Source organism: Nuphar pumila, chromosome 12, assembly GCF_984573655.1.
Source record: "Nuphar pumila chromosome 12, dmNupPumi1.hap1.1, whole genome shotgun sequence".
NCBI classification, from domain to species: domain Eukaryota; kingdom Viridiplantae; phylum Streptophyta; class Magnoliopsida; order Nymphaeales; family Nymphaeaceae; genus Nuphar; species Nuphar pumila.
This window is the reverse complement of record NC_143260.1, coordinates 100,258,845-100,330,933: the sequence shown is the minus strand read 5'-3', so window position 1 is coordinate 100,330,933 and position 72,089 is coordinate 100,258,845. Positions and strand designations below refer to the sequence as shown.

At 36.3% G+C, this 72,089-nt stretch overlaps 2 protein-coding genes across 3 annotated transcripts; both read right to left on the bottom strand.

The window, feature by feature from the left end:
- Positions 1-20,303: 20,303 nt before the first annotated feature.
- Positions 20,304-39,793, bottom strand: LOC149821314 (uncharacterized). 2 transcript variants are annotated; one of them, XM_089983283.1, is made up of 3 exons: positions 39,641-39,793; positions 39,412-39,474; positions 20,485-20,575 (listed from the first exon to the last, which is right to left on the bottom strand). In XM_089983283.1, the coding sequence occupies exons 1-2, from the start codon at positions 39,767-39,769 to the stop codon at positions 39,451-39,453; spliced, it is 153 nt and encodes a 50-aa protein (XP_089839409.1). In that variant the 5' UTR covers positions 39,770-39,793; the 3' UTR covers positions 20,485-20,575; positions 39,412-39,450. The 2 variants fall into 2 exon arrangements, with proteins under 2 accessions (XP_089839408.1, XP_089839409.1); XM_089983282.1 differs by lacking the exon at positions 39,412-39,474 and having other exon boundaries at positions 20,304-20,575.
- Positions 39,794-43,512: 3,719 nt separating this feature from the next.
- On the bottom strand, positions 43,513-44,079 carry LOC149821313 (beta-glucuronosyltransferase GlcAT14A-like). Its single transcript, XM_089981932.1, has one exon. It carries the CDS (start codon positions 44,077-44,079, stop codon positions 43,513-43,515), a length of 567 nt encoding a protein of 188 aa, XP_089838058.1.
- Positions 44,080-72,089: the final 28,010 nt, after the last annotated feature.

Below are 72,089 nucleotides of genomic sequence, written 5' to 3'. Positions count from 1 at the left end.
TGAAATAATCTACCATATATGCTCATATCAACTTTTTTTATCAAAAACATCAAAACCTTAAAAACATTTTTGGCAAAACCTTTTTCAAAATGTTTTTTCGCATACAAGAACATGAATTCAAGCATATATCAAATTTTCAGAACTTATATAACATATATTTCATCAATATAACCTAATATTAATATCTTAAACATGTTGAAACAAATAAAATCTAGCAAATAATAAGAAACAAGTTTTCCCCAAATCATTTTTTACATTAGAAGCTAAAAAATTGTTCTGTTTTGAAAATTATTTTTCTTTTTTATTCCATGGTGACATGGATCCACCAAAACATGTTCTCTAAATTGAAAATCAATCTTAGAGAAGTATTTCAAGGTCTGATTCTCCTTGGTTTAGATCTAAAAATTGTCTCATACATATTCCATGCGTTTGAAAAAATCTATGCCTACGCGATTGATGTACCTACCTTAATCGGGTTCTCAAATATAGATCGCCCTTTGTCTCCCATCTTCAAACCTTAAAAGAGCTTCAATGGCTACTGGAAAAGCTCAAAGAAGAAAGAAAGAAAAAGAAGACGATAAGAGAGAGACTTCTCTTTTTTTATATTAGAAAATCCACTAAAGGGGGGCGTCCCCTTCTTAGAGTCCTAATCCCATTCAAACTCTATTCTATGCTAATCCCTAAGAGTTCTTTACAAGAATTATCCTAACTAACTACTTAATTAATTTAATTAAGTAACAATTTACCTTAATTAACTAATTATTTAACTTAATTAGTTATGGGCTGGGGGGAGGTGTCCCACCCTCTCTAGAGTCTTCTAGGGTTTTAAAGACCCTCCTAATGCGGTCTCTAGAACCTGGAGTGGATCTTACTTGGGTCCAAATCTAAAATGATCAATATCCAAAAACCTTATTCAAATCAAAAAGTCTGATCCAGATTCAATCTCTATTTGGGTTGGATCTAACAACCAAACAAAGAAATCTCAAATCAATATAAAGATCCATATCCAAACATAAGATCCAAATAAACATTGGATCCAAACTCAGGTTTGGATCCGAACCTAACCCATCCAAGATCCACATAACCCTGAGTTACCCCTAAACCCTTGTGGGCCACCCTAACGACACCTAGCACCCCACTGGGCTGGATGTGACCCCTCTGAGCCTCTTCTGGAACCTGGTTTGAGTCCAAAATATAGCCCTGTCAACTTAGACTCTCAAATTTTGCCTGAATTTAAAGTTGATTTTATCCTGAATTTAAAAGTTAAACTAAAACAAAATCGTAGGTGTTACATGGCATGTGATGACTTCAACCAATTCGAAACTATGAGCATGTTGTATGGCATGTGACCTGTAGTGTTAATTTTGTATAAGTTGCTCCCTTGGAGATGTATGAAATCACCATTCATGATGTTGTCCTTACTTATTCCAGAACCTAAAGCACTTAACGATGAAATAGATGTCTATTTGAAGTCATTGATTGAAAATATGAAAGAATTATAGTACCATGACTTGCATACATATGATGCATCTACAGATCAAACATTTCAATTGCATGCGTCACTCTTATGGACCATAAATGATTTTCCTCCATATGCAAACCTATTTGAGTGGTCTACTAAGGGTAAACTTATGTGTCTCATGTGTAACAAGGATACAAAATACAAATGGCTTGAATTTGACAGAAAGACGTGTTACATGGGACATCAATGATACTTACCTCGAGATCATCCATGGCAAAGGCAAAAGAATTTATTTGATGGCACTGTCTAGAGAAGGATAGCACCAAAATAGTTATTTGGAGATGAGATGTTAAATATGCAGTTGGCACAACTTCCACATAGGTCGTTTGGGAATGATACTAGAAGGTCGAAGCGTAGCGAGATCGAGTTGAATTGAACCAAGAGATGTATCTTATGAGAATTGCCTTACTGGTTGACATTGAAGTTAATGAACAACTTAGATGTCATGCATAATGAAAAAAACATAGGTGACAATGTGTTAAGTGTACTGTTAAATCTAAGAACAAAAGACAATGAAAATGCATGAAGAGACCTACATACAATGGGTATACGTTGAAATTTGCATCTATAGAGTCATGATACATCTACATATATGTGGTGGCAACTGTCTTCGTTGGCTGAAAGAGGTAAACTTTGTTATAGAGAGATTTGTCATGATTACAATAATATCTTTAAGGGATATACAACTATGGACAAAGCCATAGCCAATGTTTCAAAGCATATTTTTGTTGTGCGGTGGGAGGAGATGTGCAACATATTATTCAGAGATTTGAAATGCATGGTAAACTAACTAACTAACTAACTATATATATAACAATTGATCTTCATTTCATCTAAGCCAAGTATGCAATAAACAAATCCAATGGAGTTGGATTGAAAGTCAGACATACTAGTGGGGCAAAATCATATATGCGGCATCGAAGAGAGAAAGTATAATTATTTGATTTCATAGGTGTATGATAGAAATTTGTTTATGTTAGAGAGATCAGTTGGTTTTTATATAACCATAAATCATAACTTAATTTTGCTCTCTCATATTTAGAGCAATGCTTTAGGAGAGAAAATGGGGTTGATTGAGATGTATAGATCAACCCACACCAACAATTGTGGTGACTTTCTGAGCGATACTACAACCAATAATTATGTAAGTAATTGAATCATTCCATGGTCTTGTATATGCCACTATTATTTTGACTATAACTAATTTAAGTGTACGTTCATGTTGCAGCATGAGATGACATGGTTGGCATCGTAAAACTCTAATATGGACGATTCTATGATACTTAAAGAGGTATTTGGTACATGACCTGGCTATGACAGAGGCATGAGAAGTTGTGCCATACCTACCTAAACATCATCTTCTACCGATACATCGAATAATACCCTTAGACATGTGGTTCAATCAACACAAGAAGAATTGGCGACCACCAAAAAAGAGTTGACAACCACCAAAGAAGAGTTGGGCACCTTGAAGGATATGATGGTTAATATGAAAGCTACCATTTTAGAGTCATTTTTATGGCATTTTAGATCTATGGCTAGATTATGATTTGTAAGTAGAAAAAGATTATGCATCTATTTGTCTTTGGTTGATTTCTTGAGTGATGAACAGTTCATTTGGTAACAGCCTAAGATTTTTAACCTTTGAAAAATACGTAGAAATTAAAAAAATTCTTTTTCTTTTAAAATAAACATTGGAAACCATTTTAAACTTTGGTTTAAAACCTCATGTGAGTTACATTCTAGGAACTACAATATAAATAAGCGCAAAAATAAATTTAAACATGCATTATATATACAGTCCTTTACAAAAAGTTTAAACAATTAAACATTTAGGATTAAAAATAAGAATCCTAAAGTAATACTGGGATCTTGAAAATCTGGAATCTTCGATGTTGCTTTTGTCCAATATCTACTACTATGTAGAGTTCTCCATACCTGAACCTATATTTCTCATAAAATGGGGTCAGACTTGTGACAACCTAGTAAGTAAATATTGATTCCAGGTAATTTAAAATATCAAAATATATTTAGGAATTCATAATTTAACTCTACTTATGCAATTCATATTCAAACTATATGAAGTATATAATTTTAGCAAATAACAACTCATGTGTTCAGTATGATGCAAATAATCACTCATATATTTAATACAAATAACAATTCATGCATTTAATAACACTGACATTGTCTACCTTTTTGCAAGTAATTATTCAAATATTAAAGCTTTTGTTTTGATATTTATTAACCTTGCAGGTACTCGCAGACCAATAATCATTGTATAACCAAGACCATTTAGGAGTTTATTATGTTATGTCTATTTTAATTATCTTAAATGACTAGTGTATGGATCCCAAAGGGGACAGTTTGCGATAGAGAGAATTTCCTTAATGGTCACTACAACTTTGATTCTGATGCATCCTGAAACTTCTGTAGAAGTTGAGGCGGTCACTTACCCCATTCTCCAAAATCTGCGAGTGACTGGAGACCCATGAAAATCTATCGCTGTAAAAAATATTTTCACATGTCACTCAAGGCTTGTACCACTTACCCTCTCCAAGGTAATTCACAACTATATTGTGCTATATTTTCCAATTATGTTTTTCAACCCATTCAATGTTGTTCTGTATATACAGGCACTTCGCCTATAAAGGCAGAAAATCACTTTAGTTTATGTGTAAGTATGATTCATTTAACAACTTGTACATACAAAAAAATTCAGTATAATGATACTTTTCAATAATAATCACATGCTACACATTCATCGACATGCTCTATGGTAATAAATATTGCTCGAACCTTGGCCATAGCCAGAACAAAATAATTCATTTCATAAATAACAATTTTAGGCATTTTAATTCAAAGCCTTTAGGGTTTAATTAAACCCTGATCTTATTATTGAACAACAATCTTTATAACAAGCATTCAATGTATACCAACTTGAATTGATGCATGCAAACAGAATTTAATGTATATAAACATAGTTCAAAGCATGCGAACATAGATTAAGGTATGCAACTATTCATGCTAACATAAATTCACATCTACAATTTTAATGCAAGTATCTAAAATATATTTAACATTTTAAATTACAAGCATTTGGTATAATAACTTACTTGATTTTTATGTAATAATTTGTGTATCGAGATGGGGTAAAACGACCATTGTTGGTAATATTCTGGTAGATTTTTTATCATATTAGATTATGTTTTTCTATAATGTTTTGAGCAGCACTTATCCTAAAAAAAATCATTTTAAGGACCTCGTTTGTATTTATACAAAAAATCTAAAGGCTATTTTAAAATGGCCTTATTTGTTATACAAAATTTTACAAAGTTTTCTCTGTAATAACGCAAATATTCGAAAAAGGTCTTCAACTAGATTTTAAGTTATAAAAATTCTGACATGACTTTGAATCATAAAAATTTTAATAAATATTTTTCTGAAAAATGATTCGAATATCTAGAAAGGGTTTTGAATTTTTTTGACAAAATTTCCTTTATAAAATTCAAATTTTTTGAAATATTTAGAATTTTTTTTACATAACTACTGGTAAAATAATTCAAAATTTCTGAAATATTTATAAAAATTCTACCAAAACTTTGGTTATAATAATTCATTTTTTTAAAAATATTTATAAAAAATTTGCTAGAACTATTGCTATAATAGTTCTATTTTTAAAAAATGTTTATAAAAATTTTGCTAGAACTACTGCTATAATAGTTATGAATGTTTAAAAATATTTATAAAATTTTTAACAAAATCTCTCTTATGTAGATACGGAGTTGGATTTAAATTTTGGCAAAATTGCCTCAATTTAAATCTAAAAAAAAAAATCCTAAGGGTTCAGGGAAGGAATAGGAGGTCCTACAAACACATGCTAGGTCTAGATAAGAAATAAGAATACTTATCTTATTTGTAATAATTTGGGCAGCGCTTTCGCGGTCAAATTTTGGAATTTCTGCCAAATTGAGCAGAACTTCTGCTACCTAGACTTCATAAGATGATTCTAAACCGTCAGTACTCCTTCGAGGAATTGAAGACCGTAGTTGGGTCGAGGCAAGGGGCTCAGAGGGTTTTGGTGGAAGAAACCAAAAAATTAATGAAGGTTTGGGTTAGAATTTCTAGAGAGAAGGGTTGGGGTTAGAGAGAGAAAGAGAGAATTTTGGAGAGAGAGAGCTAGAGAAAGAAAATGGGAGAGGGAAGTGTTCTAGAGAGAGAAGGGGTGGGAGGCTATTTATAACCCCCATACGAGGTCCCCCCCCCCCCCGACCGGGTGAGCCCACACTCCTCTTGTGTGTCAATTTTTTTAGAGAAGAGGGGGTGACTCACCCTCTCCCTTGCCACGTGTCAGCAAGAGAGAGAGGGAGAGTGTCATCCTCTCTCTAATACGTTGACATCCAGGGAACATGGTTTTTAGAAAACCATGTTCCATCAATTAAATAATAATAAAATATTAAATCATATTTTAATACCCAAATTTTATACCTGTATTGCTCTTGTTTAGATCCCATATAATCAAAATATCACTTGGGTATACAAAATTATTATTTTACCTTTTAGTGGTTTAGAAATTTACCTAAACTTGCCATTGAGATGACAAATTACTATTTTATCCTTGACAATTTTATTAATTATCTGAAAATGCCCTTGACATAAAAATTACCTTTTTATCCCTATATAATTGAAAATTTTACTTTGAATATGCCATTGGAGTGGCAAATTACTATGTTATCCTTGATAACTTAATTATTTATGAATATGTCCCTAAATTGTGGATTTTGAAAAACTCTCTGTTTGAATCCATCAAGAGTTCATATATGAGTTCATATCCGTATTTGGATCAAATAATTATTCAAATTAGGACTTTTAAATCTCAAATCATATCCAAACTTGTTCAGTATTCATAAAGACTTGATTTTCAAAATTTATTAAACATTAGAAATTTCTAGATGTTATACATTTAGGCTGCCATCTTATATTTAAACATGTGCATGTGATTCCAGATTTGTTTACATCCCATGGCCCTATTAGATGACTGATTTATTTATAATGCTTCAAACTACTATATACTTACATTTGATTGTGAGGAGATGACTGATTGAATGCAGAGTGCTCACTTTGACACTTTTCTTGGAGGAAGCAACTTATAAGAATCATCAACGTCTCTACCTCTCTGAGCAGGTAATGTATTATCAGAGAAAGCTGAATATGTAGATGCTTCCAAGTAAATATATCATGTACAAATGAATCAAGGTTTTGTGCATCCATATATAAACACACACATACACAAATATACACATGGTGCACATTGCTTTATAGTTGCATCTTGTTATGGTCTTCAAGCCTTCAGTGTTCCCCTACTGTAGTTGTTTATTGTTATTTTGTTGTAAAAAATATGTTGCACACTGCTCTTTGGTAGCATCTCGTTATGGTCTTCAAGCCTTCAGTCATCCTCCTGTTGCGCCCATCAAGAGCTAGGGTGGGAATGGAAGACTACGGGTGGGGTAAGTTGCTTGTCATATGTATATTGATTGATAATGTCTTTTTGTATCATGTATCTTATTATTGGGTTTTTTCTGTTCAATTTTTTTGTCCTTTATTATCATCACAAAAATGCCATTCTTGCACATAGTCAAATGGAAGTTAGGGATTGTACACAGTTGGCTTCACCAAATGAAGTTACAACTTTCTGGCCAGGCATTTCTTGTCTTGAAAGGGACAATATTTTATCACACTTTTCTCCTTGCCTCTTTCTTATGGGAGTGGACTCATCACCTGTCCTCATATCTTTGTAGTTCTTTTTTCTCTAATGAAGTTGTGGTTTTCTTCAGAATGAGAAAAAAGGTCATGTCTCGGCTTTTTAAAATAGGTTGCCCTTACCATGCATATGTTGACACTTCTTTTGTTTGTAACTCTGATATTTTATTGGAGAATTATTTAAGTTGGCTTTTTGTTCTATTCTGCTGCATTTTGCTTTATCCTACTTTATGGCTTTGGAGATGATAGTTTAAGTTTGTGTTTGTAGAAGGAATATGGTAGCATCTTTGTGGTTTCTTACTTCTTAGATCATTGATCCACGCACATTCTCTTATTCTTTTCTGCTGTTTGAATTCCATTACCTTGGAGACTTTGTTGAAAAAACTATCTTGTTAGTTGATGCTAAGTTATATTCACTTGTGAAAGAGTGCTGGATGATATCTCATGGATGTTAAATTCAAACTTGTATCGTGTGTTTTATGTTGAAACCAGTCACCTATATCGTTCAAGGTATTTTCTCGATGAGGGTATTCTGGAAGAGATATATTCAAAAGTTGAAAAATCTCGAGCAAATCTTGAGAATTTTAAAAATTCAAAAAATATAGAAACAATAAGAAATATAAGAAATTAATGGGTATTCTTAGAAAAATATAAGGAAATGACTTTAAAAAGCTTTTAAAATACAAAAAATAAACCAAACAATATAAAAAATAGGCTTAAAATATATAAAATAAGAATTTTTTTAAGTATCACTCTAATATCTGGATGTTTTTATTCCTGGTGATATTTTGAAAATGTCAAGATATTTTGCCGATTATCGGCTAACCTGGATTTGTGGATAATATCACAATATTTTCAAAATATCAGCAATATTAGTGATAGTGGTTGAAAATTTCAAGGTCGGTAGCAGTGCATGTGCCTTTTTTAATTTATATCCCACCATGTGCAGGTAGCCTTTATACCTTACATTACTGCAGGTGACCCTGATCTTTCAATAACAGTAGAGGCACTGAAAGTTCTTGATTCTTGGGGTTTTGGCATAACTGAATTGGGTGTACCATTCTCCGACCCTTTGGCAGATGGACCAGTTATCCAGGTTCACCATTGCTTCAGGTTTTGTGATTTATTCTTATTTTAGTTTTTTAGTGTAATTCCTTGGTGTTGAACATTTTTCAGGAAGCTGCTACGCGGGCTCTGGCTAAAGGTGCAAATTTTGATGCAATTATTTCCATGCTAAGAGATGTATCTTCTTCAAGATAACACGAACATATACTTTATGTATCTACATCTTGAATAGCTAAATGCAATGCAAGAATTTGATCGGCCTAGGATCTTTTGTTTGTCTGCCTATTCATAAGAGCATGAGTTGCATTGTATGTTTGCCCTCTTGCAATATTATATGAAGTGTTAATAGTTGTACTTTAACATTCCTGTTGAAACATGAGTTATAGACATTCAAGAGTAGATCGTAGTCAGGCTATTTTGCTTGCCAAAGTGCTTGTTTAATGTTGCCTTAGATATCGATTTATTGGCTTGTAATGTTCCTTGATGTTTTTGCAAGGTTATTGTTAGAATCAAAACCAGTATTATACAATAAATCAGATTACAACATAACATGATATACATGTAATACCATTTATTCAAATCATAACAGGGTTCAAGCATGTCATATACAGTTTTAAACCAAAATTCAGACAAAAACAACAGATCAAACATATGCATTGAGCAAAATAAAAAGAGCAAGGGAAGAATGTTAATATTCTGTAAAAGGCTAAGGCATATAAAAATACTCCTCTTAGAGAAGATTCGACCCCACATACGGTGCAAAAATGTCTGGCGTCCTTCCCCACGGATACAATAGCCTCAACGATCTGGATCAGTGTACTTCGATGGTAGATCTCCCTTTGAATACAACCTTAGTAAACGACTGATGGAGAACTCTCCTTTTCAGAAAACACCCACAGGGAAGCAAGAGTGAGAGAGAGAGAGCAGGGAGAGCAAAAAAAAAAATGCAAGAGTCACTTGCGTCTCCGTCTTGTGTAAACCCAACCCTCTAACCACATTTTATAACCTCTGAACGGTTACTAAAACGTAGAAGAGACCTGTTACACGAAGTAATGTAACCCGTCAATGAAATGATCCGTTAGAAGTAACATAACCCATCAACAAAACGATCTGTTATTCATTTCTCTTTTTCCATTAATTAATCTAAATAAAAACAATTAATGCGGGACAAAAAGAACATTGGACTTGGATATGGCCCTAAAGGACCAATTACTGAAACCAAAACCCATGCTCGAGCCTGGCCCGACACGACGTGGTGGGTGGGAGCGCGCGCACGTGTGTGTGTGTGGTAGCCATCCCATCCTCTTGTTCTTTGGAACAAGTGATAGAATCTCCATGTAGGTTATCAACCCCATAACTTTTTTGAGATTCTTCAATATGGGACTATTTCACATCAACAAAGTCCAAAAAACTCCATAAAGTAGTGGTCCCCAATTGCTTTCTTCTTTGAATTAACTTCTTCTCTTCTTTTTACATCCAACATTCCCCCACAAATTGAAAGAATGAAAACAGGAGGAAACAAAGATGCAAGATGGAGTAATATGCAGTAGGACATATATATTATGCTTTAAGTAATAGTACATTCCGATTTGAACCACTACCTTAGTTGACTAACTTTACCCCCATAGGAACGAAGTGAACTAAAATCTTGAACTTGAACCTTTGGTATAGGAGTATCCATTAGCAACAACATGATAAAGGTTCTGGTTGTAATCTTTAAGGTGACACATTAATGGCCATACGCCTAAATCCTGTTTCATGAGTGACTTCAGGAATAACCTAATTCCTTAAACTGCGGCCACACAGTCACACTCACATAGGTAGGCTTCTCCAGAGATGCACTGCTAACATCTTGCCTAGAAGGCTTTGAACCCATTCAGAGTTTTAACTCTTTCTTTACTTGCAGCTGCAACACCTTTCCAGAGTAATCAGGGAAAAGACACAAATACATAATATCACATTAAGAAGGTGCTATCTAGTTCACCCTACAGCTTGTTAATACCACATTGAATCTACTTTGTGGGATCTCCACTCAGATAGGTTGGGTTACCACTGTAGATGAACTATTGATGGGTTTCAGTCTCATCCCCTCTCTGGATTTTAGGACTAATGACTTATCTAGTCCTTTCGTTAATGGATTAATTGTGTTCTCTTTGGATCCAATATAGTCCACAACAACCACTAACTGAGACACCAGTTCCCTTACAAATTTTATTCTGACTTGAATGTATCTTCTCTGTTTTTTATTATATTTTATGCTTTTGATCTTTGCAATTGTGGCCATATTGTCACAATGCAGAGATATTGTAGAAATTGGTTTGCTCGCTGAAGGAAGTTCCTCTAAAAGTTTCTTTAATCATTCAGCTTCTATTCCTGTAATATCTAAAGCATAGAGCTCAGCTTCAAAAGAAGACCGTGACAAGATGGTTTGCTTTACTGATCTTCAGGCGATTGCGCCGCCACCAAGGTAAATACATATCGTGTTACGCCATAACTCTCAGAATTCATGGCTATCCAGCTTGCATCACTATATCTCTCAAGTACGGTAGAGAATCTCTTGTAATGCAAACTCAAGGAAATAGTTCATTTCAGGTACTTAAGTACCATGTCCAATGCCTTCTAATGAGTGTGATTTGGACAACTTGTGTATCTACTTAATATTGTCACAGAGAACGAAATATCTGATCTTGTGCAATTTGCAAGATACATCAAACTTCCAATAATCTGAGAATACCTTAATTGAGACACATGAACACCAGTCGTATTCTTATAAAGAGGAGTAGAAGGGTTATATGGAGTTGCTACAGATCTTTCTTTGTCATAGCCAAATTTCACAAGTATTTTCTTAACAAAGTGAGATTGAGAAATTGTTATTTCATTAGCTGAATGAGTCAGCTTTAAGCCTAAGATCATATTTGCAATACCCATATCCTTTATATCAAATTTACTACTAAGAAATGACTTCATCTCATTCACAATTCTCATATTGGAACCAAATAATAGAATGCCATCTACATACAGGCATAAAATGATACATTATCACTTTTAACTTTGCAATAAACACATTTATCAGATTTATTGACAACAAAGCTAAATGATAAAATAACTTTATCAAATTTCTCATACCATTGTTTAGGGGTTTGTTTTAGTCCATATAATGACTTAACAAGTCTACAAACTTTATTTTCATTACCAGGAGTCATAAAACCCTCAGGTTGATCCATATAGATCTCTTCTTCAAGATCGTCATACAAAAATGCAGTCTTCATGTCCATTTGATGGACCGAAAAATCATAAATGGAGGCCAGTGTAATAAGCACCTTAATTGTGGTTATCTGAGTAACCGGAGAATAGGTGTCAAAATAATCTATTCCTTCCTTTTTTTTTAACCCCTTGGCAACCAGTCTAGCCTTGTACTTACCAATGGATCCATCTGATTTTAACTTCTTCTTAAAGATACATTTGCACCCAATAGTACAGCTACCACGAAGGAGGTCAACAAGTTCTTAAGTGCTATTAGAGACAATTGAGTTCATTTCACTTTTTATGGCTTCTTTCTAATGCCTTACTTCAGATGAAGCCATTGCATCTCAAAAAGTGGGAGGATCATCCTCGATAAGATAAGTGATATAATCACTTCCCAGATCCTTGGTAATCCGTGGTCTCTTGCTTCTTCTTGGTTCAACCATTTCCTCAGACTTAATTAGTCCAGAGTGGGAACAAGAAGGCTCAACCCCCACATCTGTCATCCTTTCCACATGTTCGAGAATGGAACCAGAAGTTGAAGGTATATCTGAAGAAGAAAGATTCTAAGATATACCAACTTTCATAGAAAATACATCATCAAAGAATGTAGCTTCTTGAAGTTCAACAATAGAGTTTACATCTATGCCATCTTAAACTCAATTACTAAGAATTTATAGGCATAGTTGTTCTCTACATAACCCAAAAAAATAACATCTATGGTTTTAGGACTCAACTTTTTCCTGTTGTGCTCTGGGACGAGTACCTTTGCAAGGCACCCCCACCACACTTTGAGGTATTTTAAGCTAGATTTTATATTCCTCCAGAGTTCAAATGAGCTACTATTCTTATGCTTTTGGGGAACTCTATTCAGAATAGGACAATCCGTATTCAGAGCATCCCCCCACGTATAGGTTGGTAATCTGGAACTTCCAAGTAGAGCATTTATCATGTCAGTTAAGGTTTTATTCTTTCTTTCTGCAATCTCATTAGATTGAGGAAAATATGGAGCGGTAAACTCATAAGCTATGCCAATGAATTTGCAATTATCATTGAGTTTGTTAGACGTATATTCTCCCCCTCTATCAGACCTCAATTTTTTAAGTTTTCTACGAGATTGAGGAGTATCATCTATGGTCCCATGAGCTTTAGCCTTCTTGGAAGGACATTCCTTGGCCTAGTGCCCAACCTGTCCACAGTTCCAACAAGGTTTGTTCTTTTCCTTTTTCTGGATTTTGGTCTTAGGTTTGAATTAATTTTTATTGCAGTTTTAGCTTTTTGTCCCTTTCCTTTAAATGATCCGGTCATTATATTCACTTTAGGCTGTTTAGTAGGCATCACAACCTGTTTCTGACTCCTATGCTCTTCTTCAATGACTATGAATACTATTAGATCATCCAGAAAAATATTTTCTCTAAGGTGCTTGAGAGACATACCAAAGTTTACCCAAGACTTAGAAAATTTTTCCACGATGGTCATGACTTGAAACTTCTCAGGAAGTTTCATATCAGCCTCAGCCAAACTATGAAGCAACAACAGAAACTCGTGTGCATGTTTAGTGACTGACTTGCTCTCAATCATCTGATATTTCAGAAACTCGGCAACCAAATACTTCTCAAGACCTTGGTCTTTGATATTGTATTTTTTGTCAAGTTGATCCCATAAGGCTTTAGCAATAGTAGATAAGGAACAATATACATCAAACAAAGTGTTGGATAGAGCTAACAGAATACAACCACGACATATATCATCCTTCTCTTTCCACTCCACAGCCGCATTAACAGCAGCAAGATCAGGATCAGTCTCAGAAACCGAAGGGCATTCGAGTTCTAAAACAGATAATAAGCCTATAGTCGTTAACCAGATTTTCATGCGTTGTTGACAACGCTTGAAATTCTGACCAGCAATTTTTTCAGGCATACCGGACATGTCTACTTTCGGTATAAAACCCGATATAATCGACACGCTTAGAATCTTCTATAATAATGTTAGAATCAAAACCAGTATTATACTGTAAATTAGATTACAACATAACATGATATATATGCAATACCATTGATTCAAATCGTAACAGGGTTCAAGCATGTCATATACGGTTTTAGACAAAAATCCAGACAAAAACAACAGATCAAACATATGCATTGAACAAAATAAAAACAAGGAAAACATGTTAATATTTTGTAAAGGCTAAGGCGTATAAAAATACTCCCTTTAGAGAAGATTCACCCCCACATACGGTGCAAAAAGGTCTGATGTTCTTTCCCCCGGATACAGTAGCCTCAGCAATCTAGATCAGTGCACTTCGATGGTAGATCTCCCTTTGAATACAACCTCAGTAAACGACTGATGCAAAACTCTCTTTTTCGGAAAACACCCACAGGGAAGCAAGAGTGAGAGAGAGAGAGAGCAGGGAGAGAGAAAACAAAAATGCAAGAGTCACTTGCGTCTCCGTCTTGTGTAAACCCAACCCTCTAACCACGTTTTATAACTTTTGAACGGTTACTAAAACATGGAAGAGACCTGTTACACGAAGTAACGTAACCCGTCAATGAAACGATCCATTAGAAGTAACGTAACTCGTCAATGGAATGATCCGTTATCCATTTCTCTTTTTCCATTAATTAATCCAAATAAAAATAATTAATGCGGGACAAAAAGAACATTGGATTTGGATATGACCCTAAAGGGCCAATTACCCGAACCCGAACCTAAGCCTAAGCCTGACCCGACCCAGCACGGCGGGCGGGCGAGCGCATGTGTGTGGTAGCCATCCCATCCCCTTGTTCTTTGGAACAAGTGATAGAATCTCCATGTAGGTTATAAACCCCACAACCTTTTTTTTGAGATTCTTCAATATGGGACTATTCCACATTATCAAAGTTCAAAAAACTTCATAAAGAAGTTGTCCCCAATTGATTTCTTCTTTGAATTAACTTACTCTCCTCTTTTTACATCCAACGGTTATTTCTGAGTTGCCATGTCATTTATATAAATAAAAGAAAACATAGTTTAATGTGAGTACTCAAATTTATAATCTCTGTTTGTCTGATTCTTGATTGTCAACTGCTTAGTGTCCTCAGTGGGATTTGGTGGTACCTAATTTGTATGCAAAGCATTGTTTTGAGCCTAATATGCATCTGTTCACTTTTTTGTTAAGACTATAATATTTTCAACCTTATCTTTGGCTCTCCCTGATACCTTAGCATACTTCACTGGAATAGCTGCTTTAAGAAAAGTTGCAGTTGCCTTTAATCCAGAGGGTAAATTTATCTGTTCTCATCTTCAGGTTATGGTTGTACTCTTTTCTTTATCCAGCACACTGGAGACTAAGAGAGTTTGGATGTACGTACAGGAAAATTTGATGTCTTTATGTATTGCACCTAAATTTCATATTTTGAGTGCACATGTAAAAAAATGCTAAATATAGAAATTTAATTCGAAGTTTAGAACTATCAAACAAGGTACTTTCAAGAATTCTATTACTAATGTTAGAATTCTATTACTTTCAAGTTTAGATTTTTCTTCTCCGGAATCATGATGTTGATTTGCTTCATTTTGGGCTGGTGTCTGTATGCGCTGACTCTATTTTACTTGTTTGATTGCACAACAAGTTAGCAGGAGTGACTATAACAATGTGATTGATGCTCTACTGTTTCTGAAAGTCAATAGGCAGGCTAACTGAAGACAGTCTTGATGTGATAGACCATCCTATTTCAGCATTTGCATTCATGCAGTCAAGGGATCTACGGAGGTTTCCTTTTTTATTCTATATTATATAATACGACAATGTTGAGTCATAAATTTGGTTTCCGTTTGTTGATAAACATCAAATTTCAAGTTATGACCTTGTTGGTACATCCAAGTCTGCTGATGTTAAATTGGATGGATACTTGAGTTTGGTCCCATCAAGTTCATTCAGGTCATATTTGTCAAGGCAAGCATATTGTTTTTGTCAAAGCCTCATGCGTTGGTTTTTCTATTTCCACCGGTCTCTCTCTCATGAATTTGTAAAAAAAAAAATATAGCCAATGTCTACCATAAATATCGTCAGGTTTTTAAAAAAAATAAACAATGCCGGTGATAAATATTGTCAAATTTAATATCTAACCGATAATATTTATCATCGCCTTAAAATAAAATAGGCGACGATATTTATTGTTGGTTAAGTAACATAACTGGCGATATTTGTCATCGGCTATTTGAAAATATATTTTTTTTTAATATAAATATGATAATAATTATCATCATCTTTAATATAAAACCGACAATAAATATTGATGTTGATATTAAAAAGGGTCGACGGTATTTATCATTTTCTGTAGTATATAACCGACAATATTTATCATCGGCGTGAGATAATAAAGCCAACGATATTTATTGTCAGTTTTACTTACCATAGGCGACGATCAACTTTAAATAATACAGGTGATGATATTTATCATCGGTTTTAACTAGCTAGTATTGCCGATGATAATTATTATCTCCTTTAATTACTATTATCGACGATATTCTAGAGTTGACCGTTTTATAGTGACTATATAAAATTGTTGAATTTATTTTTATAAAAATGATGATAAATAAATATTGTCATTTATAGTAATATAAACAACTATAAAAAGCTGACGACTGGGTCAACGATATTTATCATCATTTATGTTATTGGCCATCATAAATCATATATTGCCATCTATAAATATTGTTGGCAATGACCTGTGTTCTTGTAGTGTGTTGAGTTAAATAATCACCAAACTCTGCAGTTTAAAACCCTGAAGCCTACGAGGGAGAATCAGGTGCAATGTGATTGTACACGTTTTAGTATGCTGGTAACCCTCAATCTTTGGGTCAAGCAGTGATGAAGATGGATGGTGATCAGGTGCATTAGCACACTAAAAGTGCACAATTATATTAAATATGATCCTCTCTTCTTGCTCACTAAGGAGGTTGCTACTTCGGCCTTGTGGCAAGGGTTCTGCACCCTATGCATGGAACTTTTGACATCCTTCAACTTGAATGCCTTAAGATGACTTCGACCTAGGGGGGGCAACGGGCCTGGACCCAACCCGAACCAAGCCCTATAGGGCAATGTTATGGTGATAAATATTAAGATCCGAGTCCAGACTTGAAGGTCCGATTAATACATGGACCCAGTTATAGTTTGTGAAATTTTATACCAAACCCAGACCCGACCTGACCTGAGTTTCGATTAAGACCCACAATTTTTTAATTTAAAAAGGATAAAAAAAATATGATTTTGCCGGGTATGGTATGAGTCTGGTTCATGTAGTTCTTAGCAGGTCCGGATATGATTTTTCTTATAGTAGACCCATATCCGAACCCAATACCATACCTAAAAACCAGGTGCAAGTCTGGTACCACCTGAATCCGAACCAAACCCGACCCGTTACTTCCACCTACCACCAATATAGTTATGTGTGCAGCCCTTGTGGGCCCTCTATAGTGCCATAAGTAACTGAATGGATTGACAAAGCATCTTAGCCTAATTTGAGTCGTTTCCCCCCATTTGAGTACCCTTATCCAAGCACTCGTAGATTTTCACTTTAAATAGTGATGTGAAAGACTATGACAATTAATAATAAAATAAGAAAAACGAGAGCAACCCTAAATAAAAGGCAAACATTATGTGTCAAGGCATCACCGATTATGTCTTTTGTCACAAGGACATAGACACGTTTATGGACTAGATACGATATGAAATTTTTTGAAACATTAGGACATAAGGGTTTTCTTTCTTTTCTATAAAAGAAAAAACGAGAATAAGGATTTTTTATTTTAATTGATAAAAAATATTTTGTGCTATTTTGATGTATACAAATATTTATTTGAAATATTAATAAACTCTAAAATAATATGAAATTAATGTGGAACGTGTCATGACTTGTTTTTTTTTTGAAGGAAGAACGTGTCATGACTTGTTACATGGCGTCTCCAGATGTCTTTGTGGTGTCACCTAGACATAGGATACTAAAATAATGTGTCGCTATGACATAGACTATTAAAAATGAAAATCCTAATAATTTGCAGCACCTCCTCATGTGGGCTCCACATAATCAAATGAATAAAATCAAAAGGAAGAACTTTTGCTAAAATAAGACGAACGCGGTGGCACCAAGTTTGATATGGTTCTAGTTGGTTCGGATTTTAACCGAAGATGCTGGATATCAGCTTAATTTTTCCAAATGGGAGCTCACAAAAGCTCCCCTCATCTGATAGGGGCAACTTGTGAATATCACCAAGTTGATGGGATGTCACAAGTTTGAAACCCATATGTGGTGTCCCTTGCCACTAGCTAGGGGTGGGCAACTGGCCAGGTGGGCCAAGCATACCCAGCCCGCCATGGGCCGGGTTTGGGCTAAGATTTTAAGCCCGAACCTGTTAGGTACCGTGCCGAAATCTAATTAGTTATATACTTGGATCGGGCCTCAGGCTACTGTGTTGGTATGATAAGCTTGAGTTATTTATTAATTTGTTAATAATATAAATTTTTTAAAATTTAACTATTGTATGTAACTTGGTAAGTATAACTATTTACCTAATTAGTTGCATTAATTTTATGAAAACTAGAAAGATAATTAGTTAGGTACATGGGAAGTTGGGAACTTGCTAATTATTACTATATATATAAATGGAAGGCAAAGTGTGGATATCATCAATGCAGTGTAGATAACTCAGGCCGTCTATTCTAATGAAAAAACAAAGAAGCAACACTTAGGGTACGTTTGGAAGAAAGAACTCTCATAGGAAAAGAAAATTTTGCCTATGAGAGTTTTTGAAATGAGAAGTTTTCCAAAAGAATGTTTTTTGCTTGTTTGTGTAGCATGAGAAAATCAGAGTGAAAAAATGTGAAAAAATAAGAGGGTAGTGGTGATTGTGGTGGTGGTGATGGTGAGATGAATGGTGGTGGTGGTGATCGAGCGATGGGTGGTGGGGAGTGTAAAAATAAATTCTCTTGGTAGTATACATTCATCCACACCCCCCGTGGAGAAATGTTTCTTATTAAAAAGTGTATTTTTTAGAAAAACTCTCTCAGCAAAAAAGTCTCATTTGGAAGGGTCGGAAAATCTGTACGGATTTTCCATTTTGCATAATTTTTCCTACATCTTTCTTGCTTCCATACGTGCCCTTAATTTTGGCCAAGGGGATGAAATATAACAAACAAACCAAAAAGGGAGACAAAAAAGCCTCATAAAATTGACAGTTACTGTAAATGGAACCAAGGCGAAAGGGAAAAAGAAAAGAATCATAGATAGACTGCTTTTAGAGGTCTAAAGAATGAGAAACCATTTGTTTTTAGTGGTCTTGGGGGGGTGTTAAAAGCCTGTACTTCTGAATTGTGTTCACTTTTGAATCTAGATTGACTGCGTATTCTGCAAGCAATTTTCCATTCTCTCATACGGCCCCCAACTTCAACCTAACAAATAAAGGAAAATGTATGAAGATGCTGATACACTCTAGGCTTTCGCTATCAGAACTTTCAAAACAAAAGCATTATGGGTCCACTTCCTCAATTGTTTCTCATTTTTTTTTTTTTTGGGAAACTCTCCTGCTTTTTTCTGACTACCTTTACTTCACCATTGTCATTTTCTTCTCTGTTTTTAGCTTCAAGTTGCAAAGGAGACTCAACTTAGGCTCTTCATGGTGACTATAGGTGAATTAAGAAAACAGCTACCATCATCCGTCTTTGAAAAGCTCAAATTAACTCTGTCAAATGCATATTGAACCAGGTTACTGAGTCTCTTTTATCCTAGCCAACCATTTTGGAGCTAATCTCTGGATATCATAACAGTGTTGGTGCATTTTCATTCTGTTTCAAAAGAAAAAACAGTGCCAGGGTGCACCTAACACCACATGTTCTTAGAATAATCAGGTTAAGCATCATCTTAATACTATCCATGAAATACTTGTCTCATCAGCATCACAAACAAACAATAAAGTATATCCACCCTCATCAGGCTCTGACGTGTAAATTTCAAAGGAAACCCCAGAAAGCCGCATAGGAATGTCACAAATGTTAGTATTGAAAAAATCTTGGTGCCGGAAAAATGGCATGGCAATTTAAAAAAAAAATGTTTTTGGAGAAAGTATGTATAAAGTTTTAAAAATGTATTTCATACAAAATTATAAAGACAAATATGAACATTATAAAAAAGTGTGTATCTCGTTAATATATCATAAAAAAATGTCATCTTCAAAATAGGTGGAATGTTACAATACAGAGTTTTTCAGGAATATATCGGCCTTCGAGCACCACTCTCCCCCCACCCCCCCCGCACCACACACACACACACACACACACACACACATTTTCCCTCCTCCCCTTCATTAAAATATACAGGATTTGGAATAACATACAAGAACAAGCATGTATCATCAATTTTAGTGATTGATGGACACTAGTTACCCACTCACAGCTGCTTCCACGTTAAGAGCTTGTCATCTCAGAAAAATATTCTATGACCAAAGAGAGGAAAATAACCAAAAGAGCTTCTTCCATCAAAAAGGGAAAAAAATTCCAACTGAGGAAATTACACTACATCCAGCTTCTGCGAGGATGGATAAAAACACTTGTGATGAATGTGATAATTTTAAAGACCAGAAGGATTGCAAAAAAAATTTATCAATATCGAACTACTATCCTTTAGTGCTACAACTAAGAAAAATATGTTGTTTGCATAAAATGAAGAGTATGGAGCTGGGGCATTGCCTAAGAGAATTCAAACATAAAATGGAATCATCATCTGAAAAATGTTTTCTGCAGCCACTTTTCTACATTTACATTGGTCAGTCCTCTCAGTGCAGTGTGATTATAGTGAAAAAATCAGTAAGAGGTCAAGTTACAGATCTTGGAATCTTTTCAAAGCATCTCTATCAGGATACTATTTTGTCACCACGCTTAGAGGATGATCAGCTTTTATTATTTGTTATTGCTTCATTTCCTTCCCCGACTTTCTCAGTTGGCGGCAATGTCTGCATCAATTTGAATGAAAAGTTAAAGAGGAACCAACCATTGCTCTACTATAAAAATGCATTTCACAATTGCTCCACCCAAACCAAAACAACCCATATACACGACTGACTTTGGAGACTGAAGAAGGTATTAGTCTTAAATTGTGTTAGTATAATAGCTGAATTCTTAGAGACCTGAAACTGCTATTTTGAAACCACCTGTTAAGACAGTTTCCTACTCAGTGAGTGTGCTTTTCGGACAGAATCAGGATGCTGCATAGATGTCATAAGACATGATGGTTAATGGAATTGGATCACAAGCCAAGGGGTCCATATTGATTGCAATATGCTCTTAGCCTCATGGTTCAAACCAAATCATTAATGACAGTTAACGAACTTCCAAAAATATGACAACTTAAGAACTTGAGAAGATGATCTAGATATGGTCAATAGTTCACAATTCAATGGAATATGGAACATGCCAAGCTTGGTAACATCCTTAAGAGGAGAAGATGGGTGAGTATGTAATAACAAGACCATCTTAAAGTGACATGGACCAGTGTGACAAATATCGCGAGAAATATGAATTTCTCATGAAAAAATCGCAAAAAAATCATAAAATGATAAAACTTCGTTATTCTCACGAGAAATTCAAAATGTCGCAAAATTAACTTTTGTGGCTAAATAGCACGATAATTTCATGGTATTTTGAAAATAGCACAAATTTATCTTGTTTTTGGTTTGGTTTTTTTCTTTTATTTTTCTCGATGACAGAACCCTAACCCCCCTTTACATGGTAGTGTTTTCTGCTGTGAGGCATGGGCAATGATTTTCCAGCATAGGCAGCGGCCGGTGAGTCCATGACTCTCTCTCTCACACACATAACATGTAAATTCACAAAAGATTTGGTTTCTATTGTATCATGGTTGCATTTTCTGTTGACAATCTTTACTGTAGAAAATTTGGATTCTGTTTTCCTAATTCACATGTCATGGATACAATGCTGTTGGCAACCTTCACCTCCAAGATATTGATCCATTTAAAGCATGGGATTTGAAGCATTGTAGGTCGTGCTGGTGTAATTTTCTGTACCTCAAAGGGTCCTTGACAATGATCCACAAGGCAGCAAGGAAATTTTAACTTGATTTTTGGGTATTGTTAATGGGTACTGTTTCATGCTCACTGCAGTTGATAACTGTCCCTATCCCTGAGTTTGCTTTTGTTTGATCCTTTGAAGTTGGATTCCTTTTGATAATTTTTGTTCTGTGATTACAAACTCATGCTTGATTCTGTTTAGCCTGTGTGCTACGCGGTAAAATCAGAATTATATCTTTGGATTTTCTGTTTGCTATTTCCTCACGGTTAGTGTGTTAATTAAATAGTACGCAGCATGCTTGCTGAAAAGTTGAATATGAGCTATGGGACTTTTTGTTATGGATTGACATGCCTTGGATCATTAGTATTTGATTTTGAGGTTTTTGTTATTTTACGTGTAAAATTTATTTGTGTAGTCAGTTTATTTTAATTTGATTTTTTCAAATTTTTTGATTTTTCAAGAAATTATTTGATTTTTTTTATTTTTCTGAGAATTTGCCAATAAAAACTTGAGAAAAATAAAAAAAAAAACTGAAAATCTCACGAGAAATTGCTGTTTTAAACCTTTGTCACTATGCCTTGGACTGTTCACAGATAACCTAATACATTAAAGTTGAATTGATGGTAGTTTGGTATAAATTAGATTTTCTATATAAGAATTTCAAAAATAACTTGAGAAGCACACACACACACACACACACACACACACACACACACATATATATATATATATATATATATATATATATATATATATATATATATATATATATGAGGAAAAGGGATGGGTGTTTGGCTTAGGTGCACAACCAGAGAGCAGTGGTGTTAGACACCGTTTTCAGTGATTCAACCCTACAGATGTGTTTGGCATGTTCTGCTCATTAGGAACCAACCCTTGGTTCATGATCTTTTAATGAAAAATGTTATTTTATAATGTATTAAATTAAAAATTATGGACCAGTGATTTTTCAACCCCTAAAAAAACCGGTTTTTGTGTTGGAATCGGATGATTTACAGCCAGTCTCTACTAATTTCACAGTGTGGAATACATCTGTATGGTTAGAATTTTTAAAAAAATAAAAAAATGGTGAAAACTCCTTGCACAGCAACCCCTTACCATATATATATATGATAACAGTGTATAGTCAGACGCCCAGCTCTGCGCCGCACATCAAAAAAATTCAAAAAACAGAGATTTTAGCGGCGGGTGGTTCTGGACCGCCGCTAAAAAACGTGTTCGCGCAAAAAAAAATTTGTGCCACTGATCGCACACTCCCATTTTTGCGTCAGATGTCTTGGGTGTTTGACAATACGCCCTACTATATATATAATTTATTTATGCAAGGGGTAGCTACAAATTAGTGTTCGTGGACCCTTGAGAATGAGCAGCAGCTTTAAACAGCCACTCAATATTGCTTTAAACTGCCTACGCTGGCCTGCACAAGTTCGTGCCTACCCTTTTCCTTATAGAGAAAACATCTGCTTTGATTAGCCTAAAAAGGGGAAAAGAAAAAGAATAATTCTTTCTAATAATTATATCACCCTTACTCTTTCCCTCTATCCAATAGGATTTTCCCGCATGTTCTTCCCATTTTTGGGGTAACCAAAAAGTTAATAGATCAGGTTTGACTTACCAACACCATGGGTAACATAGTAAAGTCTTAAGTTCCCCTAAATTTGAAGAACTGCCATTGACCTTCCTTCTTTCATTCGATCCTCCGTAAGGAGGGGCTGTTAATGTAGCTAGACAACGTAGATCTGGCTATTGAGAAAGTTGAAGTTGAAAGAAATTGTAAACACCTTTTCTTTGTGGACACAGAAACACACGATTGGTGAGAGATCACTCACATGACAAGACAAAACATATCCTTCATGAAGTTCACAGATTCGAACTTGAACAGGATGAATAAGATAACAGTACTCTCTCTCTCTCTCATACCGTCTAGTTGGAAGCACTCATACTGTCTAGTTGGAAACACTACGATTTCCGTATCTTTTTGACTTTTTTTTGTAGATCTGTCTGCCCTTGGAACATGATATTGTGACATGTGTGCAGGTTTTTAAGATCTTAAAAATCAATGGCCTAAAACATACCAATGTTTCACAACTAAAAAAAAAAACTCTTTTTTTACATCTGAAAACATGATTCAAGGTGTGATCCTTAGCAAACAGACCGTGCTCAACATATCTGTAAGATCAGATTGAGTCAACACAGTTTGCAAGTATAATTTTCCGTGTCTAGCACATTGAATCAACTATAAACACACACACACACACACACACACACACACACACAGAAGATCTATAGCATTTCCACAGTTTGGATCTTGGTAATGGCATAAATGATAAAGAAATGCAAGCCTAGAAGTGGATAGTGTATAGAAGATATTTTTGACCCCGGTCCTACCAACAGCTCCCCTAAAATTGTCGCTGCTTTTACAGGAGACAACTGGAGTATAACTATCTTATAACTGTTCCGTGTTGTGCATCTGTGGCTAGATATGGGTGGTGATCCGTATCTTTCCCTTGTCAAGGATGAGCTCTGCAGTACCTCAACATGACATCAGCATGAAAAAGGAGCAAAGAAATAATCATGCTGAGTTAAATCAGGTTTACATGAATGGTGGGTGACTAGGAAAAATCTGACGAAGAGTTGCAATAAGATTGAATAAAAGTTAAATAAAGTGCTTTCTAACTTGGATTTTTATGAGATTGCCTAATGCATAAACCAGCAATGGTGCATTGTCATCAGTCAGCCATTATAATCAGCCTCTTCCAAGATGAGTAATCAAAGAGCTGAACGTTTGAATTTTAAAATAGCATGGATAAAACACCAGGGCCTATGATATTATTCAGGGCATCTGATCATCATATTCAAAAGGAAATTTGGAGACAATGGTGTCATATTTGTAGAATACTAAAAGGTGTCAGAGCTGTTTGTTGTAACAACAAATTCAGTCAGGATAAAAGATGCTAGCAGCTTTGTTTCAGACTCTAATGCATACTAAATGCAGATGATCCATGCTTGCAGAATTTCAATTTAGTTCTTCAGTGAAAGTTTCACTATGCACTGGTGATTTCCACTATAGTTCTATCACAGCTGTTGGAAGTTAGCGAAGGTGTTGCTATTGCAGTTTGAGAATTTATTATATGAAGGTACATTCCAATGTTGATAACTCAACTACACCTGAACTGATCTCCAATAAGGACAATACATTTCCTCTGTGCAAGTTTAGGCCTATTTCTTTATCAAACATCCTGACAAAGATGTATTAAATTGCAGATATTAGGATGAAGCCTACAATAAGGACCTTAGTCTTCCAATCTGAGATAATCTAAAAAGTGAAGACAGGCTCAAGACAGTGTAGCTCTTAAAGGATGACATATATGGAGCAATGTATGACTAAAGATGGGTAAAATCTTTTAATTGGCTTAGATGGATGATCATAGTGAACACTCTATATGCCTTTGGATTTCCTGCATGCATTGATAAAGGTTAAACTTTTATTTGAATCCTTTAGCATCATACTAAAGTTTGACATCTCAAACAGAAGTGTATAATTAGTTTCTGACCAAGAACTTACCTGGACAATATAAGTATAGATAGAGGCCCACCTTTATTCAGCACATTGTTTGTCCTAAAATATCCTTCAGGAATACCCTTAGTTAATTTTAGAGATCAAGAGAGGATATGATTCAGAAGAGAATCTTTGAGTAAATCCAAACGTAATGGTACAACAAATTAAGAGCACCACTAATATATATAAAAAATTGCAGAAGGTATAAAATATTTAGAGAAACAAGCAATTTGTCTTAGATATCATACAGTATATCTACTTGACAGCACCCAGAAGAACCCCAGTATTAGCACCTAAAAATACCAGCATCAACATGGGTATTCTAGACAGTTTGAAGTACTCATGTTGCATGATGCTAATGATGTTAGACCCTTTGCAGTGTCTAACAGCAATAATAGAAAATGTTAATCTTGTCTAGACAAAAAATGAAGCGTTGATAGGCAGGCAATCAATCAATCCAAGTGTAAATCATCCCCCTTGGAATAGTGGAGAAAGAATAGAATGGCTTAGTAAGTTTCCACAACATGATGTTACAAGCCCACGCGAGAAACAACTCAGGGTGCTTCTCATCTTTCATGGACTTTCTAAAGACAATTGTCACATGTCCGTAGAGGTTGGTCCATTCCAGAGTTGCCAGTTGAGAAAGCTGGAGCGGGAAGTGATACGGGAAGCGAGAGCAGGAAGCGAGGCACTTTCAAAAATGTAGGAAGCGTGGGACCACTTAGAAGAAAATTATGAAGTGTCTCGGAAGCGAACTGGAAGCGAGGGGGAAGCGAAAAAAATGAAAAAAAATGGGGAAGCGCACTTCCCAAAAAAGGGGGACGCTTCCCCTCACACTTCGAAAGTGCACTGTTTCGCACTTCCCACCCTAGGCGCTTCCGGTAACTCTGGTCCATTCAGATGTATGCCAGTTATCCATGTATTAGATGAAATTTTTAAAGATTCAACCTTTAGTCTGTCCACCATTACCAAATGCCAGGTTCTATTTCAGCTTATGGGCAGGAAGCGATAGTGGGTGTTATGTTTTCCTAATGTTTGCCAAGGCTGAAGATTAGGGCATCTTAATGATTCTCTGCTAAAAAGTAGCCTATGAAAGATATGGGCATATGATTGCCTTGCGCCCTTTCCAAAGTTGTCTGAAGAATATTTGAATGTACTGCTTGGAATGCACTCAAAGATACGGGGTCAGAAAAGATGCTTATTTCTTATCTGCCCTGTGAATAAGATGCAGCTCCACAGGCCTCTTTGTTTGGGGCCTAAACACTAATCCTTATTTAGGTGATTATTACCTTTCTGGAAATGTCAAAGCAAAGGCTTATTACAGCATGTACGATCCAAAAGTTTGAAAGGCATTCACCCAATATTAGCCGGGTTAGACACATTTAAAAGCACTAAACTACACACCATATTTCACATTTAAAAGCGATATTTGTGTAAAAAAAATGGAAGCCACCTACAAGATCCACCACAACGCTAAAGTGAACAAAACAAAAGCCACAAATAGGCTCACTCACAAAACACACTAAAAGCCACAAATGAGCTCACCCGCAAAACCTACACAAGGAAAAAAACAAGAAGCTAAAATAAATAATATTTTATTGATAACCTGCAAGAAGCATACATGAGGGAGGGGAGTCATCCCCTATTTATACACAGCCAGCAGTCTCTATAGAGACGTTGGGAGGCCCAACTGCTCTATTTAGAGTAGTTGGGGCCTCTCCACCGTCTCTATGGTTTGAATGTTGACTAGTCAACTTTGTTGACTAGTTAGCTTTTAACTAAAAAGACTAACCCCACTAAAAACTAACATAGTTACTAAACCTATATATATATATATATATATATATATATATATATATATATTGTCAAAATAAAAAAAGAGAAAAATATATATGTACAATTTTAACACTCTCCCTCAAACTTACGGTACAACAACCTAAAGTTTGTTTAATAGAAAGTGAAAACGGGGAGCAACGAGAGGTTTAGTGAAGAAATCTGCTAACTGGTATTATGATGTAACATAAGGCAGATCGATGGTCCCATGTAGATAGTCCTCTCGAACATAGTGACAATCCATTTTGATATGTTTAGTACGTTCATGAAAAGTACGATTGTCGGCAATGTAGATCGCACTCTTATTGTTACAACATATGCGAGAAGCTCCTGTCACTTGAACTCCCATATCAGAGAACAACCTTTTGAGCTAGACTACCTCGATCGTTGTAGTTGTCATGCCCCGATATTCAGCCTCAGTTAATGAAAGCAAAACCTTGTGTTGCTTCTTACATCACCACGAACTCAGAGATCCACTTAAGAAAATACAAAAACTTATGGTTGAGTGTATGTTATTGAGATCACCTCTCCAGTCAACATCAGTATAAGCAATTAAATCTAAAGAAGATAAAGCAAACAGAAAGAGGTCGCGAAAAAGAGAAGTCTTAATATATCTAATAATATACAAAACTGCTCCCATGTGAACAGAAGTGAGACCATGTTGAAATTGATTAGTTGTGTGTACAACCTATGTTACGTCAGGTCTAGTAATTAAAAGGTAAGAGAATACTCCAATAAGTTGTCTCTAAGGAGTATGATCATCATCAATTCACATCCTGGTGTTGGCAATCTCAGGGGTATCAACTTTCTTATCATTTGTGATGCCAGACTTGGAAACAATGTCAAAAGCAAATTTAGACTAAGATAATAAATATCCTTTAAGAGAGTAAGTAACTTCGATTTCTAAGAAATATTTCAAAAAGCCCAAATTAGTCATTTCAAAATGTTTTTTGAGAAGTTTTTTTAATATTTTCAATTATTTGTTTATCTCTTCCAGTGATGATCATGTTGTCCACATAAAGAAGAATAACAATACTTGCATTAGAAATCTTAACAAATATTGCAATGTCAGTCAAAAAAATTTAAATCTAATGTCATGCATAACTCGACTAAACTGGTCATAACAAGCCTTTGGGGATTGTTTAAGTCTATAGAGAGCCTTTTCCAAATGAAGAGCTTTACCCTTAGGAATACTTATACTGGGTGGTGCCTTCATATAAACTTCTTCAACTAGATTTTCATTAAAAAATTTATTTTTAATGTCCATTTAAAATGTAGGTCATTTTTTAACTGAGATTAATGCTACTAGAGTTCGAATCATTCTAGCGACTGGAGCAAAGGTTTCCTCATAATCTATGCCATATTCTTGAGAATATCCCTTGACAACTAATCTAGCTTCATATCTTTTAAGAGTTTTATCACTCTTTATTTAAATTTTGTAAACACACCTACAACCTATAGGTTTCTTTTCTTTTGGAACATCTTGAATGGTCCAAGTATTAGCCACATTTTCTAAATCTTCTAGCTCTATTTTCATGGCTTCTACCCATTTAGAATGTTCTTTAGCTTGACTATAGGTTGACGGTTCCACATATGAATGAATTAATGTAATAAATGCCTTGTATTTTGGAGAAAAAGAATCATAAGACACAAACTTTCCAGGTGGTTAAGGTCTCTATGCTTAGAATATTGTAAATAGTTTTTGTTCTTATGAGGTTTTTCTTCAGTAATTATATCATGATGACCATTATCAAATCACATTCATCTATTATATCAAAACCACTATCCAAGTCACATTCATAATCACATTTTTCATGACTTGAATTTAATTCAAATAAAAAAGAAATACTCATCTACTTCCTTCACCTTTTCAAAGTCAAAGAAGCTTTCTTTTTTTAAGAAGGCCACGTTATGTGAGACATATAATTTTTTATTTTAGGATCAAAGCACATATAGCCTTTTTATTATCTGCATAACCTAAGAAGGCACAAAGAATAGCATGAGGGGAGAGTTTGTCATTTTTTTAGTAAAAACAAAACATTTTCACCCAAAATTTCTTAGTCTAACATAATCAGGAGATACTTTAAAGAGTTTTTCAACTGGTGTTATATTTTGTAAAGAAGAAGAAGGCATTCTATTCATGAGATACATAGCAGTTAGGGTTGCTTCAGCCCAAAATTCTTTTGGTACTTGATTTGCTATTAGTAGAGTTCTGGTTGTTTTCATAATATGTTTGTGTTTTCATTCAACCAAACCATTTTTGATGCGGTGTATGAGGGCAAGTTTACCATGCAAATTAGATAATCTTTAAATTCCTTTGATAAAAATTCTCTCCCTGAATCTGTGCGGAAAATAAAAATATCCTTTTCAAACTTATTTTTGACCAAGCTGTAAAATATTTGAAAATGTGAGAATACCTCATATTTATGTTTGAGAAAGTAGATCTAAATATACCTAAAAAAATCATCAACAAAAATCACATAGTATGCATATTCACCCTTTAGTATAATTGGTGTTGACCCCCAAACATCTGAATGTATTAGTTCAAGCGGTCTAGAAGAAAAGAAAGTTCTTTCATGAAATGATAATCTCTTCATTTTACCAAGAATACAATCTTTACACATAAAATTTTAAGAGTTTCAAAATTTTTCCAAATTTGGAAAGTGTTGAATTTTGGATAAATTAGGAAAACCAAGTCGTTTATGCCATATATCTAACTCTAATTTCTTAACATTATAACAGAAGGCATCCTTGGGTATTTCCAAAAAATCTATGTAATAGAGACCTCCTCTATAGCCTTCCCCAATCAGCTTCTCTGACTGGCGATCATGTACCCAACATCCATTAGAAGAGAATGAGACATTATATCCATGGTCAGATATTTATGAAATTGACAAGAGATTTAAATTTAATTTGGGAATATATCTAACTTTTGGAATGGTAAATTTTTTTGAGTTTTGTAAAATCTTTTTAAAATTTCATATTCCTTCTATTTCAAGAGATGTACCAATCGGTTGTAAAAACATTTGACATGCTTGAGTTGGTATGACATTCAAATAAAATTTTACTATTAGGGGTCATATGAAAGGAAGCACCAGAATCAAGAAGCCAAGGAGTTTTACCTGGATCGTAAAAGGATGAAACTGATGCTCCAGTTGAGGCTTTATTTCAAAAAGATACCCCTTTGAGAAGTTGTTGGAGAATCTCCATAAGTTGTGACATTGATACAGATGCATCATTAGTTTCTTGTGAAGAGCCCACCGAAGTCACCTTCTTTTCCTCCCTTCTTCTAAACTTTGGGTATTGAGGCTTAGTGTGTTCGGGTTCATGATAGTTATAACAAATAATTTTTTTTGTCATAATCATTGCCTTGTTTCCAATAAGGCTTATTATCATGCTCATTTTCTTGTTTCCAATGAGGTAGCTTGTAGCAGCGCATGTAGTTTCCCAGTTTAGAGACAGCCAAAACAGAGTCATCTTCATTTTTCAAAGAATGCCCTTTTAGCCTATTCTCTTCTATTCTCAATTCTTCAATAATGTCAATAATAGAGAGTACTTTCGCTCTATGAAGAAGAGCGGATTTGGTGCTTTCAAACTCCAGTCTAGATACGGCCAAAACAGAATCATCTTCATTTTTCAAAGAGTGCCCTTTTAGCCTATTCTCTTCCATTCTCAATTCCTCAATAATGTCAATAATAAAGAGTACTTTCCCTCTATGAAGAAGAGCGGATTTGGTGCTTTCAAACTCCGGTCTCAAGCCATTTATATATTTATAGAAATATTTCACATCAAGTTGCTTTTGCCGGAACTCTATATCTTTCTTGTAATGCCACTTCGGCTCAAGAATAAATAATTCTTTCCAAAGTTCGGACAATTCACTGTAGTATTCTCTAATACTTTTGTCTTTTTGAGTCATTGTCCGAACTTTATTTTGAAGATTGCACACATGAGCAATATCTTTAAGAGAATACATATTCTTAAGGTAGTTCCAAGCTTTGTTAGCATGCTCAAATTTTGCAAGGCTAAAGCATTTTTTAATATTCATGTTATTGATTAACCAAAACACGATCTTGACATGCCCCATTCTCCACTCTTTCCACTTTTTTTCATAAGTGACTAGTGCCTTAGCCTTCTCACCGTCCACAAGAGGCACCTCTTTTTCGTTCTCTACTTTTGAGAGGACTAGCTTAGGCTTCAAATTAAAATCATCAATTAATCCCCATAATCCTTTTCCCCATATGTGGTGCTTCATTATTGAAGACCACATTAAAAAATTAGTAGCATTGAGTTTCATGGGTATGATGGTGACTTTCTCATTGTCATCTGTCCTTATAAAGTAGAGAGACAGAGAAGAAAAGAAACAAAAAAAAAACAAGATAATAGATGAGAAAGAAGTAGTAGTATGAGCACACCACTTCGAATACACGAGCACTTGAATCACCAAGAAATTCTTTCCTTCTCCTACGAGCACGAAAAACAAAGCAATACGCAATCTTCAAGAGTCAAGAGCGAACCTTTCTTTGATACCATGTAAAAAAACGGAAGCCACCAATAAGATCCACCACAATGCTTAAGTGAACACACCTAAAGCCACAAATAGGCTCACTCACAAAACCCACCAAAAGCCACAAATGGGTTCCCTCACAAAACCCACGCAAGAGGCAAAACAAGAAGCTAAAATAAATAATATTTTAGTGATAACCTTTATGCGAGAAGCATACATGAGTGAGGGGAGTCATCCCCTATTTATACATAGCCAGCAGTCTCCATAGAGACGTTGGGGCCTGTCCAACGTCTCTATGGTTTGAATGTTGACTAGTCAACTTTGTTGACTAGTTAGCTTTTAACTAAAAAGACGAACCTAACTAAAAACTAAGCTAGTTATATATATATATATATATATATATATATATATATATATATATATATATATTACAATTTTAACAATTGGAAGATATAGACAAGTAGATTATTATTAAAGCAAATTCTGGGGGGCATCTGTTTACCTCCAGTCCTTGACCCATTCATAGATCTGAACCAGTCACATAATCAGACCCTGTTAGAGGAGAGGAATGATCTAGGATCACACATAAAAAAATCCCCAAAGCAAAGTAGCATACACACGTACACATAAATATAATAACTAAGCATGTTTTCATGATTTCACAGAACAAATAACACAAACACACACATATATAATTATATATATACAAAAAAATATATATATATATATATAAAAATAATAAATGATTAAACTGCCCTCGTGCCTAGGAGGAGGCAGGTTAGTCACCGACTAGGTGCCTTAGTCGGTGCCTAGTCGGCACAATTGGTACCTTTTAAGGTACTGACCTGGGAACTGCAAAGCCTAGGGGTTTTACTTACGCCTAGACCGACTAGTCGGTGCCTAGTCGAGGCCTTTGACTACATAGGTTGTAACTTGTAAGCCTTTTGCTCTTTTAGAACCATCACCAGATAGTTTGTTATCTATGTAACTTAATTGGAACACTTGATTAGCTCAGTTCTTTGATTGAACCCTGATTTTGGGTGAGACCCAACTGATATTTGAGGTTCCAGCAGACAACAGACTCTAAATCTGAAAAGAGATCCAAGGTTGTGTCAAGCACCAAATCTCACAAGACTTGCATTTCTGAGCCTCAAAAAGAGCAATTACCCTAGGGGTTTTACTTACACCTAGACCGACTAGGCGGACTAGTCGGTGCCTAGTCGAGGCCTTTGACTACACAGGTTGTAACTTGTAAGCCTTTTGCTCTTTTAGAACCATCACCAGATAGTTTGTTATCTATGTAACTTAATTGGAATACTTGATTAGCTCAGTTCTTTGATTGAACCCAGATTTTGGGTGAGACCCACCTGATATTTGAGGTTCCAGCAGACACCAGACTCTAAATCTGAAAGGAGATCCAAGGTTGTGTCAAGCACCAAATCTCACAAGACTTAGATTTCTGAGCCTCAAAAGCGCAATTACCCAAGGATTTTTAAGTTTGGTTATGACAGGTTGAACCTTAAGCTGTCAAAAAAATTTCATAGTGATTCAATCACGCATATATGTGCCCTATGGCTGTCAAAAAAATTTGATAGTGATTCAATGATGCATATATGTGTTCTAAGGCTGTCAAAAAATTTTTGTAGTGACTCAATCATGCATATATGTGTTATAACACTGTCAAAAAAAATTCATAGTGATTCAATCATGCATATATGCATTCAAAGGTGGTCCAAAAAAAATCATATATGTGTTCTAAGGCTCTTAAAAATTATTCATATTGATTCAATCATGCATATATATGTTCTAAAGCTGTCAAAAAAATTTTATAGTGATTCAAAGATGCATTTATGTGTTCTAAGTCTTTCAAAAAAAATTCATAGTGATTCAATCATGCGTGTATGTGTTTTATATATGTGTGTTACTTTATTTCTGATGATTTTTTCTATAAAACCTGAAAGCATGTTTAGTATTATGAATTATGTAATATGTTACTTATATATGTATGTGTTATTGTGATTCCGTGAAAGGTTGAAAGCATATTTTGTTGATTATACTAAATATGTTATAAATAATTGAAATATATATATATATATAAATAATTGAAATATGTATATATATATATATTGAGATTGTATGACTGAGTTGGCTTGGTTTGTATTTTTTGTATTTATATTTCTGTAATTGGATCTGGATCACATGTGATCCGTACATGTTTGTATTTTGTAATTACCCTGTCGGGTCTGGATCTAGAGGACCCGATTCAATCTGTCTTATACTTATAATACAGCAGGGCACAATTTTCCAGATTGAAGAAAGACGCCCTTCTATCTCTCTATTCTTCTCTTCTTCTGCAGCAATTAAGCTTTGGTGAACAAAATATAATATGGTATCAGAGCAGGCTGGATTCTGATCGCTGCTCAGAGTGCAGAAAACTGATCCCAAAAGGTGTGTCTTGCGAGATTCAGTCTTGACAGGTTATTCGCTATTCTTCTGTTTTCTATTCCTTCTTGTCTTCTCTTATTCCTCTTCTATCTTGTCTTGTCTTCTCTTCTTCCTCTTCTATCTTGTCTCTTTTCTCTCAGATCTGAATGTCAGATCTGCCTCTCTTGCATTTCCTTCCTTGACTGAAGGACAGATCAGATCATTGATGGTAGACGTCCGATCTGATCCTTCACTCTTGCCATCTTAAGATTCCTTTGTTTCTTTAGGGCTTCTACAGATCTGACGTGCCCAAACCTTCTTTAAATCTGTGAGAATATTGTCTGGTTTCAGCGTCAGATCTGAATGCATTAACAGATCTGACGTCCTTTGCTTTCTCAACATATTTTTCAATGTCACCTCTTTCCTGAAGATTTGCAGCAATAGAAATCTGAAAGAAAATTATTTTAGAAGAACAACAAGGGTTAAGCAGCCCTAATAGTTTCTGATCAGCCGTGTGAGGCCTGCACTAAAAAAAAAGGCACGATTGATGAGATTTTTTTTTGTGCATTGTTGCACTAGTCAAGGTTTCCATTGCTGCATTTATTCATTCTATTCTCAGCTTTTTTTTGTAACCTTTGTCATGGATTATCCTACCCTACCGTCCAGTTTTTTTGTAACCTTTGTCATGGATTATCCTACCCTACCGTCCAGTTTTCTCGGTCAACTTATCTCTGAAAAATTGAATCATTCTAATTATCTGACCTGGAAGAGGCAAATTTTGCGCTTCATCAAGAGCCTAGATCTCTATGGACACCTAGATGAGACAGTTCATGCACCATTAGAGTTTGTGATGCAGGAGGAGAAGAATGATAAAGGGGAGGTTTCCAACAAACTGATTCGTAATCCAGAGTATGCAATGTGGAGGAAAAAGGACCAGGTTGTTGTTGCCTACATTACCTCTACACTCTCCTCGGAGGTATTAGTAGGCATCCCATATGAATGTGACAGTCACAGATCTCGGAGGCCAGAATTCTTCATTTAAAGAGTGAATTTTAGCTTTTGAAAAAGGAAAATATGACAGTCACAGAATATATGAATAAAGTGAAGACCATTACTGATCAAATGGCTATAGCAGGTTGCAATATTGGTGATAAAGAAAAGGTCCAACATATGCTGAATGAACTCAGACCCAATTATCATATGCTGGTTACCTCTCTTCTATATCTCCTTTCACTTCCCATTTTTGAAGATCTTCGAGCAAAGCTATTGCAGTATGAAATCACCATTAGAGGGAAAGAGATGGCCATGAATTCCAGCAGTCAAGATGTGTTGATCATGAGAATGAATTCGAGGATGAGGGAACTTTCGAGGTGAATGTGGACAGGGAAGGAACAATCAAGGAGGTCGAGGATTATTGCCTACACCCAACATACCATCTAATTCATTTCCAGGGAACCAGAACTCCAGAAATATACCAACGTGTTTTTTATGCAATAAAAGGGGGCACATTAAAGCAAATTGTTGGTACAACACACATAATAAATGAAGGACTAATGGTGTAGGACCTTCAAACAGAGGAAGAACATGTGAAAGCTCAAAGGATGATGGAAATGATAATGTTAAGAATCTCTTGATATCTGCTCTTTTAGAAATGAACTTCAAGCAAAACGAACAAGGGACTTGGTACATTGATTCTGGGTTGCAGCTCATATGACAGGTGATGTCGGTAAGATTCTGAAACTCATTTCTTATCATGAAAATTTTAATATTAAAACTGGAGATGGAACTCTCCATCCTATATCTCACACTGGAAACGTTAATCTTTCTCTTCCTAATTCCTCTCTGAATTTGTTCAATGTTTATCATTCCCCTAGTATTGTTAAAAACATTGTTTCAGTTTCTAAACTTGTTGACGATACTAATTCTTCTGTCGAATTTACTCCTTCTGTTTGTGTCAAGGATTTTCTCATGAAGAAGACACTCGTTGAAGGAGAACGACAAGGAAATATGTATGTCATCAAGGAGACTTCTTCTGTTTGTAGGGCTCCACCAAATTCGTTGAGTGTTTGACCAGTCCAGTTAGAGTCATCCAAAGATTGTTTAAGCTTGTCTCATTGTAATAAGCCAGATATCTGGCATCGGCGTTTGGGTCATTATAAATGTTCGTCTATTGAAAAACTCGTCTCAAGTGGAGTTGTTCCTGGATCTAGTTTAAGTATTGAGTCTAATGCTTCTCTTTGTTCCAGCTGTCAACTAGGTAAGAGTCATGTACTTTCGTTCAATTCAATAAATCAAAGAGCTTTTTTTCCTTTTGAAGTTGTTTATTCTGATGTCTGGGGACCTGCCCCACAATCTTCTCTATCTGAAAGCCGCTATTATGTTATATTCATTGGTAGTTATTCCAGATACACTTGGATATATTTTATGAAACATAAATCCGAAGTGTTCAAGTTCTTTCAATTATTTCATGCCTTAGTCTCCAATCAACTCTCATCTAAAATCCAACAGTGCCAGTGTGATGGAGGGGGAGAGTATCTATTAAAGGAATTTACTGAATTCCTTCAAATTAATGGGATAAGTCGGCGAATATCTTGCCCACATACACCACGATAAAATGGGGTGACAGAAAGAAAATACGGGCATATTGCATAAAGTACCCTCAGCATATTGCATGATACTCACATCCCTTAAGTCTATGGACAGAAGCTTTTCACTCTGTTGTATACATCATAAATCACCTACCAATGAGGTTGTTAGAAAAAAATCTCCATATTTTACATTATTTGGAGTTCAACCTGATTACAATGAATTAAGAGTAATTGGGTGAATATGTTATATTCATATTGACAGCTCTCAGCGCAACAAGTTTCAGGACAAGGCAAGCAAATGTAATTTTGTTGGATACGCTGATGAATACAAAGGGTTCTAATGCTATGATCATGTTACTCATCGCATCAGTCTCTCGAAATGCTGTGTTCGATGAAGCTATTGTCAGGGACTTAGGGAGAGAAGATGGGCATGTCAGGGACGTTGAGGGATATCAGCCATGGCTTGCTACTGAGTTGTTCAATTAGATAGAGACACATGACGTCTCCTAATGTCATGCGTTGCTTGTTGAACCAAATAAAACCAATGCAGAAACTCATATACAAGAATCAACAGGTACACAGGACTCTGTCATGCCCACTTCCTCATCGAATGCTCAGGATACTCTCATACCCACTTCAGATGTCATGAAATTCAAAGGAGCTGTGTATGTAAGGCAGAATAGGAATCTCACTCAAGGATCAGATAAGCAGGTTAGACGATCTGGTAGGATTCGACATCCTATTGAGAGATGGGTCAGTATCTTACTTTCACCAGACCCGATATTGTGTACGCAGTTAATCAAGTCTCTCAATTCATGCATGATTCGCGCACAAAACATATGAATGATGTTAAAAGAATTCTTCGATATTTAAAAGGAACCCTTGGGGATGGCCTAGTCTATCATCAATCTAAGACTAGAGGGGAACAAGATCAACTAGAAGTATATGCAGATGTCAATTGGGCTGAAGATCCGGATGATAGAAGGTCTATTTCTGGATATTGTGTGTTCATTGATGGAGACTTAATAGCATGGTGTAGCAAGAAGCAACGTGCAGTCGCACGGTCCAGCACCGAGGCTGAGTGTTGGTCTATGGTTGCGGCTATGGCTGAAGTTACATGGTTGAGGACTGAATTGGGAGAAACCATTATGCCTGTTGCACTTTTATGTGATAATCAGAGTGCCATACAAATGGCATTCAATCATGTTCATCACAGTCAAACAAAACATATCGAGATTGATCAACACTTCATTAGACAAAAGGTGGAAGACAAAGAAATTACGCCATTTTATGTACCCACGATTGACCAAATGGCAGATTTGTTCACTAAAGGACTTACCAGTTCTGGTTGTTAAAAAGCAAGTTGTCCATGGTACTAGACTATGCACAACTTGAGGGAGGGTATTGAGATTGTATGACTGAGTTGGTTTGGTTTGTATTTATATTTCTGTAATTGGATCTGGATCGTATGTGATCTGTACGTGTTTGTATTTTGTAATTACCCTATTGGGTCTGGATCTAGAGGACCCGATCCAATCTGTCTTATACTTATAATACAGCAGGGCACGATTTTCCAAATTGAGGAAAGACGCCCTTCTATCTCTCTATTCTTCTCTTTTTTTGCCGCAACTAAGCTTTGGTGAACAAATATATATATATATATATATATATATATATGTGTGTGTGTGTGTGTGTGTGTGTGTGTGTGTACAATTATATATATGTATATTTTGGTTATGTATATTAATATATTTTGTGAAAGCATGCATAATTTTGTACTTGTGAAATGAAAACATCTTATTAGTAAAAGAATTAAACATATTTTTATGTATATTTTGTTGACTTTTTTATATTTTAATTATGGTAGTGACTAGTCCCGCCTAGTCCTCAACTAGTCTTTTTAAGGGTCTACCGACTAGGCACAGCCTAGCGCTTTAGACTACATAGGTTACAACTGATATAAATGGTGAGACCATAGTTACCAGGAAATGAAAACGAGAAGCAATGCATAAAGTGAAAATGGGGAAGCTAATGTTAAAAAGTAGAAATAAGCAAAGCAGGATAAGATTGTACAGCGATTATGCAAGCACATGAAGAATGAAAAGAAAATACATAGAAAGCAATATAAAGCGAGGGCAGAAGCAAATAATAAATGATGTGAACACGAATATAAAATGATATAAAACCAAAATGCAAGTTTTGTTATAACAAAATTATAATTTTTTAATATAAAAAATGTAAAAAGTGAGAGAGAAGCAAGTGGAAGTTACAAGAAGAGAGAAACGTTAATAAAGCCAAAGGAAATCCAGTTGGCAAACAAGGAGAAAGTGGGCTTCCTAATAAAAAGAATCTAGTTTCCCATATTTCGGAACAGTTTCCGAAGCATCTCCTCCTTTCAAGGCAGCGATGAGTTTCCAGATTCAGAAGCGAGCTTCCTGGGAAACGAGCATCTCCTCCTTTCAAGGCAGCGATGAGTTTCCAGCTTCAGAAGCGAGCTTCCTGGGAAACGAGCATCTCCATGTAGAAGCTTCCGGTAACTATGAGTGAGACTATCCTGGATGAATTATGTTGGATAGCATATGGAACTGAAATAAACATCAAACAAGAAACCACGCTGACATAGAAGTGTTTCTTTACATGACATGTCTTTGTTGATCCACGCTTCACATACCAAGAAATGAAAAGACGTAGTACAACAATATTGAGCACACAGAAACAAGTCATGAGTGCCTCAGGAAATAGGATCTATGACAATGTGGAATTGGTGGTCAGTAAATGGTTGATTCAATTAGCACCAATACACCAAAAACCCAAGTTGGGTCATCAAATATAGACCGAGATTGAGTTGTTTCTGTGGTTGTCCAATTCTGTAATTCATCTATAACCGAAGAAGGTCATCTGAAAGAAACGAATTTCAATTCTGTAATTCATATTAATCAAACAATCTCATCTGAAAAGAAACAACTTCTTGTTTTGATGGTGGGAACGAGCAAATAAATCAAATGGAAAAAAGAGAAAAAAAGATTTCTTTCTAGAAAAACAGAGAAAAAAAAAAGGGAGATACCAAATCGGGCTTGAATATGTTGTGGACGACGGAGGCGCCGGCCAGCAGCGAGACGATGACGACGACGGCCGACCACCCGAGAGAAGGAGTCCCTGTAGGCTGCCTTCCCCCGAATTTCCGGCCACTCATTTTTCCCCTCCGACCGAGCGTGGTGTGCTCCTGCTGAAGAGACTCGAAGCGACCGTAGGGGAAGAGAAAGGACGTATCAACGGATCGGATTTGTTGGGTTGAAGTTGGACCCGACATGATGAGTTTCGGATCTGGGTCAAGGTCCTATTACGATTGGCCTTGGCCCTTCTCTGACTTGCACATAGGGATTTCAACGGGTCGGATCTAGTCATTACCGAATCCAACTTAATCAGATTTGGATTCAGATTCAGGTCGGAGGAATTACCGAATCTGATCTAAATAGATTTAAATTTGAATTCGGGTCAAATCTATGCATTACCAAATCCGACTTAATCAGATATGACCTAATCAGACTTGGATTTGAATTCAGAATCAGATGGAAAAAGATAAAGCCAAATCTGGTTCCAACTAGTTTTAAATCCCATATTTGCACTTAATCGGATTCAGATCTTAGTCGAGTCAGGTATTGGGTGACATCCGACCCGTTGACATCCCTACTAGCACGTAGCCGTAGGGGTGTCAATGGGTCAGGTATGACCCACCCTGAAGGCTGAAGCGTACCAGGATAGTAGGGTTAGGGTCTGGTAACAAAGGAAGGAATCGAATTAACTATTCAAGTCAAACTTGTGAGATCCAGTTCTCATATGGGCCAGATATGGTTTATGAAATTTTACACCAAACTCGAGTTTGACTGAGTTCCAATTGTTCATGACTTTTCAATGTTGAAAAACTTAAAAATGTACCAAGTCTGGTTTACGTAGTCTTTATCTGATCCAGGTATGGTTTTTCTTATGAAAGATCCAGTCGAACCTGGATCCAGATCTGATACCAACACCTCTTTGTCAGATCAAAGTTCGAACCCACCCACTTATATGGGGGTACGACCCATTGATACCCCTACTTGTATGTAGAGGTCCAAACATATCTGGTTGGTTGGACCACCTATTCAAATCAGACACTTCGTCCCCGGATCCGCATCATTAAACATCATGTCATAACAAGTATTTAGATCGGGCTTGGGCTTGCACATGACTGCCATCTTTTAGTTGGGCTTGGGTTCACACAAATGATTTACTTTTACATATGATCTATGTTCAGATTCGTAGTTACTTTTACAAATTGAGCCAACCTCAGGCTCGAGCCTGCACTGAGGCGAGCTCGCCTCAGCCAGGGTCCCTGACTCTTCTTTTTTTTTTCTTTTTTCCTAAGGTTTTTCTTCATGTTTGATGTTGATTGGACTTGAGCATGCACTGAGGCGAGCTTCATCCACCACCATCACCATTGTTTCTTTTAATTTTCATTTCTGTACAGGGAATGCCAATTGTCTCCCTAACCTCTGCATATTTTCTTTTTTTTTTAGGTTTTTGTACGGAAGTCCTGATTTTTAAGCAAGCAGGTTCAACATTAGGCAGAGCTTAGGAGCATATTGAACATCAGGTTCAAAGGATGAAAAGTTCATTCATTACATATTTAACTATTTTCTTGTATTTTTGTAAAAACTACTTTCATCTTCATATTGAATTTTTCCAAAATAATTTCATGACATAAAATGACTAAATTTGCATGAACAGCAGAGCTTAGGAGCATGATCTTTCTTAAAATCAGAATAGGCAGAAAGTGACTTGTCAATTTTCAGAATTGGTGACAAATCACACCGAGTTAGTTGATGTTGGATTAGGTCCTCAGGAAAATTAGATCGGAGTATTGAGAGAAATCATGTTCTATAATTGACCTTCATAATTGGTGAGTTTTGAAGGGACCAATTACATTTGAAAAACAAACTAACCTCACTAACAAAGAAAGCATGGAACCCATATGGAACTCTATTAGGAAGCTCAACAACAGAAACTGATTCTGCTGACATTATTTTAGCATCAATTACATTAACTTTGATATTTCGAAGACACTCACAAAGACAGATGCAGCAAAAAAGCAGCAGATTATCATTCTCAGGATTTGGACAAAATACATTGTTCCATTTTCTGATGTTAGAGGAGTATTGAATCCAGTGCATAAGGATAAGGGCTTTCTTGTTTGTAACATTCATTCAACTTTTCTTGTTCTCATCAGATCATTGTTGCAAGGCCTTGGTTAAGCTGAATCTTCGTGGGATTTTTGTGTTGAATGCTTATTTTTGCCATATTTCATATGTAAAGTCATTGTATCATTAAGAGAAAATCTAAACAAGCTATTGAAATGTCAATATTAATTTTGCAGGTGGTAGTTTTAAACTTGATATCTTTGGTCATTGAACGTCTTGGTGATAGAATCATTCCATCTGCAAATGAGCTTGAGTTTTTTCAGAAGGTAAGTTCCTAAATGTTATTGGAAAGGCTGTTACATTTGTCTATTCACTTAATTGTATTCCACCATAGACATGGGAAATATGCATCACTGTTACATTTTCTTGATTAAGAATATGTAACTAATTGGTTTCTTTGGCTATTCCAGTTCTTGATGGTAAAGAAAAATGTCAGCGAACTTATAACCCTCTTTCTGACTGATAATTTTGTTCTATCATAGGTCCTGATTTTTGCTGGTTTGTGGTTTTTCAAATATTTTGTTTTTCATGTGTCATGCTTGTCTGTTTGAAATGGCCTTCCACATGTTTTGTCCATTTTTTTTTTCGTGGATCGCCAAGTTATGGAATAACCCTCATGGGATTAGAATCTAAGACTCCTCAGTTATGATAATGACAGATACTCTATCTGTCCGATTTGTAAGTAGATACTTTATGTACTTAATCAATATCTATACGGGGTTGTTGTCTGTCTCTAACACAATTTGATCTTTTGCTAAGACATCAGCAAAACTTGCTTAAGCATGTGCAGGTGAATAAGACATCAACATGATTTTAGTGTACTAATGTTCAATCTTTGTTGCGTATTGTGTTTCATTTTGTTATCACTTGCATAAGTTTCTGTTGCATAATGTGCATCTGATCTTTCATTGGCATTCCTAATCCTTGTTTCAACATCTGCAGCAGCATCTTGTTGCATTGAATCAGTACTCTGTTGTATAAGCGCCTAGCTTTCAGTATTGCATTCACTTTCCTCTATACTCTGTATTCCCCTGCTATATTTTCCCCCTTTATCAGCATCTGTTTTATTCATATTATATTGCATAGCATAGCATCCGAATGCCCCATTGGATTTGCTTTTAAAAACTGAAATCAATATCTACTGTTGATTGGGAATCGGTTTTTGCATTTAATGCAAAATATACTTCTGCTACATTGTGAATGTCCCTTTGGAAATCAACATCTACTGTTGATATGGAGTGGATTTGGCATATGGTCACAGTGAAACCCAGTGTTGTGAGAGGCGTACGCCTCAATACCTGAAGCGTACGCCTCAGAGGCGAAGTGCACGCTCAAGGTATTGAGGCGTTGCAGTGAAACGTTTCAGGCTTGAAACGCACGCTTCACTCATGTGAAGTGCATGCCTCAAGTCGAAATGTGCTTCGCTTCTAAGGTGTGCACATCATGTTTGGAGTCGCTCAAATTAGAGCTTGACGGGCTGCTCGGACTGAGACAGAGGACGCTGGCGGTGACAGAAGAGGGGCTGGCACCGCCGGAGCTGTTGGATCGCTTGGCCGGAGGGTTGCCGGCAGTGGAGCACTTGCGCTTGAGGGTGGAGTTCCAGTGGTTCTTGATGGCATTGTCTCTGCGGCCGAAGAGGATGCTGGCAATGGTGGCCCACTTATTGCCGTAGCGGGTGGGAGGAGGGAATGAAAAACCTCGCCTACGACGCCGGAGATGCCGTAGCGGACAGATTGATGAACCAGTCCCACCCTTCCGCATACCGGATCATGATCACCGCACTGTGGAGCGTCGAGGAGACGACGAAGGATCCCTGCGGGTTGACGGCGTCCGCCTTCTCGACGACATCCACGTTCCTGGCAGCCCGAAACACTGGCACGGACAGCACAGATATGGCAAGGCGCTCCCTCTGGTCCGGGGAAGCGGAGAGGTCGAGGTGGAGGAAGTAGCAGTTCTTGGGGTGGTAGACGGCGTGGAGGAGGTGGAGGACGTGGTCGCAGTCGTCGTTGGAGCCGGAGATGAAGTAGGCGAGGAAGGGAGGGTGCGGGACTGCAGAGATGGAGGCGGAGGTTGGGTTAGGGTTAAGGATCGGAGGATTGGGGAGGAAGTGGGCGGAGCGAAGAGGGGGGAGTGAGGAGGGCGTGCGACAGGAGAAGGAGAGGATGAAGTGGAGGAGGGAAGCGAGGGAGGTGGAGAGGAGGCAGAGGAGACGCTTCCCCTCCTTCGTCGAGGTCGACGTTAGCGCTAGGGTTTGCTGGTGCAGTTGCATTTCCCGGTGGCGGTGGTGGCATTTTTTCTCGGGTGGCGGTTCTTCAATGGGACGTGTTGAGAGGCTTTCGGACCGGAGAGGTGGTTGGCGACTTGGCTCTTTCCCGTTTCTTGCTTCGCAAACAACACTGTGTTTTCCAAAATTTATAAAAACGCCATTTCAGAGTACAGATCGGGATAAAGTGGTTTGGATATGGTGGGGCATGCTTGATCCGAAGTTTATGGGTCGGTTCCGTATTTGGATTATCCTACTCACAACCACAGTCGTCCATCATTTGCCATCATAGATCTTGTGAAGACACAATTTATTTTATACTATCATTTATTATTTATTATTAGTTTTTATTTAAAATTTTCATTATTTTATTAATATTATATATTTTATTATTTTGATCATGAAGCTTACGCTTCAACGCCTCGAGGCTTACGCCTCATCGCATTTAACAACCTTGGTGAAACCCTCTGGTTTCACCAAGAAATCCTTTCATGCTGATGATCTTATCTCTTCCCTGCGTCATGGCATCATTTGAATGAAAAGAAGAGACAGTTTAGAAGCCCATTGTTAGTTGCTGACAGCAGGTGTTGCTTTAAAGTTGCAATAGATTTTACCCTTAGCAATGGCAACATACGAGCTGTGAGTACAAAATAAGGAGGTCTGTCTCTGCATTTTCTAGTTGTCCTATTACATTTAATGGAAGAAGAAACTCTTAAAAGGCCATGCCAAAAAGTTTTTGGGACCCTTAGGTGTTTAAAATCTGCAAGAAAGTTTGTAGCATGATAGAGTGGTTAGTGCTTCTTGGGGAACTCTCATTGCCAAGAAGAATACCTCTTAATTGTTTTCCATTAGCTTTCACATGAGACTGTTCATATGAAGGTGTGTTGTTTGGCATTTAGTGTGATCAGGCCATTGATTTCAATTGAGCTATTATGCAGTTGGTGTGATTGTAACTCCATAGTCTTGTGTGCTCACGATTTCCTTCCACAAGTAATATTGGGCTTATTTGTCAGTTGAAATGATCCAGTAATGAATGTTGCTCTTGTATGCTTTAAGTATTCATCTCACATGCTCCAGCCCCAACCTGTTTTGACAATGATTAGTATGCCATTATGTTCTTGATTCTCATAATTATGATCTTGTACGGCTCTCATTTGGAGATGAAGAGTTTTAACATGCACATGAAAGATTTTCCTGATTAGAAGATATTACAAAAAAAAAGAAAAATGCTTCATAGGAGGCTAACCTATGAAGCTAATTAGCATTAAAGGTATTCAACACCTAACTTTTTTTTTGAGAGTTGGTTGCCTAGGTGGGTTTCCACTAGAGTTACATTCATGCATTAACAATAATCCCATGCCCTTGTGATTCATCCTTATATATTCATGGGCTAGAATTATTGGATGAAAGTTCTTTGGCCTCATTGTGTCACCTCTGTGATCATCGCAAAATTTTTCCTCTCGTAATGTTCTCTCTTTTCCCTCTCTTTTCCTTTCTAACCTCTATTCTCTCCTTTTGAAGGGAGAAAATAAAAGACAGAAAGAAAGAGAGAAGAAAAAAATGAGAAAAGGAAGAAGAGAAGAGAAACTATTTTGCGCGGTCTCACTTGACCTTAATTTGAAAACATTTAGAAATTTAACTCACCTCCGTTTTTGAAATATTTGCGGGAAAACTGAGAGAGACGGGGTTCGCTCGTCGGTACGAGGTTCGACCGTTCCTAGCTCCTTTACCAGGGGTAATCGAACCAAGGATCGAATCTATGCCTTTTGCTTTGCCAAAATATTATCTAAGAATTTATTCTAACTCTAAATGCACAAAGAATCATACTTGTGCAATGCAAAGATGTATGCTCTTTTAAAATTTGATTTAGAAATTTCCAAGTATTTTGAGACGAACTTTGATAAGGGAGTAAAGAAATGTTTGATTTTAACTTAGAACTTGAGATAGGTCAGAGGAGTTCTAAGTCTTTGAAGTTGGGAAAATGTATTTTTGATTTTGAGAATGACTTGAAGCTTTTGAAACGAAAGGAAATGAAGTTTCAAAAAAATGGATTTTGAATTTGATTTTGAATTTAGGAAAGGAAATGAATACTTGAAAAGGAATTGAATTTGGATTTTTAAGTTTGGAATGGATCTGAGATAATCAAATGGTATTTAAGAATAGAAATGGATTTAGGGAGTTTTGGATGAGATCAGAAAATGGAATTGGATTTGAAATCTAGAATTGGGAATGGAATTGGATCTAAAGATGGATTTAAAATCTGAGATCTGAGATCCGATATAAAATTGGGTTCTGGATCCTAAGATGGATTTGGATCTGAAGCCTGAGGTCCAAATGTAGAATTGGGTTCTGGATCCTAAGATGGATTTGGATCTGAAGTCTGAGATTCGATATAGAGTTGGACTCTGGATCCTAGAATGGAATTGGATCTGAGGTCTAAGATCCAAAGTGAAATTGGAGTCTAAATCCTAAAGGGGAATTTGGATCTGAAATCTGAGATCCAAAAATGGAATTGGACTCTGGATCCTAAAAGGGAATTGGATCTGAAGTCTAAGATCCAATATGAGTATTGAATCCTGGATCCTAAAGAGAAATTGGATCTGAAGTCTGAGATCCAATATGAGTGTTGAATCCTGGACCCTAAAATGGATTTGGAGTTAAATTCAGAAGATGAATCAAGAACTTCCAAGTTTAATTTGAACTTGGAAAATGAATTTTAGAAATTGAATCTTTAATGAATTTCAAGGTCAAATTAGACCTTGAATTTTTGAGTTTGATTAGGGTTTTGAATATAGAATGAATTTGGAGTTTTCAAAGTCAAATTGAACTTTGAAGTCTGATTTGAATCTGAATATAAAATGAATTTGAAATCTCAAAGTTAAATTGAACTTTGAGATTGAAAATAGAATTTTGAAAAATGAAAGGATGAATTGGATTTGATAAGGATTGAAGATAGATTGAGGAAGATATTTACATTTACTTGGAGGTTTTTTGAAAAACAAATTTTTGAAAGTATGATGTAATTCTATCCTAAATGATGAATGAATTTAAAGAATTTGAAATTGGAAAAAGTTATTCCATTCTTTAAATGAATTAAAACAAGATTGATGATATAATACATCCTTGACTATGGTCATTGAATGTATTATATAATAATCTATATTTAAATTCAAGAGAAGAATAAAATACATTTGGTGCTTTTATAGAATTTAACATGAAATTAACTCTCAATATACCCTGACTATGGCCATTGGTATATGTTTTGAGTCAATTTTAAGTTAAATTCTAATAAAAGAGGAAAATATTTAAGGAAATATGATGAATTTTGAAAATGGATCCAGTGTGGATCCAGTGTTATTTCGTAAAAGATAAAAATCCTAAGTTTTGTTCACACCCTGACTATGGCCATTGATATGGATCATCAGCTTAGGATTGATTTACCTCTTACGAAATGGTGCGCGTGCCATTCGTGTTTTACCAATGTGAGAATTTGAGAAATAAAGGAAAAATGCATGAAAATAAGCAATTTATGATATTTACAATGCTCGTTCATTCTATCTAAAACAGGAAATGTAAATTCTCATTACTTTTAGCTGTTACAATACATGAAAATATACAACTCTAAATAATGATGTTCCATCCATTTCCTGCAAAAACACTTGGTTAGAGAAAATGGAAATGTCAAAATATTCATATTGGATACCGATAATTAGATAGACATGACTGGATAGAGATGCATGCATGAGAGGCAATGACCTCTTCAGTATAAGAGAATATGCATATAGATACACATATATGTACATATATAGGTGTATATACATATATCTAACACCCTAGATAAATGAAGTCCTATATGAGAGAGCATATGCAATGGATGAGAGCAAAGCGAGGATGGTCCAAGGTGAACCATCATGAAATGTGGTAGTTCCTGATGACTCACCATAAAGAAGGGACACAGTGGTTCATTGCGAACCACTATGAAAAAAAAACCATTATAGTAGTTTTTAATGAACTATTATAATAAAGAAGGTTTGCAGGGGTTCTTTGTGAACCATTGCAAAAGATAACTACTGTAGTAGTCCCTGATGAACTACTATAAAAGAAAGGAGACCAAGGTGGTTCATGGTGAACCACCATGAAATATAGCAACTATGGTGGTTCTGGATGGACCACCATAGAAAAGAAAGAATACGATGGTTGTGGAGTGTGGTTTTGGTAGTGAATGGGTAATGTTGTGAAAGGAAGGTACTATGAATGTTTGTAGCAAAGTGGCATATTAAAAAAAATATGGCTGTACCCAAGTCTAGAACCAATGGCTTGTATATGTAAATTTGAAAGGAATATGAGCTAAACTATAAAAGCATAAAATAGTAGAAGCAGAAATTGACCTCCTTTTCAAGATTAATATGAAAGATAACCTTAACACAGATAAATAGAAGACTGCAGATTAGCAGAATATTATAGTTTCAGTTGTACACATAGCTACACACGCTGATGCAATACAAATAATCATGAGAACAGATTTTGCTTATCATTAGGGGAAATAACATCAATCACAACACTTGTTGATCCAAAAATTATCAGCTAAGATTGAACATGCTTTCAGATAGATGACAACAACACCCAACACTTTTAACATACTATAAACTGAGTGGCATATAAATCTCCATTCCCAAATCAAGTTCTTTGAGGTTGCGAAGGCAACTAGTATAATCTTTGACTGGTTAATAATGGGGCATTACTAACACAAGATTCCAATGCAAGATTATCCAAGATACATATCAACCAATCATAGAGTCCAAATTATATGTACGAAACAGTTGTTTGGAGTTTGACCCTGCATGAAAAGCTTAAGAGTTGTCAGTGATGCTTTCAACGAGACACCCAGATTAGGTGCTTTTCCATCTGTACCATACCAACTTTTTTTTTTGTTTTTTTTTTTTTTTTAGCCTCAACAGACTTTAGTCCCATGTTCCATAAGATGAACAATGGTTGATAGCACATCATGACATTACAACTACCCCTTTTGGGGTAACACCAGTTGCAATATAGGGTGAAGCAGAAAATGTTTCACCGAAACACAGGTGATATATATATATATATATATATATATATATATATATATATATATATATATATATATATATATATATATATATATCAGTTATTAGGCTGGTGAATAGTAGAGGAGATGCAAGGGGAATGGGTGTTAAGTGATGACAACAGTGGTTGTGGGCATTGATTGTGTGGTATATTATGATATGTATAAGTGGATAGCTGGATAAATAAAAAAAACAAGGGGATTGTCTGAAAAGATATCCAACCAATCCAAGGATGTAGTCGGTGACAGTAAGCAACAACATCCTGAAGATAAGGAATCAGTGTCTCAAAGCAATTTTGCATTATCAATGTTGGCTCCTTTTACCAAAACAAACAAACAAACTTGACTTCAAAACCCTGGCTGACATTAGCCCATTCAGCAGATCCTGTAGAACATTCATGAAGTCGACTTTGAAAAGTATCCAATTAGCTGGTTCTTATTGAGATCAATAAATCCCAGATTGCTTCCCATTTTATAATAATAAACAGATTTCCAATGAACGAGTTACCTGTAGGTCCTTGTGAGCAGTGGGAGTTCATTGGAAACGAAATCTTACTAACAGGTTAACAACCTGCTACCTTGTTGCTGACACGTTAATTACCTGAGATGGAACTGTTATCTCAGAAAACTCAAATGGTCTAAATCCACACCATTCATTACTGCTAAGCCTCAGAACTTCAAGAATATGCGTGAATTGAAATGCTGGAAGTTCCCCTTTGGGAGTTGATCACCACTGAGATTCAACACATTCTTTTGATGTAAGATGATATAGTGAACCAGCTAATGAAGTCCAGTGTTGTGGAGGGTAGGCAGGGCTGTTATGAAGTATGTAACAATATCTTTTGCAGGTGGCAGTGTGGTGAGGTTACATAGGTGAGATATTGTAACTAGAAATTACTATGGTAAAGAGATGAAACATAAGAAAAGGAGGCTAATGACTTACCTTCAAGAGATATGTATTTACTTGCAGTAGTTTCGCTAGCCACTTCAGCTTGCAAGTACTTCTGCAACAGTCTTTGTATCTCTTAGCCCCCACATCTTCAAAATTTCTTTTTGGCTGTCGGTACTTCACTGTATCATTTCAGCATTGTCATCAAGTTACACATGGAGCAAACCACAATCATCAATTGTAGAATCTTGAGGGCAGAAAAGTATTCTCATCAAGAGCAGATAAATCTCTGCAAAACAACCCTCAGTTAATATTGGCAGCAAAAAGTTCAACATGCTGAATATTCCAATTTACCGTAGCTACTGGTCGCAGCACCTGCAGAGAAAGGGGTTTTCTGGTGGGATTGAGGAATCTTGCGATAAATCAGGTATACTTCCTATCTTGGATCAATAACAGGCATCATGCAAATGTATTGTTGGCAATATCACGATGTGGGTCTTTCCTACGCAACAATTAAATATATAATTCATTTATCATTTCTGGAATTCTTTCCTCCGTTACCTCCTTCACCAACGATGGTAGGCATCTCACTATTGATTCAGAAAGCATCGCCAGCAGCATCACCGAATTGTTGGTGTGTGGTATTAGACAGCTGAATCTTTGTATCACTTTCAATTTAAAACATTCCTAACTTGGTTTATTTAGCAGATCAGATAATACCACACATCTATAATCCCAGATTTGCATCAAATAACAGGGCAAACAAATGGTATTAACAGTCAATCAAAAAGGAGAATAAAATGGTCCTCATACCGTAAAAAAAAGAAAAAGAAAAAGAAAAATAAAGTAAAAATTGACAAGGAATATAGAAAAACAGTAAAGAGGGATGGAAATAGCGACTAATCGAGAGACATTTTACAAGAACAGACCCATATCTTAAGAAGAGCTAAGACAAACACAGAAATTAGTGAATCATTCAAACCAAATAATAAAAAAAAAACAAAACAAAATACATTAAAACAGGGAAAGAAACTATAGCCTCCAAAATGCCATAAACATTGGAACAGAGGCGAAATTGTTGTTGCATTTGCGTAGCACCGAGGCTGCTATATGCAGATCGATGCTACCAACATGCTTTTACGAATTAGTGAAAGGATAAAACTAAAAAAAAGAAGAAAGAAAGGGATAAAATCATAATGAAACAAAAATCGAAGCCGATGAGGTGAGGAGGAGGGAAAGAAAATAAAATAAAGGAACAGAAGGATACGATGGTGACTTACCGTATTCTTGCTGCAGGGAGAGCTTCTGATTGGGTGATCCTTAGCTCCGATGATCTCACGAAGCCTAATCTGTAACTTGTACATTCATGAGACTAAGTTGCTGTGATTTTGATCCGCGATTCGTAGCCTTATGTTTGCATGATCGGCTGCCTTTAGCTGATGGAGAAGAGATCTAAGAAGAGGAGGAAGAAGAGGGTAAAGGAAGAGGAAAAGGGGAAGGATGGAAACGGATGCTGCGTGAAGAAGAGGGTGCGAGGGTGAAGAAGCGGTTCAGAGGCTGATTGTTGATGCTCTGAGATGGCGAACTCCTTAAAAGAGAAGGCAAGAAGAAGGTAAAGGGGGGAGCAGAAGATGCATTGAGCGATGAAGGGGTGAAGCTGGATTGAAAAATGGATGCATAGAGGAAGAGGGGTGCCGGGGTGAAGATGGATGGGATTTAGGGTTCCCGGTGTGTCTCTTTTAAAGGGGAAGAGGGAGGTTTCGGTTGGGGGATGAGAGGCTGAAGATGAAGAGATGGAGGTTTGTTGCAGATGGACGGAGGAGAGAGAGCTCGCACAGGGGAGTGTTCGGCAGAAGCTTCGCGAAGGAGTTCGGGAGATGATTGCTTGCGGTTAAGGGTTTCAGTGTTAGAGATTGCACCTGGCCATGGAAAGTTCCAGAGAAGGTCTGTGAAGGCTGAGCCGAAAGAGGGAGAAGGCGGCCGGGCGATGAGGGTTTTGAGCGTGAACGAGAGGGGGGGCGATTAGGGTTCATTTGTAAACTTTTTTTGGTTTTTTCGAAAAGAGGCTCCCTTAACAAAATTTTCATAAAAAATGGTTTAAAAATGATTTTTTTTAGCAAAAATGGACTTTAAAAAGTTTAAACTCATTCATTTTTCTTTGAAATTTTCCATTTTTTTGGTTTTTGTTTTATTTTTTAATTTTTTGTATTTTTTTTTAGAATAAAATCCTAAGGTTTGCGAGAAATAAAGATTAAAAACTGATTTTTTTTGTATTTTTTACAAAAATATTTACAAAAGAGAGTTTTTTGAGAATTCGGGTTTTTATTTTTGAAATTTTTCTCAAAGAGGGGATCAGATCCGATTTGGATCAAAGTTGGGTCAGAGCTAAGACTTTGGGTCCGAATTCTAACGAATCCAAGGGATGAATGAAATTTTTGGTTAAAAATTTACCCGATTATTCAGAGGACGGAGGTCAAGGGCAAAAAGGTTATTTTTGGATTTTTTGGAAAATTTGGGGTGTTCACAGATGCCCCTTTTTGCTGCTAAGCCGGTTATAAGCCGAGCTTAGCGACAAAGAAGACACGCCAAATTTTCTTTAAAAATGCCCCAGTCAAATGGTCTGAACTGGGTATGGAAGAATTTGCTTTAAAAAGCTTTATTATATTTTTTTTTCAGGTTTTGTACCTTATTCTGAAAGGGTTTTGGGAAGAGAACGAAATCCTCGAGGATGAAAATAATTTGGACAGAAGAAAACAAGGAAATCGTGATGGGACTTTGGGATAAAGATCTCGAAATAAAATAAGAGATTTTTAAAGAAGTTTCAAGGTTGAGACAAAGATAAGGACTTTTTTTTGAAAAGACACAGGCTTAGCCCTTAACCTGGATGGGACATTTTTGAAAACTAACCTCGTGGGATGAGGTTCAAGTATAACTCTTTATTTGAATGGATATACAAAGTATGGATTCCTTGATGGGGAAAACCATGATGGGACTAGGAGAAAAACCTCACCCGAATGAGGCAACTCTCGTTTAAAGAATATACAAATAATACTAGGTTGTATCAAAATGGATATTGAGCATTTATCTCATTTTTGGATAACTAGAAAATTTTGCCAATAAGATGAAATTGTAATTGATTCAAACACTTGAAAGTGTGCACGTATGTGCGAAAGATATTCCCTCTTTTCACCTAGAGTATTTCCTCCAAAATGAGGTTAACTCCTTTGATTCTAAAGTTAGATTCAAATTTTAAAGCTGTTGAGCTTCTTCAAGGAAGTTATCCATTTCCTTGATATGAGTAGAGAAGAAATACTCTTAGTTTCATAAAAGCAAGTAGTGAAAAAACATTGATTAAAGGATTTCACATAAGAAAAGATGATGCCTGGCAACTTTGGTAGTCTGATATCCTGAGGCTTTTCCTATAACGATCTTTTGGCACTCTCTTAAGGACATTGAGCTTTCTTGGGTTTCAGGGAAAGTTTATTACATCATCCTTCATTTGAATGTTTCCTGACTTTTCTCTCTTTTTCAGGGGAAGGGTACGTCGCAAACTCCGTCATCTTGGAGATGCTTCGATCCTTCTTTTTCTCAGAGATTATATTGGCTCATTGGTTAAAAATCTCTTGATGATAGCAGCAATCAAATATCTTTTAGGGTTTGTCGGTAGGTTCATCACACTCGCCTTCATCTCGACGGTGATCTGAACTTTCCCTGGAAGGATCCGTCACAAACTCCGTCATCTTGGAGATGTTTCAAATCTTCTTTGGCCCCGGGGGTCTACTCGCTTAATTCGCCTTCATCTTGACGACAATTGAGAGATCCCTTTTGTGGATATTTGATTGAAACTTGAATGAATGAATGAGGAGATATGGATTGAGTGGATTCTTTTTAATGCTCAGGATATTTCCACTGCCTGATTGCCAGAAAGTCGACTTAAAACATGCGTCATAGCTATGATCAACATCGATTCGCTTTCTAGCTTTCCAACATCATTGAATATTTCTTTTGCTAATCATACCAAGGATCTTTCTTGCATCCTCTTGGTTGACCAACAGAGAGAAGATTTGAATTTTCACTCCTTTTCGCAAAAAGCTTCACTCTTTTGAAAAGAATACTAGAGGTAATTCGAGGTGATTCTTTTTGTGCAGTAAAATATTGGAATCAAGACATATTTTTAGCAAATTGGCAGAGTTTTCGAGGATCCTAAATAATCACTCAATATAGATTTTGATAGGACCTCGAACTGAACATTTTTTATTTTTTGGCAATTTTGATCGGTAAAACTGGATTTTACGAGACCAACTTAAAGAACGAGGTTAAGTAAAGAATTTTGGTCAAGAATCTTGTAGGAGAATTTGGTAAAGGAACTTTTGATAAAAAGACTTTGGCAAGGGACCAGCGCTAAACTGGAATTTGAGAAGGATTTTGATAAAGGAAGATTTTGGTAAAGGAAGATTTTGGTAAGGTCCAGTGCTAACTGGAATTTTGAAGGACCAATATACACATTGAAATTTTTGGAGGACTGATTGAGATTTTGAAGGACCAGCGTAAAACTGGAATTTTGAAGGACCAATTTGTGAAAATTGGAATTTTGAAGGACCAATGTAAACATTGGAATTTTGGAAGGACCAATTCGTGAGAATTGGAATTTTGGAAGGACCAATGAAAACATTGGAATTTGATGAAGGACTAATTGGCATTCGAAGGACCAATTTGTGAAAATTGGTATTTGGGAAGGACCAATGTAAACATTGGAATTTTGGAAGAACCAATTCATAGAATTGGAATTTGGAAGGACCAATGAAAACATTGGAATTTGATGAAGGACCAATTGGAATTCGAAGGACCAGCGTGAAACTGGAATTTTGAAGGACCAATTTATGAAAATTGGTATTTTGGAAGGACCAATGTAAACATTGGAATTTTGGAAGGACCAATTCATAGAATTGGAATTTGGAAGGACCAATGAAAACATTGGAATTTGATGAAGGACCAATTGGAATTCTGAAGGATCAGCGTGAAACTGGAATTTTGAAGGACCAATTTATGAAAATTGGTATTTTGGAAGGATTTTCGATGAAGGACCAGTGCTAATCTGGATTTTGAAGGATCTTTATAAAAGGTTGCGCTGCTTCTATGAATGGTTTCAGGATTATCCCTTATCCTGAGCGGGAATGAAGGGATTTTAAAGAGAATAAAACTCAATTTGGATATTCAAGGAGATGAAATATATAAAAGGGGAAAACCCGAGTCAGAACCCAGATTTTCAAGATAAAAGATAAAAGAGAAAATTGAGTTTTGAAAACTTAAATTTCTAAAGAAACAATTGTTTTCCAATGCGAGGATTGTATTCAAAAGGAAGTCCGAGTCGGAACTCGAAACTTCGAATGAAAAATAATGGAAGAAAAGCCCGAATTGAAATTCGGTTTTCTAAAGAAATGAGGGATTTCCAATGCGAGGATTGGATTCAAAAGGAAGTCCGAGTCAGAACTCAGAACTTCAAAAGGAAAGATGAAAGGGAAGACTCGAGTCGGAACCCGAATTTTTAAAAGGAAAGGATAAAAGATAAAAGGAAACGATTGGTCCAATCAGAACCAAAGGGAAGACCCGAGTCGGAACTCGAAACCTCAAAAGAAAAGATAAAAGGAAGACCCGAGTCGGAACCCGAATCTTTAAAAAGACAAAAGATAAAAGAAAACAATTGGTTCAATCAGAACCAAAGGGAAGCCCGAGTCGGAACTCAAAACCTCAAAAGAAAAGATAAAAGGAAGACCCGAGTCGGAACCCGAATCTTTAAAAGGAAAAGATAAAAGATAAAAGAAAGCAATTGGTTCAATCAGAACCAAAGGGAAGCCCGAGTCGGAACTCGAAACCTCAAAAGAAAAGATAAAAGGAAGACCCGAGTCGGAACCCGAATCTTTAAAAGGAAAAGATAAAAGATAAAAGAAAACAATTGGTTCAATCAGAACCAAAGGGAGGCCCGAGTCGGAACTCGAAACTTCAATCGAAAAGATAAGAGGAAGACTCGAGTCGGAACCCGAATCTTTAAAAGGGAAAGATAAAAAGAAAATTAGGATTTGATGAGAATGGAAGATGATTCAGGTTTATCCCTCAACCTGAAAGGGAATGAAGGAATAAAATTGACAAATTTAACAAAATTTAATAAAGGGTTGATAAAGAATTAAAAGAATTGATAACAAATGAAAAAGAATCAATAAAATTGATAAAGAATCAGTAATAAAGAATTGACAAAGATCTAAAAGAATGGCGAAGCTTGGTACAAAAATTAAAGATACTTGGAAGATGATGAAAGACTTCAAGATTATCTCTGTTCCTGAAGGAAGAAGGACCTCGCGGGACGAGGTTCAGGTTTATCCCTTAACCTGAGAGGGAAATTCAGGTTTATCCCTTAACCTGAGTGGGAAATTGAATAAAATTTATAAAAATGGGGAAGAATTTAAAGGAATTTATTTTGAACAAGAATTCTCACAGGTAGCATTGGTGCTTCTATGAGGGGTCTCAGGATTATCCCTTATCCTGAATGGGAAAAAGAAGAAGGAAAAAAGGAATACCTCATGGGAAAGAGGCATCAGGTTTATCCCTTAACCTGAAAGGGTAATTTTTTGAAAATAAGGATTTGACAAGAAAAATTAACAAAATCAATGAAGGATCAATAAAATTGACAAAATTGATAAAGATGAATAAAAATTGGTAAGACTGATAAAATTGACAAACAAATAATAAAAGAGTTGATTGAGAAGAAAAGAATTTTGTTTGATCCTGCCTGCATGTGGGATCTTTTAAGAAGTAGGAGAGGAATACAAGGAAATCATTTTTGAAAAGAGGATTAGCTGCGAGATCTTGAGTTTTGAAGGGGGATCATTCACGAGAGATCATCATGAAGGTTAATTTTTGAAGCAAACGATTTTAAAACCAATTTTTAGAAAATATGACCAACGCGAGGGTTGATCTTTGAATGTAATGATTCGAAACCAATTTTTAGAGAGATGATCAACACGAGGGTCGATATTTGAATGAAATGATTCGAAATCAATTTTTTTAGAAAATATGATCAACACAAGAGTTGATGCTTGAATGTAATGAAATCAATTTTTTGAAAATGAGATCAACACAGGGGTTGATCTTTGGAATGCAATGATTCGAAATTGATTTGTAGAAAGATATGATCAACACGAGGGTTGATCTTTTAAATGCAATGTTTCGAAACCAATCTTGGAAGATAAGACCAACACAAGAGTTGATCTCTGAACATAAATGATTTGAAACCCATTTTGGAAGATAAGACCAACACAAGGGTTGATCTTTAGATATAAATGTTTCAGAATCAATCTTGGAAGGTAAGACCAACACAAGGGTTGACCTTTTAATGCGATGGTTCAAAAACTTATTTTTGAAAACATGATCAACTCGAGGGTTGCTTTTTTAATGCAATGGTTCGAAAACTTATTTTTGAAAACATGATCAACTCGGGGGTTGATGTTGACAAAGGTTGGACCAAAGAGTATTTGAACTCTTTGGTCATCATAATGAAGACTTTCAAAATTTCATGATTTTTGGAAAAACCCTCATAGGTAATATCATTTCTCTCATGAATGATGTCAGAATTTTGCCCTGCATTATGAAAAGAACAGGAATTCAATGACGAGAATATTTTGAAGTGTAAACGTAATTTTTAACAAAAGATGCCCCAATATGGTGAAAGAAATAAGAATTGAACACACAGGTATGAAGGAAATTGATATTTCACTTATAAGTAACTACTGCAAAACAAGAACTTGACTATGTACAAGCATATGACCAAAAAGATCACAAAAGACTAGGGCTGACTTGCCCCTACAAGACGACGGGAAAAATCAAAAGTAAGAAAAACTTTGATATCATCAGTTCTTTGAGTGATCCGGGAAAGGCTTGGTTAGGACAGCGGGCTGCTCTTCTTCTTCGTCCTCTATCAGAAGATTTTTATCAATGCAGTCCTGGATGATGTTCTTTAGGACGAAGCAGTGCTCGGTGTCGTGTCCCATTGTCCGGTGGAACTTGCAGAACTTGTCCTTCCATTTTCCCAGGGAGACCGGAGGATCAGCAACTCTCGGGAGCTTAATCATATCTTTGCTTAACATATACTCCAGAATTTGCTCAAGGGACTGTTCAAGAGCAGAGAATTGGCGGTCATAACCCCAACCTTCACGTTTTATCTTTTCTTTCTGCTTGGCCTGAACTGGCTTGTCATTCTGCTTGAAGGGTTCCTTTTGTTGACCCATCTGCTTGGTCTTGTTATCTTTGCTGCCACTGCCCCCAGAATTAGCCGAGAATGTATAATTTACCTTCCTTTTAAGGTCTTGGCCGCCCTTGACGAGAGTGATGCCCTCATAATTTCCATTGTCCATTGTCCATTCCCATTTCGAGCCACTCAGCTCGTTCGATAAGCTCTATGAATGATTTTGATGGGTAAGTGGAGATGAGGCTTCTAAGAGGCTGAGAAAAATTGTTCAGGATAACTTGGAGTGTGTGCTCCTCTCAAATGGGGGTTCTCATCTTGTTGCAAGTATCTCTCCACCTCCGAATGAAGTCTACGGCTTTTTCCTTATCCCCTTGTTTCAGGTTATACAGGTGATTGAGGGTTGGCAGTGCCTCAGTGTTGAACATGAATCTTTCCACGAACAGATTAACAACTTTGTCAAAATTTTGTAGCTCAACGGGGTTGATATGCTCTGCGTACCATTTTGCGGCTACGCCTTCTAAGCTGCGAGGAAAGCACAAGAAGAGGGCCCGATTTTCTTCACTGAATCTGGCACATTCGGCAAAGAACATCGCGAGATGGGCCTTTGGGTTGCCGGACCCATCGAACTTAATAAATTTTTGGGGGAGATCTTCCAAGCTACTGTCCCCATCTAAACCAAGATAGAAGTCCTGTCTGGTATATACCCTCTTTCCCTTATCTCGGATCTGTAGGTCTTTGACCATCTTCGTCAATATTTGAACTGAGTCTTCCGCCGGGACTCCATCTTTAGGCTTGTTGACTGATTCAGGTTCCTCTGCCACCTTCTTGACTTGTCGCAGATGTTTCAGGACGAACACAAACTGTTCTTCCTCAGAATCCTCATCTTCTGACTCTGTACCTTCAGAGGTGTTGTCTTGCTGAACCTTCTTCTTGCTGATTCTGACATGCTTCTTCACTGGCTTCTTTTTGACCTTGTTTTTAGAGGATGTTTTCTTCGAACCTGCCCCAGCTTGTTCGGACATCATTTTTGCCATCATCTTTTGAAAGATTTTACACATCACCGGGTCGACATCATCCTCATCTGAATCATGTTTTCGGGACAATCTGGAAGAGTTCATCTCTTCCACTTCGCTGTTATCGCGCTGCTGAGCTGCCCTTCTTTCTGCTCTCGTTTGAACCATGATGTTTTCTGACGAATAAATGAAAGGTTCAGATCAAAGAAATTTTGAAAGGAAAAGAGATAATGAAAGAGAATTTCTTGATAAAAAGGATTTTATATGAAGAAGATGGAATATACGAGGAAGAGTATTTCTGAAGATGACAAGACTTTGAATATTTTTGAAAAATTACAGGCAGGATCAGAAGAATTTAAATAAATCAGAAGAAGAAGAATACGCCTGGACTTTTGAGAGATAAGGGAAAGAATTTAAAAGAATGTCCAGGTTTTAAGAAATTTATGAGAGAATAAAGAAATAAGAAACATACCATCCTGGATTTTGAGAAAATAAAAGAATTTTTATGAAATAAATATCCAGGGTTTTGAAAGATAAGAATTTTCAAGATAATATCTATAAAAGAATCACTTTATACAAGCAATGATGCACAAAATAGCACTCCCTAGAAGCTGACTCTAAATGCAAATTTTGAAAGGCTCGTAGGACCTTAATCCTAACTCTAAGGTTTATATCATCTGATTTCCATCAAGGTATGCCGATATACTCAAGTCGAAGCTCAAGTACGTGGCATATAAGATATCTCTCCGGTTCTAAGGTAAAGGCTTCCCAACATCCTTGAGCACCTACCGATATACCTCGGACTATGGCCCTTAGGTACGTGGTAGGGGGGCGCGAACCCAAATAAGTGGCCCAGTTGTGAGGCTCTCTCCCGAACTATGGTTCAGTGAGACAGCCTAGCAACGTGAAGACCGAGACATTATAGGCAAGGAGGTTTTCAAAATATGTTCAACATGCAACAAAATCAGAAGTTTCTAATGTAAATCCTAAAGAGATAGATTTAAATAAAGAGAAGCATACACTTGCATATATTGTTTTTTCATTCAATCCCTAGAATTGAGGAGCGTTGTATTTCAGACCTAAGTCTAATGTGAGCATGGAATAATCTCCTCAATATGGTCCTATCAAACCATACTTATATCCTATATGCAATGATGTCAGCTTAGGACAAAGTTTAGGCTCCTAAGGTTTGCATGGAAAATATAGCTGATATAGAAAGAATAAAGACTTAGATGATATTAAAGCAAAGCAAAGGCATAGATTCAACCGGACGAAGACGAGTACCATCACGGTCGCCACTTCTGTGATCATCGCAAAATTTTTCCTCTCGTAATGTTCTCTCTTTTCCCTCTCTTTTCCTTTCTAACCTCTATTCTCTCCTTTTGAAGGGAGAAAATAAAAGACAGAAAGAAAGAGAGAAGAAAAAAATGAGAAAAGGAAGAAGAGAAGAGGAACTATTTTGCGCGGTCTCACTTGACCTTAATTTGAAAACATTTAGAAATTTAACTCACCTCCGTTTTTGAAATATTTGCGGGAAAACTGAGAGAGACGGGGTTCGCTCGTCGGTACGAGGTTCGACCGTTCCTAGCTCCTTTACCAGGGGTAATCGAACCAAGGATCGAATCTATGCCTTTTGCTTTGCCAAAATTTCAAATTTGATTTAGAAATTTCCAAGTATTTTGAGACGAACTTTGATAAGGGAGTAAAGAAATGTTTGATTTTAACTTAGAACTTGAGATAGGTCAGAGGAGTTCTAAGTCTTTGAAGTTGGGAAAATGTATTTTTGATTTTGAGAATGACTTGAAGCTTTTGAAACGAAAGGAAATGAAGTTTCAAAAAAATGGATTTTGAATTTGATTTTGAATTTAGGAAAGGAAATGAATACTTGAAAAGGAATTGAATTTGGATTTTTAAGTTTGGAATGGATCTGAGATAATCAAATGGTATTTAAGAATAGAAATGGATTTAGGGAGTTTTGGATGAGATCAGAAAATGGAATTGGATTTGAAATCTAGAATTGGGAATGGAATTGGATCTAAAGATGGATTTAAAATCTGAGATCTGAGATCCGATATAAAATTGGGTTCTGGATCCTAAGATGGATTTGGATCTGAAGCCTGAGGTCCAAATGTAGAATTGGGTTCTGGATCCTAAGATGGATTTGGATCTGAAGTCTGAGATTCGATATAGAGTTGGACTCTGGATCCTAGAATGGAATTGGATCTGAGGTCTAAGATCCAAAGTGAAATTGGAGTCTAAATCCTAAAGGGGAATTTGGATCTGAAATCTGAGATCCAAAAATGGAATTGGACTCTGGATCCTAAAAGGGAATTGGATCTGAAGTCTAAGATCCAATATGAGTATTGAATCCTGGATCCTAAAGAGAAATTGGATCTGAAGTCTGAGATCCAATATGAGTGTTGAATCCTGGACCCTAAAATGGATTTGGAGTTAAATTCAGAAGATGAATCAAGAACTTCCAAGTTTAATTTGAACTTGGAAAATGAATTTTAGAAATTGAATCTTTAATGAATTTCAAGGTCAAATTAGACCTTGAATTTTTGAGTTTGATTAGGGTTTTGAATATAGAATGAATTTGGAGTTTTCAAAGTCAAATTGAACTTTGAAGTTTGATTTGAATCTGAATATAAAATGAATTTGAAATCTCAAAGTTAAATTGAACTTTGAGATTGAAAATAGAATTTTGAAAAATGAAAGGATGAATTGGATTTGATAAGGATTGAAGATAGATTGAGGAAGATATTTACATTTACTTGGAGGTTTTTTGAAAAACAAATTTTTGAAAGTATGATGTAATTCTATCCTAAATGATGAATGAATTTAAAGAATTTGAAATTGGAAAAAGTTATTCCATTCTTTAAATGAATTAAAACAAGATTGATGATATAATACATCCTTGACTATGGTCATTGAATGTATTATATAATAATCTATATTTAAATTCAAGAGAAGAATAAAATACATTTGGTGCTTTTATAGAATTTAACATGAAATTAACTCTCAATATACCCTGACTATGGCCATTGGTATATGTTTTGAGTCAATTTTAAGTTAAATTCTAATAAAAGAGGAAAATATTTAAGGAAATATGATGAATTTTGAAAATGGATCCAGTGTTATTTCGTAAAAGATAAAAATCCTAAGTTTTGTCCACACCCTGACTATGGCCATTGATATGGATCATCAGCTTAGGATTGATTTACCTCTTACGAAATGGTGCGCGTGCCATTCGTGTTTTACCAATGTGAGAATTTGAGAAATAAAGGAAAAATGCATGAAAATAAGCAATTTATGATATTTACAATGCTCATTCATTCTATCTAAAACAGGAAATGTAAATTCTCATTACTTTTAGCTATTACAATACATGAAAATATACAACTCTAAATAATGATGTTCCATCCATTTCCTGCAAATACACTTGGTTAGAGAAATTGGAAATGTCAAAATATTCATATTGGATACCAATAATTAGATAGACATAATTGGATAGAGATGCATGCATGAGAGGCAATGGCCTCTTCAGTATAAGAAAATATGCATATATATACACATATATGTACATATATAGGTGTATATACATATATCTAACACCCTAGATAAATGAAGTCCTATATGAGAGAGCATATGCAATGGATGAGAGCAAAGCGAGGATGGTCCAAGGTGAACCATCTTGAAATGTGGTAGTTCCTGATGACTCACCATAAAGAAGGGACACAATGGTTCATTGCGAACCACTATGAAAGGAAAACCATTATAGTAGTTTTTAATGAACTACTATAATAAAGAAGGTTTGCAGGGGTTCTTTGTGAACCATTGCAAAAGATAACTACTGTAGTAGTCCCTGATGAACTACTATAAAAGAAAGGAGACCAAGGTGGTTCATGGTGAACCACCATGAAATATAGCAACTATGGTGGTTCTGGATGGACCACCATAGAAAAGAAAGAATACGGTGGCTGTGGAGTGTGGTTTTGGTAGTGAATGGGTAATGTTATGAAAGGAAGGTACTATGAATGTTTGTAGCAAAGTGGCATATTAAAAAAAATATGGCTGTACCCAAGTCTAGAACCAATGGCTTGTAGATGTAAATTTGAAAGGAATATGAGCTAAACTATAAAAGCATAAAATAGTAGAAGCAGAAATTGACCTTCCTTTCAAGATTAATATGAAAGATAACCTTAACACAGATATATAGAAGACTGCAGATTTGCAGAATATTATAGTTTCAATTGTACACATAGCTACACACGCTGATGCAATACAAATAATCATGAGAACAGATTTTGCTTATCATTAGGTGAAATAACATCAATCACAACACTTGTTAATCCAAAAATTATCAGCTAAGATTGAACATGCTTTCAGATAGATGACAACAGCACCCAACACTTTTAACATACTATAAACTGAGTGGCATATAAATCTCCATTCCCAAATCAAGTTCTCTGAGGTTGCGAAGGCAACTAGTATAATCTTTGACTGGTTAATAATGGGGCATTACTAACACAAGATTCCAATGCAAGATTATCCAAGATACATATCAACCAATCATAGAGTCCAAAATATATGTACGAAACAGTTGTTTGGAGTTTGACCCTGCATGAAAAGCTTAAGAGTTGTCAGTGATGCTTTCAACGAGACACCCAAATTAGGCTCTTTTCCATCTATACCGTACCAACTTTTCTTTTTGTTTTTTTTTTAGCCTCAACAGACTTTAGTCCCATGTTCCATAAGCTGAACAATGGTTGACAGCGCATCATGACATTACAACTACCCCTTTTGGGGTAACACCAGTTGCAGCATAGGTTGAAGCAGAAAACGTTTCACCGAAACACAGGTGATATATATATATATATATATATATATATATATATATATATATATCAGTTATTAGGCTGGTGAATAGTAGAGGAGATGCAAGGGGAATGGGTGTTAAGTGATGACAACAGTGGATGTGGGCATTGATTGTGTGGTATATTATGATATGTATAAGTGGATAGCTGGATAAATAAAAAAAAACAAGGGGATTGTCTGAAAAGATATCCAACCAACCCAAGGATGTAGTCGGTGACAATAAGCAACAACATCCTGAAGATAAGGAATCAGTGTCTCAAAGCAATTTTGCATTATCAATGTTGGCTCCTTTTACCAAAACAAACAAACTTGTCTTCAAAACCCTAGCTGACATTAGCCCATTCAGCAGATCCTGTAGAACATTCATGAAGTCGACTTTGAAAAGTATCCAATTAGCTGGTTCTTATTGAGATCAATAAATCCCATATTGCTTCCCATTTTATAATAATAAACAGATTTCCAATGAACGAGTTACCTGTAGGTCCTTGTGAGCAGTGGGGGTTCATTGGAAACGAAATCTTACTAACAGGTTAACAACCTGCTACCTTGTTGCTGACATGTTAATTACCTGAGATGGAACTGTTATCTCAGAAAACTCAAATGGTCTAAATCCACACCATTCATTACTGCTAAGCCTCAGAACTTCAAGAATATGCGTGAATTGAAATGCTGGAAGTTCCCCTTTGGGAGTTGATCACCACTGAGATTCAACACATTCTTTTGATGTAAGATGATATAGGGAACCAGCTAATGAAGTCCAGTGTTGTGGAGGGTAGGCAGGGCTGTTATGAAGTTTGTAACAATATCTTTTGCAGGTGGCAGTGTGGTGAGGTTACATAGGTGAGATATTGTAACTAGAAATTACTATGGTAAAGAGATGAAACATAAGAAAAGGAGGCTAATGACTTACCTTCAAGAGATATGTATTTACTTGCAGTAGTTTCGCTAGCCACTTCAGCTTGCAAGTACTTCTGCAACAGTCTTTGTATCTCTTAGCCCTCACATCTTCAAAATTTCTTTTTGGCTGTCGGTACTTCACTGTATCATTTCAGCATTGTCATCAAGGAACACATGGAGCAAACCACAATCATCAATGGTAGAATCTTGAGGGCAGAAAAGTATTCTCATCAAGAGCAGATAAATCTCTGCAAAACAACCCTCAGTTAATATTGGCAGCAAAAAGTTCAACATGCTGAATATTCCAATTTACCGTAGCTACTAGTCGCAGCACCTGCAGAGAAAGGGGTTTTCTGGTGGGATTGAGGAATCTTGCGATAAATCAGGTATACTTCCTATCTTGGATCAATAACAGGCATCATGCAAATGTATTGTTGGCAATATCACGATGTGGGTCTTTCCTACGCAACAATTAAATATATAATTCATTTATCATTTCTGGAATTCTTTCCTCCTTTACCTCCATCACCAACGATGGTAGGCATCTCACTATTGATTCAGAAAGCATCGCCAGCAGCATCACCAAATTGTTGGTGTGTGGTATTAGACAGCTGAATCTTTGTATCACTTTCAATTTAAAACATTCCTAACTTGGTTTATTTAGCAGATCAGATAATACCACACATCTATAATCCCAGATTTGCATCAAATAACAGGGCAAACAAATGGTATTAACAGTCAATCAAAAAGGAGAATAAAATGGTCCTCATACCGTAAAAAAAGAAAAAGAAAAAGAAAAATAAAGTAAAAATTGACAAAGAATATAGAAAAACAGTAAAGAGGGATGGAAATAGCGACTAATCGAGAGACATTTTACAAGAGCAAACCCATATCTTAAGAAGAGCTAAGACAAACACAGAAATTAGTGAATCATTCAAACCAAATAATAAAAAAAAAACAAAACAAAATACATTAAAACAGGGAAAGAAACTGTAGCCTCCAAAATGCCATAAACATTGGAACGGAGGCGAAATTGTTGTTGCATTTGCGTAGCATCGAGGCTGCTATATGCAGATCGATGCTACCAACATGATTTTACGAATTAGTGAAAGGATAAAACTAAAAAGAAGAAAAAAGAAAGGGATAAAATCATAATGAAACAAAAATCGAAGCCGATGAGGTGAGGAGGAGGGAAAGAAAATAAAAGAAAGGAACAGAGGGATACGATGGCGACTTACCGTATTCTTGCTGCAGGGAGAGCTTCTGATTGGGTGATCCTTAGCTCCGATGATCTCACAAAGCCTAATCTGTAACTTGTACATTCATGAGACTAAGTTGCTGTGATTTTGATCCGCAATTCGTAGCCTTATGTTGGCATGATCGGCTGCCTTCAGCTGATGGAGAAGAGATCTAAGAAGAGGAGGAAGAAGAGGGTAGAGGAAGAGGAAAAGGGGAAGGATGGAAACAGATGCTGCGTGAAGAAGAGGGTGCGGGGGTGAAGAAGCGGTTCAGAGGCCGATTGTTGATGCTCTGAGATGGCGAACTCCTTAAAAGAGAAGGCAAGAAGAAGGTAAAGGGGGGAGCAGAAGATGCATGGAGCGATGAAGGGGTGAAGCTGGATTGAAAAATGGATGCATAGAGGAAGAGGGGTGCCGGGGTGAAGATGGATGGGATTTAGGGTTCCTGGTGTGTCTCTTTTAAAGGGGAAGAGGGAGGTTTCGGTTGGGGGATGAGAGGCTGAAGATGAAGAGATAGAGGTTTGTTGCAGATGGACGGAGGAGAGAGAGCTCGCACAGGGGAGTGTTTGGCGGAAGCTTCGCGAAGGAGTTCGGGAGATGGCTGCTTGCGGTTAAGGGTTTCGGTGTTAGAGATTGCACCTGGCCATGGAAAGTTCCAGAGAAGGTCTGTGAAGGCTGAGCCGAGAGAGGGAGAAGGCGGCCGGGCGATGAGGGTTTCGAGCCTGAACGAGAGGGGGGGCGATTAGGGTTCATTTGTAAACTTTTTTTGGTTTTTCCGAAAAGAGGCTCCCTTAACAAAATTTTCATAAAAAAATGGTTTAAAAATGATTTTTTTTAGCAAAAATGGACTTTAAAAAGTTTAAACTCATTCATTTTTCTTTGAAATTTTCCATTTTTTTTGGTTTTTGTTTTATTTTTCAATTTTTTGTATTTTTTTTTAGAATAAAGTCCTAAGGTTTGCGAGAAATAAAGATTAAAAACTGATTTTTTTGTATTTTTTGCAAAAATATTTACAAAAGAGAGTTTTCTGAGAATTCGGGTTTTTATTTTTGAAATTTTTCTCAAAGAGGGGATCGGATCCGATTTGGATCAAAGTTGGGTCAGAGCTAAGACTTTGGGTCCGAATTCTAACGAATCTAAGAGATGAATGAAATTTTTGGTTAAAAATTTACCCGATTATTCAGAGGACGGAGGTCAGGGGCAAAAAGGTTATTTTTGGATTTTTTGGAAAATTTGGGGTGTTCACAACCTCCTTATTTTTTCTTAAGACTTGAATATCTTATGTGATAGACTCTTGGGTGCAAAGATATACTTAGAGAAGGACCATTTTAAAGATAGTTGGATCCGTTTGGGTAAAAGATCTTTGACCTTCAATGATTTTTCAATGATATACCTTGTATCATGATAAAACTCTATCATCCCCTTATGACCGTTGGAGTCGAGATAAACTGAACTATCAAGACCATTCTGGAACTTGTCAAACAAGGATGGACTAGTTCAAGGACATTTGGGGTATGAAAACCATTTATAGTCTTGTCGAACGAGGTCAGATTAGTGTCCAAAAGTAAACCAAACTTTCAAAACCATTTGGGTATCGACGAATGAGGTTGTGCTGGTTTGAAAGCAGATGCTAGGGTGTTTGGCTGCTAAAGGTCCCTTCTTGTCTAAGAGATTTGAACTTTAGATGGCTTTACGATGCCCTATCTCTTGGTTTTAGATAGGTTCATACTCCTTTGATATGTTCCTACATGATTTTAATAGAAAGACATCATTGTCAGTGATCAAAGATATCAAAGAAAGGGGTTTTGACAAAAGTTTTATTAGTCTTGTTTACAAAAATAACATACTTTTGCAACAAAGAGGCTAGCTTAGATCTCGGGAGAAGAAAATTATTTTGGATTTTCGTGTCTTTTCTCATTTTTTTGGATTTTTGAAATATTTTATTTTTTTTTAATTTTGAAAACTTTTATTTTTTTTATTTTGAAAACTTTTTCATTTTTAGGGATTTCAAAAGACTATTTTACAAAATCTAGGTTTTAAAGGATTATCTGAGGTCATGGGATAATGACCCATCCAAGAGGTCTCTTTGCCCTGACTTGTTGTCGGTCTTTTTCAGAAAGAGATAGGGAATGACCCAAATTATTGTTTGACATTTGTGAGCCCAGACTGAGTTGGTGCAAAGGAAGTGTCAATCTTGTGTCCTCTGTTGTGATGGGGCTTCCTACTGAACTGATGATGGTTGATCCTTTTTTGAAGTGATCCTTCAGAACCTATAAGAGTTTTCTTCTTTTGCCCTTTTTCAGTTCAAACCTTTTGTAGCCTAGACCTTCAGCCTCTGCTTTTGGCATTGCTTGGAGAGGCTATCTCATGCCTTGCTAGCTTTTTCCTAGTCTCTCGAAGGGTTGGTATCCTATGTGCAAAGCGGTTTTTTATTCATTGGCTTTTTACATGTTGATATAGGGGTGGCTCTTGAGGTGAGAGTCATCCATCATGCTCTTGTTCATAAAAGCCTTGGGCCTTTTGAAAATAACTGGCATTTGGCCTAAATTGACCTGGACTGGATGATGCCATACTCATGACTGAGCTTACTGACGGTGGTTTCTTCTTTTGACTGAATTGTTGATATATCAGCTTGCCCCTCGAGTCGGGATAACAAGGGTTATACAAGGAGGCTATCATTTTCTGTGATGGACCTTTTGTGTTGAGATGTTGAGGGAAGAAACTTGGTGTAATTATTGTCTAGAAGGTCCAGACGAATTACACTTATTTGAAAGGATTCTCGTAGAATTTCTTGGTTCTCCCATAGAATGTGTCTTCCTTTGTCCCTCTTTAGTAGTAGATTTGAGAAAACCAGAAGCATCAGGTAGGAACAATTACTGTAGGTGAGGGATCGTGAAACACAGGTCACCATATTAATGGACGACCCTTGTCCTACACCTTTCTCTGATAACCAGTTTTTTCTCATTTCATAGGCCTGGACGTAGTCTTGGATAATGTGCTTTAAGATAAAATAGTCTATCGGTATCATGACCCATAATATTTGACTAGATCTTTGCCTGGTGGATATGACTGATTGGGTAGCCACTCTCATTAAGGGTTCTATCGCTGCATTCACATATTTAACACAGTGCTTGTATCAGATGACAACTAATTCCAAATTTTCCAAGATCTAGCCACGGTTGATGTTCCAATGTTGCAGAAGTTTCCTTTTTAAAATCTGCAAAAATTGAGGGAACTAGAATTGGAAAGGTAAGTCCTAAGATGGTGATGGAATTGGCTCATTTTCCTAACCTAAATTATTTGAGGAGTGGTTGGTATTAAGCAGTTGGTGGTTGAGAACTGCTCACGGTTAACATCCAGAAGTAATGTTGCACTTAGAGATCAGAATATTCATCAGAGGATGTCCCAACTTCATGGATTCAACAAATCCTCTTTAAGCCTGGTGGACATCTTGACTGTTGGGCATTAAAGGATGCAAAGGGAGCACATTAGCTCCTGCTAGTGAAATCGAGTTTTGAAACACATTTTGAAGTTGTGCATTCTGCTTCTCATCTTCACACAATTCGGCTATTAACGTGCTTACTTCTATTGTGAAACATAGGATGAGCCACCGAGTAGGTTGCAGTAGCCAACCAAGTTCTTCTTTCAAGGGAGTGGTCAACCAAAAAAGGATTGATGACAGAAAAAAGTAGGCATGCTAGAATTGTTGTAAATGATAAGGAATCGATAATAAAGTTATTGAAGGGTGATTGTACGATGATGGAATTGAGGGATTTCCAGGAATATTTTTAGTATGCAGGTCAAGGAAAAACCGCTTCCTTGTGTTTTAATGATGAGAAAGTAACCTAGCATTTTTTATACTAGACTCTGGATCTTCTTGGTGATCATTTTGATATTTTTACTCTCAATAAAAACAATCTTTAAGGTACGTAAAAAGGATTGTACAACACTTATGCTTTGTGACAGTTAGGTTCTTTATGAGGCTATCTTTCTCTTTTCTTTTCTTTTTTTTTAATTAACTTTTTTTTACGTTTGGTTGATTCAGATCTTATGATGGAAGGAAAAAGATACGGTGGGAATAGGAGCTGAAAATGACAGTGGTGGTGGCGGAAATCGTGAAGAGCATTCCTCTCTCTTTCTCTCTCTCGTTTTGTGAGTTACTTGGGTGTCACCAAGGCTGAACCAAAAATTGAGGTCAGCTCCATTTGTTTGGGCCGTGCCAAATAAAATTTTTATGGCATAGCAAATCCTTGGAAAATCGTTTTTCAATGGTTCTCTACGTTTCTTTGTTTTTGTGTGGAATTGGTTTTTCTTGAAAGTCCAGATTTCTTATTTTGGAGGTACAACCCTGATGCTTGTGGTGGAGCAACGTGCGTAGGTTTTACATGCAGTATATTCTGTCATGAACTTTTCTGCAAACTAGCGTGCTTCTTTTTGACCCGGCTTTTGATATTAGTATATTAGTAAAAAACAAGTATTCGATAATCCAAACAAGTCACAGACATCACTATGCCATCAGTTCGAGCTGCCACTTTTACAAAATGCGAGGGCACTTTTGACATTAAAAAGATGGGGCTCAAACAGAAGCTCAGGTGCAATGTGATTGCACGCTTTGCCTACTGCTGCACCTGATCACCAGCCTGTCAACTGTGAGACCCAACAGCAGATGGAGGGTGATCAGGTGCTGCAGCACACCAAAAGTGTGCAATCACATTGCACCTGACAAGCAGCCAGCAGTCGAGAAGTGTTTCAAACCAGCATCTAGGTGAAGAATTCACAACTCCGAATAGCAAAAAGCAAAATATGGAAGCCATTGCACCGCAGCACGGATCACAATTTAAGATTGGCCAGAGGATTCCCCAGTAAGCAGTCAAACCTGAGGTTCATGCAGCAAACTTTACCAAGACCACATCCTAAGGTAACACCCTATTTAACCAAACTTGGCACCCTAAAGTTGCTGCATCTACCAATCATTCCATGGGTTCATTACCCAAAAGACAAAAGGAAAATGGAGATGTCAAAGCAGCTGAGCATTATGGATTTTCTCAATGATCTACTCATTTGGTGCTTTCAAAGACATATCGTGCTGTTCAAACTAACAGATTTGAAAACTTAGTTTTTGTGTATACCATCTTGTTGCATTGCAGGCTTTCTGTGGTGGATTCATGCATAGAAGGTCAACAAAAAATTATCATATGAAATTGTTCAAATAGTAGTAGACATTGAAAAATCCCAAACATGGAATTCCATCCTAAACAAAGATGCTTCAGAAATCTAATGTGAAAACTACTGATATAGAAGTAAAATTCGTAAAGAACTGTGTATGTATATTTTTTATAATAACCATATATTTTTTTGGTAATTATTTGAATATTTATATATATATATATATAATGCGTAATTTGTTTGAATTGAGACGGGTCCAATTTTCAGATCCAGGACCCATAGAGGGGGCAATATATATATATATATATATATATATATATATATATATATATATATATATATATATATATATATATATATATATATATATATATATCTTGTTAATACGTGGACCCACAGTTGGATCCAACTTGCGAATCCACACCGCAAAGAGATGCCGCGGATCCAGATCACGTCTAGATCCCGGGTCTCGGGTGGCCGCGCCCCGTTTAACAAAGCAGCTTAAAAAAAAAAACTTAAGTTGAAAAGGGCAGGACCACTGCAGGTCCTGCCTGATAAAAATGAAAGTTTTGTTGTTAGGGTTATGAAGGAACCC

Bases quoted from the DNA above. Each gene is read 5' to 3' on its own strand.
- LOC149821314 (XM_089983282.1), bottom strand. From the start codon at position 39,769: ATGAGTGGCCGGAAATTCGGGGGAAGGCAGCCTACAGGGACTCCTTCT. The intron at 20,576-39,640 runs GTATCTCCCTTT...AAATTGATGCAG, and splicing joins ACATATTCAAGCCCGATTTG to ACATTGCCGCCAACTGAGAA.
- LOC149821313 (XM_089981932.1), bottom strand. From the start codon at position 44,079: ATGCAACTGCACCAGCAAACCCTAGCGCTAACGTCGACCTCGACGAAG.